The 72089-nt window shown below is 37.0% G+C and overlaps 1 protein-coding gene across 1 annotated transcript; it reads right to left on the reverse strand.

Annotated features, from left to right (window-relative positions):
• Nucleotides 1-35490: 35490 nt before the first annotated feature.
• CDH11 (cadherin 11, type 2, OB-cadherin (osteoblast)) lies at nt 35491-55457 on the reverse strand. Its single transcript, XM_008940767.1, has 11 exons — nt 55056-55457; nt 54384-54678; nt 53494-53613; nt 52850-53017; nt 49860-50047; nt 48112-48365; nt 46986-47122; nt 46672-46793; nt 45790-45907; nt 39389-39640; nt 35491-38393 (listed from the first exon to the last, which is right to left on the reverse strand). The coding sequence occupies exons 1-11, from the start codon at nt 55281-55283 to the stop codon at nt 37897-37899; spliced, it is 2379 nt and encodes a 792-aa protein (XP_008939015.1). The 5' UTR covers nt 55284-55457; the 3' UTR covers nt 35491-37896.
• Between the last annotated feature and the right edge of the window lie 16632 nt (nt 55458-72089).

Consider the following 72089-nt stretch of genomic DNA (forward strand, 5'->3'; position numbering starts at 1 on the left):
TCTCATCAAGTTCAACAATATTTTCACAAGTAATAACTGACTCTGACCTTGGCACGTAGTCCTTTAGAAGCTTGGCTGGACCTCTTTTCTGTAAAGTATCACAAAATAGACTGTGATGTGAATAACCGTGGAATGTTTTTCTTGAGCTGGGCTTAGCACAGGGAGAGCTATAACAAGGCACATACATTACTAAAAATAATAGCTTAGAACTGCTCCGGTGTCATTTGTTCATTATTAAGTCTATTACCTCTGAAATGAGGCTGCAGTACTTAGTCCTTTCTTGTTCTGTGCAGAGCAGTTTATTAATGGTCTCTTTGTTTAAGAGGGATGACACAGGGAGCTGAGTGGATGACTCGAAGCTGCTCAGCAGCTATGAAGCAGCTACTAGGTCCTGTTTAGTGTCTGAAATGATTCCATGCCCATAAATCAGTCAGCTGTAAATTATGTTTAATGCTGAAGAATAACCACCAACCAAACAGATCTTTAACCTATAAATGTTAATTCTGTTTGTTAATACTTAGTGGCTCCAGTGGTATTCTGAGGCTACACAAGTTATTATTCATTTTGACTTCTCTCAAGCCCCTTTCAGAAAAGCCTCTCTGAGGTCTTCCTAAAAATCGGAGCTGCCATAAGGGACCCCCCATGAAGTACAAGAACTGTGGGAATGATACATACAGTGTAGGTATGAACTTGTAAGAATGGATGAATCAAAAACTTCAAGCACATTTCATTAGGTGTCTATTTACCTTTAAAAGTCTACTCTTGTAATCTATGTTGTCTGTAACACTTTCCACTTTCAACTTTTTTCTGTTAAAATTACTCTCTCCTTGAGTCAAACTAATTCTTCCTAGGCATCTTGACTTGCCTTGTTCTTTCTGGGCAATATAAAAATAAAAATTTTTAATGTAAAATAACTTTGTATATCAGTAGATTATATCATCATGAAATCTATTTTGCTTTTGGTTATATATTATTTTGTCTCTGCATTTCATGAAGTATGATTATTTGGAAATTATGTTAGTTCAAAGATGGTAAAAATCTGTTAGAACACGTAGAAAATGAGTAATTAAATATTTTATCCACATTTGAATAATTTTTAAAAGAGTTAATTCTGCCCGTGCACACATGTACACACTTTATTCATATGTTGCAAGAGTACCACTGTCTCGGGGAAACAGGATTTTTCCTATTTCTTCGCTGATGATTAGCAACAGGTCCAAACTATGAAGATGTTTGTTCTTGTTTAGAGAAAACATTTTTCTATATACCCTCTAATTCAATCTGATTTTATTTATGACAAAAATTGACACCATATATGAACTGAAGGAGGAATTTTAATTCCAAAAGCTTAAATATTTACATTAAAAAGAGATTTATCAGTACAGTTATATAAGGTAAAATGATGTTGAGATAAATATTGGCCCTGATCTATCCTGTTGTTTAGCAACAAAAAAAACCACCTGTATTTCTCTTTTCTAAGAGTATAGCTGTTCAAAATACAACACGGCAGAATGAATAATACAGAAACTGGGCAAACAATAAAATGTAAGTGGGGAAACAAATGTTAACATCCTACTTATCAAGCCTCTTACAAGAAGAAGAGAACATGTAGAATTGTAATTAACACCCACTCATCACATTCTTCTAGAAGATTAACGAACAGGTCCTAGCCTCAGTACTTACCTTTACAAATATAATCTCATCAATTAATCTAATTCAGAAGAGAATAAAGTTTTCATTTTAGCTCACTTAGGCAGCTTTTTTTCATGACTGTTTTTCTCATTTACTGCATAAGAACCCATATCTCATGTAGAGGTTAAAACTCATTGACCTTTAAATGTACTCAGTTAAGTCTTTAAAAAAATAGATGAGATCACAGGTGTAGCAACTGAGAAGAGTTTATGACGTAGGATAAAGCTGAATTTTAGCTCGTGTAGAGATGTGTTAGTTGCGTATAAAAAAAAAAAATCTAATCATGGAAGCAGAGCTTTCCACTTTTAGCCTAGGTTTCGATAGATGTTAGCAATGTAGATATAACTACATTGCTAACAGTGCTAGTGTACATCAGAGCTGTTTTCACTGAGAGACAACAATTTAGTTTTCTCCTTCTTATGGAAATGTCATGCAACGTTGTTTTTAAGACAAATCACTAAAAATATGTGGCTGAGGTAGTTGGGGTTGTTCAGCCTGGAGAAGAGGAGGCTCTGGGGGGACCTTATAGCAACCTTCCAGTACCTGAAAGGGGCCTACAAAAAAAGCAGTGGAGGGATTATTCACAAGGGTTGTAGTGACAGGACGAGGAGTAATGGCTTTAAGCTAGGAAAGGATAGATTTGGGTGAGACATCAGGAAAAAGTTCTTCAATATGAGAGTGATAGACCACTGGAATAGGTTGCCCAGACAGGTGATGGAGGCCCTGTCCCTGAAGACATTCAAGATCAGGCTGGATGAAGCTCTGAGTAGCTTCATCTAGTTGGAGATGTCCCTGCTTATGGCGAGGGGGTTGGACTAGGTGACCTTGGGAGGTCACTTCCAGCCCAGACATTCTATGATTCTATGTATTTAATTTTTTCAAAATTCATGTTACCTCATAACATGATTGTTTGATTGAGAAGTTACTTGCAGATAAATAGAAGTTAAAGTTTTATCTTTATGTATATGTAAAAGGACTTATTAATCTTAGACTTTATAAAAAATATTCTGAAGAAGACCCCTTGCTAGTTTTAAAAACTTTATTTTCCTTTTCCAAGCATATTTCTTTAGTAGACCTTGGTTTGGTGATTTCTGCTATGCTTTGAGACATTATAACATAACTGATTTTATTAGTTGAGGAATCATGTTCCATTAATATACAGTTCATTTACAACTGGCAGTATCTATCCATGCAAACATCCCCAGTCATGAACTTTTTCTTGGTGTTATGCAAATATTTCTGTGCACTGTCTTGCTAAGAGTTTAGCAGATGCCGATATTGTGGTTTCATTTTTTTAGTATTTCATAAATGGAGCTGAATTACGCCTTCCATGTGAGTCTGATAGTGAAAATATCTTAGTAAATCTCCTTTGAGCTGGAAATGCTGGTTTTTGGCCAGGAGGTAATAGTTGAGCACTAGTAGAAGCAGACGTAACAAGACAAAGAAAGTGATCATTAATGATATATATACGTTTGCTGGAGCAAAAATGAAAATTTCCATTTCCACGCCATTAGGAGCCTGAAGAACTATAAAAATGCATTTTGCAATCTTCACTCAGATAAATGATTGCTCCTTCAAACCCTTGAATAGCTTTAACAAATGATTACTGGCTGGATTCCACTGTTGGACCATAGCTTCAGAAAAACTGTACCATTTAAATACATAAACACAGACTGTTAATGAAACCATTCTCTGTATCCTTTCCCCAGTTCCTGGTAGAAAACATTTAGTTGAATGTAACTGGAAAATTGAACTGATACCAAGGCTGTCTAATCTCTCTGTTCAGTTGAATTTATAGATGTGCTCATGTTAATTTATTATTGAAACTTTTTTTCATAAAAGCAATGCGAAGGATGACACATGAAATGTAGTCCATGGTAAACTGAAGTACTTAAACACAGTAGTTATTGTCTGATAACTAAGTATATTAGACAGCTCAGTATCCTTGCAAACACTTAATATATTATGATGATCATTCATCAGCACAGTTCTTTTCATCTTACTGCTACTATAAATCATTTATATAAGAAATTTGTCTAGGTAGGGAGTGTTTTTAAAAAAAAAAATTGTCAGGCAGTTATACAAAGATGCCTATGGCTTGATTTCTTCACTGAATTGGTGGTTACTGGAATAATGTGGAATAATGAGGTGAGCTTTGTGAATTTGAGTGTGCAACATAGATACCTTAAAAAAATACTAAGGAAATACGGAATCTCCAGTTTGAAAATTACATGATTGCCAGCTTCACACACAAATATTTTCCTGTACCTGTCAGGAAGAATGAACATATTGTTCACAATCAAATGGTAAGACAGCAGGACATATCCTACCTTAGAAGAGTAAAATCACCTGGTGTATTTCCATAGACATTGCAACTCCATCCCATATGAGCATCTAATACCAAAAGACAGTGAAGAAACTTCCTAGAAACTTGTGTGTTCCTGTGCCTTCCAGTACTGTCCATTAAACACCGCTGCTATTTGGTTCCCAAATAAACAAATCCCAGAAAACAGCAAAGAGAAAACAAAAATGCTATAGTAATAACACACACCTTCAGAAGCTTCACAAGCTGTACTTTGAACTGAGCTGATGGCACTCAAATAGGTTCTATGCTTACCGAACTTTTCAAAAGATAGGAGAGTATCATAGAATTGTTTGGGTTGGATGGGGCCTTGGCAGGGGCACCTCCCACTAGATCAGATTATGCAAGGACCCATCCAACCTCGTCTTGAGCGCATTCAGAGATGGAACATCCACAGATTATCTGGACAACCTGTTCCAGTGTCTCACCAGTCTCACAGCGCAAAACTTCTTCCTTACATCTAGTCTGAATCTACCCTCTTTCAGTTTGAAACCATTACCCCTCATCCTATCTCTGCAAGCCCTTGTAAAAAAATCCCTCCCTAGCTTTCTTGAAGGTCCTCTTCAGATACTGAATGCCACAACAAGGTCTTCCCTGGAGTCTTCGCCAGTCTGAACAACCCCAACTCTCTCAGCCTATCCTCACAGGGGAGGTGTTCCAGCCCTCTGACTGTCTTTGTGCCCCTCTTCTGCTCCCACTCCAACAGGTCCATGTTCTTCTTGTGTTGGGGTCAGAACACAGTATTCCCAGTGGGGTCTCAGAAAAGAAGAGTAGAGGAGAATCACCTCCCTTGAACTGCTGGCCATGCCTCTTTCGACATAGCCCAGGATACGGTTGGCTTGCTGGCCTGCACTGCACTTACACATTCTTGGCTTACGTTGAGCTTTTTCATCAGCCAGCACTCCCAAGTCATTCTCCTCAGCACTGCTCTTTCTGTGCTTAGGATTTCCCTGACCCAGGTGCATGATCTTACAGGTCTCATTATACACCTTCAGGTTCTTTAGATAGTCTCAAACCTAGTCTTCACTTACTGTGGGCACATCTTCCTTCTTCCAGTCCCTGCCTTTGCCTTCTTCAACTTGGCTGGTGTGCCTAGAACCCTTGCCAGTGAAGAGTGAGGCAAAGAAGTCATTGAGTATCTCAGCCTTCTTCATATCCCTCCTGACCAGGTCTCCAGTTTCATTCCAGAGGGACTCTCTAGCTTCCCTTTTATCACTGATGTGCCTGTAGAAGTTTTTCTTGTTACCCTTGATGTCTCTGGCTGGATCTAATTCTATCTGGGCTTTAGCTCTCTGAACCTGGTCCCTGGCTGCTCGGACAACTTCTTTGTATTCCTCCCAGGCTACCTGTCCTTGCTTCCACCTTCTGTATTTTCTTTCTTTTTACGTCTACGTGTGTCCAAGAGCTCCTTGTTCGTTCATGCAGGCCTCGTGGCATTCTTGCCTGTGGCCTTTGTTTCTGGGACACATTGCCTCTGCGCTTGGAGGAGGTAGTCCTTGAATATTGACCAGCTTTCTTGGTCCCTTCTAGGGCTTTATCCCATGGTACTCTACCAAGCATGTCCATGAAGAGGTTAAGAGGACTCCTGAAGTCTGAGGTAGCTCCTCGTTGTACTAAGGATCTCGAATTCTACCATTTTGTTTTCACAGAGTAGATTGGGGACTTCTTGTTTGTTGCTGAAATTTCAAGGCTCACACCATTCATTGTCATAAAGTTGAATATGCTCTGGAATATAAGAAAAGATGGAGTCATCAGGGTTACTTTTTTCCTCAATGGCTTCATCTTTTTAGCAGCTGAACAACAGACCTTCTTCTTGGTCTATGTTTTATCTGAGAAACAACCCACCCATCACAAGTGTTTAAAATAATCTTATAATGAAGTGGAAAATTAAGAATGGGGGAGGAGAGATGTGAAAGGCATACAATTGAACTTGGTGTATGAAAAGAACACTCAACATTGAGAATAGTACAGTACTTCAGATACCTTGGAAGTAAAAGAGAAAGGAGAAAAAAAATGTCATTCAGCATATACACAACCTTTTCAGATTTGCATTGAGCAGTGACAATTCTGAGAAAGAAATACGACTTCACTTCTCAGAATTAAATAAAAAAATTAAATAAATTAGAGGTGAAACAAATATAGACAGTGGCCGACCACTATATAATATAAATAATATTATCTACATTAGTTTCCTGTAAATTAAACTGTATTGGAAACCACTAACTGTGTAAACTGATCTCTCCTAATGACACATTCCTTTCAGTCTGTCCTGAACTGGGAGCTAAAGGCTGAGTCATGGCTGCATCATAGCATATAGCATATGTATGATTTAAATGAATATACTCGTTCAGATCATTATCTTCCATGTTGTCTCAGGGGTTAAGTAGAGGCTAAGGTCACAGGAAGAAAAAGTTTTCTGTTCCTCCATAGCACATTTTTACAGCGTGATGGTAATTGACTGGGCTGCATTCAAAGTTGCTAAAGCAGCACAATTATCACAACACATACAGCATGCCTGTTATGCCAGACTTGAATTCCAGTCTATCATTAACCACACAGACTGCACCATCCCTATTCATAAAATGCATAACCATATCAAGCCAAAACTGGATCTCCACAAATGAACATTAAGCTTTGGTGTTGGTTGTGTTATGAATTAAGGTGGTGTCCTGCCATAGCTTGTCATGCTGGAAAAGAAAATGCTCTCTCTGTTTGAATAAAGTTTCTATTTTGAGATGGATACATATGGTACTCCTGGTAGTTGGCTTTCTAAAAAGTACAAAGTGACATATTTTTTTATTCATTATTTGCACTGTGATTTTGATAAATTTAATAATTCAGGTTTGCTGTTGGCTTGTGTTTTTTAAAAGGAAGTTTGATAGCAAGTGTATTTCTTTTATTGATTTAATTTTTGTCTTAAGAGTATGGACAGGAGTTGTTGACTGTGAAGCAAAGACAACTGTAATGTGTACTCTGTGTCAGGAACAGAAGAATTTCAGTTTTATAAAACCTGCTCTCTCCTTATTGATATTTATCAGAGATAAATCTAACTGTTATTTCACTTTTATATTGCAAAAATATACATTGCCAACTGTCAACTTCTGTGACAAAAAGACTCAGTAGCTGAGCCATCAGAAAACCTCAAAAAGTAAGTTGGGTTTGCAAGACACAAGAGTGTGTTTATAAGTCTGTTATCAATATTTTAAACGTCACATGTCAGAGTAGAAGATGGATATATATGCTGTTCTATATATTGTGTTTGCTAATCCACTGACAGTCTGCCAAGCAGATTTAAAAGGTATTTCCATTTCCAAGGAAAAGTTACCTCAAACTTTCAAGGTCCAAAGATCTTTAGAAATTGTGAATTTGTCATTGTTAGCTTATGCTGAATAGTTCACTACAATAGAGGCTAAAATATTCGTTGTTTTTCAATGGCTACAATGGATTCCATTGTTGTTTCCTGATGCCTGGAAAGCACCTGGGAACAGACAAAAGTCAATTTGCTGCAATGAGTGCTCTCCTCTCCCTGTACTGCTTAATCTGTCTGATATTGGAGAATGCTTCCAAAAAAAGGTTCTCTACAGGCTGCTTTTCAGCACTGCATATTTTTTGAGCAAATTCTAATGAAGCACTTTAAGGAAATTTCAAGGGGGATGTGTTGCAGTTCTTCTGTACACAAAAATGATCTTCTATGAGTCAAAGGTGATTGATGTGTCTGTCAATTCGTAGGTAGAGAACACACCACAGTAAAATCAGCAGTTCAGTCTGGACAGTTGTGAAAGAAATGAGGGGTGACATTTCAGATGATTGTTTTGGCATTTTTTAGAAATATAGAGTATGCAAATGAAACTCCTGCTCCCAGATATGTATCAATGTCTGATCCAAAGGGACTGCACAGTTGGAAATTACCACAGTTCTATTCACATCTCTGCAGTGCCCAGTACTATACGAAGCATATCTGTTTCTGCTTTTAAGAAAAAAAGAATTTATTTTAACTGGTTTTTTTTCCTTGATACTATTACAGGAAAGGGAAATCATTATACTGGCAATCTCAGTAGATGTTATTCTTCTCACTAGTGAAGACTACAGGAAATCAGAGCGTCATGAGGGACATGGTATGTTTTTGATATATCTCCTCCTTACATCTGACTAGATGCAGTATTAGGCAAACAAGGAAAAAGTAGAGTCACATAAAGTTCATCCTCTGACTTATGCACTTGAGCCAGTAAAGGTTTAACAGAAGGACCTTTAAGAGTGACTACTAAGCACAAACAGCTACAAAGGTAATCTCGGCTTCTTTCTGTCTCCCACACTTCAATTGTGCTCTGTGGATCTCCAGGCTATGGAAACCATTCTGGTTTATCATCAAGCAGACAAAGGAGACATACTACAACCTCCCTTTTTTCTTTTATTCTTCCCAATCCCCACCCTCCACTCTTCCTTACCCTCTGCTCTCCCCCCCAACAAACAAACAAAACACCCCTGACCAGTCTACTTTTATCTGACAGTGTTTATAAATAATTCATGACTGGGATGTGCAGTGGTTCCTCACAAAAAAAAAAAAAAAAAACCAAACCAAAAAAACAAACCACCTTTATTCCTCTGTCCCAGGGGCATAAGAATAAGAGACACAAGATCTGAAAGAGGCAGCATCAGCCCTTAGATCCTGGTGGCAAGGGCAGAGCAATGTGCATGGTCTTTCATCACGGTTACTCTTTCTCCCAGGAAGCAGCTCTGTGCCCTGGTCAGGCAGATCTGTTGTATTTCACAGACCCTTCTGTCCTAGGTTTGACCCTTTCTTTAAATGCTTTCAAGCTGAACTTTAATTGCCCAAATGACTACAAGCTAGGAACATCCAATGAATTTAAGCAGTCAGCCATCCAACAAAGAGATTTTCATCAATATCCACAGTACTTGGAGTGCAACAGAGCAGATATGCAATGTGATACTGATCATCTTCTGGCAAAGGTGAGCACACACTTTTTAGAAGAGAGGACTCTTCATACCAGAGTAAGATGTACATGCTGATATACAGCCTAGGCCTGGTAAGACTATAAACAGCATGGAAGGTGAAAAGATCATAATGCTGTTTGCTTACTTTTTCAACTGAAGATGTCAAGACAAGTAATTTTCTAGGTTGGTCCACATGTCATTTTGAAGGAATGTCTTTTGCATGTCTGGATTTGCTCAGGAAATTAAAAGGTAAAAGAGAAGCCTAAAACTAAGACAAAAGCTTTGCTGTTGCATAATGTTGTGACTTTTTAACCCTTAAGATATTGGAAATGTCTTCTTTCAAGAAGATAATGATGAAGAAGACGGTGTAAAAAAAAAAAATAATTATGATTGGGTGAGCACTGAAAATTAAATGGCACAAGCAAAAAAAAAAGATGCAATCAGTGTCAGTCATCTTGTACCTGCCACAGATTAACACATGTCATTAACACATTAAATCCCTGTTGCTTAGCAAGTCACCAGAAAAAGTAATCAGGAAGGGATAGTTGGTAGATGCCTTTTCTTTCTTTTGCCATGTATTTTTAAATATTTAGATATCTTTGGCATTTGAATTATTTTATATTTGGACTCTGATACAAAGTTGACAGTTTCTATTAAGAGAAAGACAAGTTTTTCATATTGTGTAATGCTCTTTAGGTGGGTTTCTCCAACTTGTAACATACTTATGTTCTCAAATGAGCATTCAGCAGATCTAAATCATTTAAGGGTTCACCCTCATCTAGTTAAAAATCAGTGTTTGAATATCTATCAGTATGCAAAACATTCATTTGCTACTAGAGTTAGTGCTCCTTATTATACCAGGCAGAATTTAAGTTTTAATTAGCATTTCCTCTAGTGTACTAAACCCACTGAGATTACTACACTTAGTAAAATTTAATTAACTTGACAAAAGATCCTAATTGTTTTCATGCCACTAGTCCTTAGCGGGACTAAAAATAATACCCTTCAAATTAAGTGCCTACAACCAACAGTCCTTTTGGTTGTCCTATATACATAAAATTGGTTGGCCTACATATAAATATAGTTGGTAGAAAGTCTTGCCCAATATTGAATCAAGATTGTTTGCTCAAAGATGGAGATTTTTATGGCAATCCGTAATGATAAAAATTTCCTCATTAAAAGACCTCAGCTAACATGAATTCTTCCCAACATCTCATTAACTTTTTCAAATGGGAGGTTTATTGATTTATCTAGGTGCACAGACTAATCAATGAGATATTCATTTAAATCAATATAGCGACATAATATTGGCATGAGAAAAGAAAGATAAATGTATCAATAATGTCACTATGATAAACAATATCTGTCTATATCAAGTGTATTGTGCCTAGGAGAATTTTGGGATTAAAATAAAAATGTTTCCTGTTAAGACTCTTCTCATCTCTTTACTTCTTTCTGAAATACAGCTGCTCACATAATTCCAAGGCTGTGTTCACTTTGAGATACTCATGTTGAAAGAATTGTGATTGTGGAAAGTATTAGTGTGCAGTCATAAGAGTAGTGGGGACAGATTTCAGCTTGAGAGATTTGTAGTGCAACTTATATGCAGAACACAAGTTCTGGAGTCCAGCAAATCCTTTGGCTCTGGAAGTCTAAAGAAGAAATTTTTGAGGTGAAGGGATCAAGGAAAAATACCTATGGTCTTCTGCCAAGGCTGGGATTTCATTGCATGTATCTTCACATTAGAGGGGTCAAATATGTTTGTCTATTTACTGTCTCTAGAATTTAAGGGACGAATCAGCTTATGACCCCAGGAAATCAATCACTTTTCCTTTCTGTACTGAGCTTTGTTAACACTGACTATCCCCAATGTGCTTTGAAATTACTGCTAACACAGATACGGTTTTGGTAATATAATCCATTATGTGGATGCTTTTTTTTTGTAGAATCTGTGTCTTTGGTAAGGCTTAAACTCCATTCCCCTCCTGAAATAATACAGCTCACACTGAGGTTTTACTACTGAGAATGCAAGAGAATATTAACTATATGCATTAAGTCCTTATAGTACTAGAAGGGAAAAAAGAAAAAAAAGCCTGTAAATCTGCCTGCATCTAGAGTCTTTAACTTATTTTCTGCCCAAACATCTGACTGCTTTACAACATTTGAATGCAGAGAAGATTATCTTGGCTGATGATCCACCCAGATTGGCTGTTAAATACCTTTTTTCTGCTTTCCTTGCCAAGTTCCTCCTTTGTTTCCTTCCCTCTCAATTTAAACCACAAGGTACTCTTACAGGTCTCAATCTTCATCAAGATTCATTGATGTAAGCTCAAGATATCCATCTATTCTAGTGAAATTATTAGAATCTTCTGAATACACATAAAGAAATTTCTTTTTTAGTGAACAACTCTATCGAGTTCACATTGATAACTTTTGCCCTAGTAGATAGAACCTTTATGATAAACCTTTCACTCAAAACCACCATAGGATTGTATGTGTGTGTTCAGTGTAGAAAAATATTTAAAATTACACTCCCTTTAACTTTTCTCTGAATGTATAAAATTGTTACTCTGAAGAGTTGTCAAAGGCTTAAGTTTAGTAAATAAAAATCAAAGAAAGTTGATTAAAATAGAGACTACAGGAAAAGCAGTATGCAAAGGACCCACTACAGAAGACTGAGTTTTGCAGATATTAAGTTAATGTTTCTAGGAAAATGGAAATACTGTTCACATTTGTTTCTGTTGATAATATATTTAGAACATTAAAAATTTCAAGTAAGATGTCACACTGTTTCCCAACTCTGCCTTTGATTTTTTTTTCTTCGTACGGCTAATGCATCTTTGGCAACATCAGACAAAGCGCAGGAATTTCATCTCTCTGTTTTTACAAACTGTGTATATCAGCTTGGAATACTCTCATATTTTCATCATCACTTATTAGAATGCATTGACTTTTAAAAAGACTGTTTTCAGCAGTTCTTCATTACATGACTTACTGTGCACCTCAAATATTTAGATGCTTAATATCTATAATGAAAAAGAAGGTATTTTATAAAACAATTAAATATGATACAATTTTTGGATCCAGCATTTTCACACACCTTTAGAGTTTTATATTATATCATAAGAATTTATGCATTTGGAAAATTGAAGACTAATTGAAAATTATAATGTGTAAAAGGAGTTCTGATTAACATAATGTGGAGGTATGTAATAAGAATGTTAAAGACTCAAGAAAGAAAATAAAGTATTTCAAGTCAAGGTTGTAAGTGTCTCTATCAAGTATATAAACCATCAATAATACAGTGATTTTTGGGAATGCTGAAAATTTTTACAAAACCATTCCCTCATTGCATTTCATAGAGAGCACTGAAAATTTCTTTTGGATCTAGTCTTCCTTTATTAGTCTTTCTTTCATTAGGTAGATACTTTTTCTTTTTTTAGATCCTTAAAACAACTGGTAGTAGATTCAGAATGGTCCTTTTGAAAGAAATCCTTTGAAAAGAGAATGCATGTTCAATTTTAAATGAGTCTGAGTGTTCTTGAGTACACTACACTTTCTACTTTTTTATTGCAAATTTAAGGCTTGACTCTGTTTGCCTCTAGTAAAAGAATACTTTACCATGGAATAATTAATCAGATTTTTTTTTTTTTTTTTTTGTCAATAGCTGATGAAGTATGTCTCTAGTACAATTCCCATAAATAGAGGAGAAGAGAACAGTGACAGAAAAATCTGAGGTTTGGTTTGGATTTTAGGAAGGTAAAGAGAAGTATTGGTGGGATGAATCTGTGATATTTGCCCTTGAAAAGACTTTGTATAATATGCTCTTAGGCAATTTTAAATGTCAGTATCATGGATATTCATCTCTTGTTGCTTACAGCAAAAGCATTTTCAAGAACAACCTGATGAAGGTAAAGCCTTAGCAAGTATAAACATCTTGCTCTTGAGCTCTCTCAAGCTATGCTGATTTAAATCACTTAGGGTCTAAACCACAAACATCATACCTTTTTTTTTTTTAAAGAAAACCATCTTACACTTTATTTAACCATCACATTACTTTGCAGTTTTATACTGACAGATTTTTCTGGGAATGAAACGTAGCATAAGGCTGGAAGAACATCAGCGCCATGAGGAAGGAATCGCTATTTCATAAAGTTTTACCAGACATAAGCATTATACACAAGACTGAAAAGACAAGTTGGTATTTTGGTAGGAAAAATCCCAAACTGATGGAAAAACATCTGCTCAATTTAAAAACTAATGGAAAATATCAGTGCAATAAAAAGAAACAGTGCAATTAAAAGCCAAGGAAATGCTGAGGGGATGTAATTTGTGGAAAATGTTTATCAGCTTTGTTCATCTATTGAGGATTGCTTAGGCACTTCTTTTCAATCAACAGAAATCCAAATAATGTTACAGTATATGCAAACAGTGTCATTTTTAACGCAAACTCAACAAAGTTAAGTCATAGCAAAAGTTACAGCTGCAGTGTTACTGTACTTCTCTTGGATTTTCCAGTAAGTAGAAGAGACAGACTACATATTTAGGGTGCGGGGAAGTGCACATTGTTCTTTTCCAAGAAAGTATCCTAATGTTCTCTGAACCTAAAAAAAAAAAAAAGTAAAAATTATTTGGCTTTATACAACAGTAACAACTATGAAGCAATAGTATTACCTTACTATATTGACCAAAATTATAGGAGTCTCTTTCAAATTTTGCAGAAGTTTGTGAGTTTTCTGTTCATGGACAGTCTGGTTTTAGATACCATGTGATATAGCATTGAAGAAAATTCATTCCACTCATGTTATTCTATACAGCTATAGCTCTATTGACTTCATCTAGCAAGGATTATAAAGCTGTGATATAATAATTAACTGAATATCCCTCTAGAAATAGATCTGGTTATCAACCCAAATTATACAGAGTTAGATTGGAAGTCAAAACCATTAGCAGAGAGTTAAGGATGCATTTCATCCCCTGTCTTCTTTCAACAGTTGGAAGTCCTGAAGACTTTGATCATGCAGTGACCTCAGCCCAACGTTGCTCTGGATTCCATGATGGGCCCACATTTGCCTCTCTGGACTCAACCACCCATTTTCTGGTTTATATTGCACAGCAAGGGTCAAAACTATGAACTAAAACCTTGATATACAGCTTGATATTGTTAGTAAACGTGTGCCTAAATCCAGACCATGTCCATTCCCACTGGTTTAAACTTACTTCAGCAAGAGCGATTTGAGTCAAATCACTAGTGTCAGAAACTGTTTCTGCCTAAAATCCTTAAACCGGCTGGTTCAAAACAGGACTTGAAAATCAGCTACAGAGGTTACTGAAATACCCTTAATATAATCTCTGATTAGATTTTATAGGAAGACAAGCATACAGGAAAACAGCATTTTCAAATAATTCAAAGCACCTATCTGAATTTATGGATACTGTAGTAAATGTTTTGATGATACTATTGTGTGAGAATATTTTATTTGCATGTTTTAACCCACAGGGAAGGTTTTAGATGAGATTTTTTTTCTAAATTACTGTGACATCAGATGTCCCATTCAGACCTTTAACTGCACTACATAAGCATAACATTTCTAATTCAAGACATTTCTTAGTTAACAAAGCATTCTTTTATTTTTAGGACCTAATTAGGTTTCAGTATTAACATCCAATTGACAAAAATCAGAAAATCCCTGATTTGTGTTCATCCCTTTGTTTGGTCTTGGTTTTGCATAAACACTTCTCTGTGGCAGGGGCAGAAGTGGGGAAACATACTGAGATCATACATACTCTACAGAGGCTTTTCTGTACTGGTCACTAGCAAGTAAAGGCTTTACTGGATCTATTGGTTTAAGGCAATACCTTCAAGGTACAAAGTGCCTTTGCATCAGCTCAAATGTAATTGGTGAGGAGAGAGAAAACTTGATTGATTGTAGTAGGAAATAGCCAAAAAAAAAAAAAATCTTGTACCTGGAGAATAAATTTTAGCATTTTTTCATATCATTTTAATGTGTTTCTGTGGTGCTTTTAGTGTTAACAGGTTTGCCAACAATCTGGCTTCTTTGTATCAGTGCCTTGTGTCATATGTTTTGTGGTGAATAGCTTGTTCCATCATCATTCCACACATGAAATGGTGAGAAAATTCCTGATAAACAGACAAAATCAAATTTTCCATAATTTCTTCCACCTTCCTTTTCCACCTTTTTGTAGTTGTATTAAACTGCAACAACAAAACCTTTCAGAGACATATGTGTTAGGTAGGTACATGCTGACCATCTTGAAAAAATAATTCAAAAAAGCTGAGGTCTACAAACCTCAACAGACACTAACATGATACAAGAGGCAGGAGCATTATAGATCTATACATCCTGAATTAATATAATAGAACTTGCAGAGCTAGAATAGTAGGATGTAGGACCCCAAGGTCCTTGTAGGATGTAGGACCACTTTGTCCTGTCCTTATCACCTGACGACGCATGATCTTACATACATCTCTTTGGACTCCAGTATTCCTAAGCCACCCAAAGTCCTGTATTCTCTCGTCTCCATTTTACTCTGGTCTTACCAGCTCTGAAAAATCAATTCCTTTGTTCCTGATTGTTCTCTCAAGCAGACACAAAGATGACTGTCCGACTCCCAGCTTTTAGTTTCCAGGGGGGTGGTGGGTTAGCATTCTGTAATCACCCAAGACCCAGGCCTGCTCTCCTTGTTATAACAATGTTAACTTTATCTTGTGGTCTGACTGTATTGAAAACAGACTTCCCTGGTGGAATGTTGACGTTAAAAAATGAGCTCAACAAAGTCATGAAAAACACAGATAATGCTCTGCTTTACTTCTCACAGTCTAAGCTGATCCTACCATTTGCCATTCCTTGAAAGATGGGGATCTCACAATGAGGTGGTGTTGATGCCTGATGGACAGATCTTTCTCTATAGATAAGTGGGTGCTGGAAGCTTTCTGCCAAAATAATGTCTGGAGTGCTGGAAAAGAAGAGCTCCACATTGACTGGGGGTGAGACCCAGCAGGCACTGCAGGGCCATTGGAGCTGGGGAACTCCCTCAGAACTTTAAATTTATTTCTTGGTTATGCAGAAAGCCTGTTCAAATACAAAGATTAGATGTTGTGGAGAATCTTGTTTTCAGAGATCCCAGAAGGCCACAGGATATCATCAGACCTCAGTTCAGACTCTGATTTTTTTTTTTTTTTTCCTGAGTTCACTTTTTGAAGATTAATGACAGTTCAAGAAAGGGGTGGGCAAGAAAAGTAGTGATACCTATGGAAGAGATTAATTAATACACTTGGTATTTCATGTCTAAAGTCACAATTCTAGGTGAAATCAGCCTTTCTGAAGAGCTGCCTAGAGTATTTATGTAGGGCATAGACATTAGGCTGGCCTGCACATGAAAATCTTATATTCTGTACTGTTTCTTTCTTTGGTTTATGTGGATCATTTAGCCAAATACTTTGTATTTTTAGCTGACATGAACAGACTTTCTCAGTACAATATGGTTTAGAAAAATCCATTCAGTCAGGAAAAAAGGTTGTGATGACCCATTAAGAAAACATTTCTTAAAACCCAGCAGTTTAATATAAACATGTCTTGTTTCTTCAGTTCGTTAATCCTAAACAAGCCCTGGATATTTTTGAACTATGCAACTAATCCTGAGAACGCTCACTCGTGCAAATTGTTACTTAGAATGGGAATAAAAGATTATGCTGTCAGGTTTTCTATCTAGGGTATGTAAGTCTTCACATTTTAGATTATAGAAATGCCACTACTTTTCTGGGGTAACAAAACATAATTTAACCTTGCTTTACTATTATTAAGGCAAATTGAATAATAACAAGAATAATATCTGGCCTGTTTAAGATGGAAGGAACTATCTGTACCAAAATGCAGTTCGTAAAACTGAATTTGGCCTACTTGGTTAAAAGTTCTTCAAGTGCTCCAAAATGCTATGAGGAGCTCATGGGATTTTTTTAAAAGGTATGATGCTAAAGCTTTCTCCAGTATGTTTGCCTGTGTGGGAGTGAGGATGCCTTATGATGGAAGAGAGCAGGATTGATTTGCTAATAGAAGTTTCTCTGTCTCTTCTCCCTCTGTATCTACGGGTCTTCCAGCCACAAGCTGTCAGACATGGTGTGTCCTTACATTCTTTGTGGAAAGAGGAGAGAGTGAGATCATAGCCCTTAGATGATATGGTCATAGTAAATAATTCATTATTGTGAGATATATATAACATCTGCCTTAAGTGATACTTCATCAACATGAAACATGACAGCTTGTTTCTCTGTTTCTAGTGGTTAAACAGACAAAAAGCCTGAGACAACCTTTTTCTTCTATTTCTCCTGTGTGGTTTTTATTTTCCTTTTTTTTTTTTTTTAAATTTGTGAATGTGTGCTTTATATTAAATAATATGACAAAAGAATTAAGACAGCATTTAGAGCTTTCCAACACAGTACATGAAGCATCTTGCCTGTATTGATATTACTCCTCTTGGATAAATTTAAAATGTATTTCAAAACTTTCCCATGCTTCTAAAGCATAAATATTTAATACTCAGTATTATCATCACTCAGGTTAGATGATCTATGAAAGATATTGGTGGTAAAAGCTTCTTGTGCTGTTTGTTGTAGACCCCCCAGAAGCACTCCAGGTTCACAGAAAGCTTCTAAGGAGCTGAAGGGGGGTGGGGTGGGGCATTGATTAATGGCTCCCTGGGACACTCTGACACTTCTGCCTGGATCAGAGAGATAAGAGCAGCCGAGTCTGCCAGAGAGCAGCTCTTCATACAGCGAGGCAAAGGTTAGCAGCACAGAGGAATTCCTGCAAGAGCCGTGAGCTACACAACTTCCTCTGGGGCAGGATAATGGTCTGCAAAGAGGAGTAACAGAGTGAAGGATCAGTTTGTACTACTCAAGCAAAAACAGGAGACAAGACAGATGATGTTAAAGGGTTAGGATAAAACAAGAATAAAAATTCACAAGAAATGAAGCTTAAAGTATGTCAAGTTTTTTTTTAGTTTTTTTTTTTTTTTTTTTTTTAAAGTATAGTTTAGTTTATCATCCATAACAGAGGGCTTTTGTCATGACAGTTTTGTTTATTCATTCTTTTATACCATAATTTGCCATGCTAAACAAAGATTCTTCATTGTGGAAGGAGTATCACCAATACACCTAACAGTACAATCCTTACTTAGTTCAAATAATGATCGCCTTATAGTGGTGCAAGGGAAATTCAGATAGATTGGTTTGAGCAGTTTGGTCTGCAAATGTGTGTTATTTGTGATAATTGGCACAAAATAGTTATTGTAGCAAGGCAGTTTCCATGATGCACAAACATTGCTAGCATTTCTTCCATATAAAATAAAACAGAATGCAGAAATTTGCAAAACTCAGTCATTCATTTATCCCATTATCGTGCCTTTGGAAGTGTCTGGAATCACATCATTAACAAGAAAATTGAAAAATTGTATTTTAGGTTAACTTCATCTTTTCCCCAGACTGTGCTTAGAATTCATGGTACAAACCAAGCATTCTTCTTGTAATCAGTTTCTACTTGAACTCATTGGAATATTTTTCTTGACTAAAATGTCATCACACACATTGCATTTCTGACCAAGCGAAGGACTCTGTAATGTACAAATCTGACCGTTAGTAAATGCTGTGCATATACATAAACATGGGCTTAAACTTTGGCAGTGTCGTTTGCAAAGAAAGGCACAAGACAGCCTTGGAAGAATTCTGTAAACAGGGTTTGATTCAGAGAACCTGGGAATCATTGGAGGAAAAAAATAATTTAGCTTTAATGAGTTTTGACTTAGTATTAAAAGTAGGAAATTTTTACGCATTCAGGAGTACTTTGCATTATCTTAAATGAGCTAGGAGCACAAATCCTTGGAATGGGAATTATTTCAAAATCATTGTAGACTGGTGTTGCTGACTAGGTTGTACTGCATCCTTTTCCGTAGGTAAGGGTGAAAGGTCCAGCAGTGCATGACGCTATAAACTTGTGCTCTTCATGGAGTCTGAAATGGACAAACATCTACAGCGTCTTCCAGATGTGGGTGATGCCTAGAAACAATTACTAGAATCTTCTAATCCCATGGGTGCTCTGTTACACAGTAAAGTGTAATAACTGGTAGCCTGGGAGAGAGAGCTGCAAGTGAAAAAGGCAAAATGTCAGGTATATACTGCTTGGCATGGAGGTATATACATAAGTGAAAATCACCTACAGGAACTCAAGAAAAAGTTTCCTTGGCCCAAGAAGGAGGATTTAGAAAGCTCCTTGAAGAGCTTTTATTGGAAGAGTCATTTGAGAGAGATTTTGAAACTAGAAGGACATATCTTTCAGATAGATCAAGTGCATTACTCATAAGAGATCCCATGCAAGCAATGTGTGCAGCGCTCATTTGCAAAATGAAATAGGAAATAAGATTTCATCTTTCAACAACGGTTGAGGATTAGTAAATGTCATTTTACAGAGACATATCTTTGCTGCTTGAAGCTGCAAAACTAAAAATATTGCATTCCTTCCACTAAAAGAAAATTTATTTAACCCTTGTCATTACTGTCACCAGACAGAATGGCCAGAGAGTGCTGTAAGTGAAGGTCTTATTCACTGCAAGGCAGAACTGGGCATAACTGCAGGCAGTGAGAGTTTGTGCCCTGCTAACTTTCTTTGCTACAATGGCACTGAGACACTTCACTATAAACCAAAAGCACAAGAGTTTTAAAAAGTCATTTAAGAAATTTTTTTTAGGCAAATGGACATCCAGTGGAATTCTGTTGCCTGTAACTATTTTAAAAAACCTCCCACTAGATACCCTACACCAGTGAAACAGATTAAGAAATAAAGCTTGTAATCCCTTAAATTTTGAATGACCCCTTCTTCCCAGGCCTGTGAGATGCTGACCATGCCTTTCTTGTGGACTTGGGTCTTTAATGTCAAGGTTGCTACAACTGAAAAGCAAAGCTGTGAGGGGAGTTTTGCTACTTTAAAAATCTTAAAAGTATCATCTCGCTAGGGAGTGAGGTTTGGAAATAAAGGGATAAGCTAATTATTTATAATTAGGTCAGACTGGGTAGGCTGATTGCCATAATTAACATTGCCTAATGACTCTCCTCGGGGATTTTACTCAGATATACCAGGTGAAATCTGGCAAAAGTGGGGAGCTATTCTGCTCTGCTGGTGCGAGGGTGTTTTGAACTCTGGCTGGAGCAGGCGGGTGCGGGCCGGGGAAGTGCAGGGTAGTGTGCTGGGAGCCTGAGCAGCCGGGCCAGCCAGGGGTGTGTGGGCTGGGGAAACGCTCCTCAAGAAAGCAAGGAGGGAGCTGGCTGAAGCTTATTAGTGATTAGAGATCTGTGCATCAATGCAAACGGCAGCATTTCTTAATTGGAAGGGTATCTCTGGAAAATAGAGGAGTATTCCTGTGGCTCAAATAGCCAGGGGGGCTTCTTACAGCCTGAGTTAAGCAGAGGTGCATAGACTGTGCACATAAATATTTCACTGGGTAATGATGAATCGGGAACATTTCCCTTCCTATAGCTTCTTGCAGGATAAGCTCAGACAAGATCCTGTGGGATCCCCTATTAAGTCTGTGCTAGTGGTTGTGCCTGGCTGGATGTTGTTCTCCTACAGCACAGGGTTTTCCTTCCTGCCCTTGTCTCAATGTAGGAACATTTTCTTCCTTCAGCCTGGTTGCTTTAATCATCTCTATGACACAGACAGAATGAAGCTGAATAATAGCCAAATGGGCTAAAATGATTAACACAGAAAGGATAGGAAAGAACCAGTAGCTGAGTAACTTCAAGCTCACTTAGGAAGAGCACCAAACACCTCTTGAAAGACAGATAGTGTGAGCAAATATCCTCACATGTCCTTCGTGCAGCTGTCATCTGGGCATTCACTATTTCAGGCTATATCCAAGCCTTGGCCTTCACAAGCAGGCTCATGCCAGTAGTCCTTGTTTGTACTACAGGGAACCACTAGCTCAAGTGCTTTGTTTAGGAAACGGTAGCACCCTGATGAGAGAGAGAGAAGAGATAAAAATGACTGGTACAAATAATTTAGTACATAATAGGAGACAAGACAATTTCTCCACAGGGAGACTGACGGGCAGGTAGTGGAGGCTGATAGGTATTGCCCAGTTTTTTATATCATGTGTAGCTCAATGAAAAAAAAAAAATGCTTTTCCATTGCCTTGACCTCATATTCAAATGCCTTTAAGAAGGTCTCCAGGTCTTTCATATATATTCAGTATACAGTGAGGGCAAACAAATACACCCAACTGCATTTTTCTAGTTTAAGCAATATTAAGGACTCTCTACTGCCTCTTTGGAAATGTGACTCTCTGCAGGGATTTTTTTATTGAGTTGAAGTGGTTGTCTGAGGTAACAAAATGGTCAGAGAATCTAAAAGACCCACAAGTATCAAGATGAACAATCAAAAGACAAATTATTACTAGAACTGTGTGAAAAATGCTTGACAGGGATGTGCATTTTTCAAATCAAATACTGCTTTCATTGAAATAGTCATGCCCCCCAAAAAAAACCAAACAAAAAACTTTACAAATATTAAAACACTTAGATTTGACAGCTTATAAACACATCTCCCTGTTTCCATTTGCGTTAGTTTTCATTTGGAAGGTTATTCCGAGTTTATGTAAACTCTCCCTCTGAACCATACAAAGGTGTGCTTAAAATACTGAAATTCAAAATGAAGTGTTTATTGTAGATCAAAGCAAAGGCTTTCATTCTCTAGTAAGCTTTTAAACCATTCCTGGCCACCACCACCAGCCCCCACCCCAAACTTTAAAAACATTGTTCTGACAAATCTAGTATTGTTTTCAATGAAAAGAACCTCCAGTCAACCATTTAATTTGGATGCAACATGGGCTGTGTCCAGATCAAACACAGCCAGACACTCCTGGAGCCACAATTTTATATGGACATCTAACAGAAGAATGACTGCCAAAAATGACCTTCCTATGGCAAATTTTGGTAACTAACAACTGTAGTTAGGCACTCCGAGGGCCTTTAGACCACTTGCTTCTCTGATGGTTACTCTCCCCAGGTAACCATCAGTGTCTCAACCATACATTTTTTGAAGTCATTTAGGACTTGTGTTAATTAGCTGCTTTTTGCCTCCCACCTGTGTTAAACATTCCTACTACCTGTTGCAGGAGAGGAGCCAAAAAGAATAGAATAGAATAGAACACAACAAAATAGAATAGAATCGCTGTGAGTGGAAAGGACGTCTAGGATCATCAATCCAGCCTCCATCCCAACATTTCCCTAACCGCTAGACCATAACCTCAAGTGCTATATCTACTCATTTTCTGAACACCTCCAGGGAAGATGACTCCACCACCTCCCTGGGCAGCCCATTCCAGTGTCTAAACTCTCTCAGTGAAGAAATTCTTCCCAATATCCAATTGAAACCTCCCCTGGTACAACTTGAGGCTATTTTCTCCTATCCTATCATTAGTAATTTGGGAGAAGAGACTAACACCAGCCTCACTACAACCTCCTTTTAGGTAGGAGGCACCTGGGCACACTGCTGGCTTATGTTCAGTCGGCTGTCCACCAACACCCCCAGGTCCTTTTCCACCAGGCAGTTTCCAGCCACTCCTCCCCAAGCCTGGAGCGTTGCCTGGGGTTGTTGTGACCCAAGTGCAGGACCTGGCACTTGGCCTATTTGGGATGTTGGGATACAGAGTTTTAATAACTGTGTTGAGAAGGACATTACCTTTGACCCAATGAAAAACAATACACCATTGTCTTGCAGTTATAGACCATTTTAAAGAGGACTGTTTTAAGCCTGCGATTCACAAGTACGGCTGTCAGCCTGGAAATCCCACACTGATGCCAAGGGGTATGTAGCAGCCACTGAAGGAGCTGGGAACTAAATGAATGAGTTCCATTGAAACTGGCACTAAAAGAAAAGACTCATGCACTCTTAACCAGCACAAGATTGTTCATTATTAAAAAAAGCACCTCCACATTTTAAACTAATGATGACTTTTAGGCATGGTGTAATTACAGCACCAGTGGGAACCCATATGTCACCGAACTTTCAAATGTAAAGGTTGTGCCTACAAAATGAAGCCATATATTCCCATTAATTGAAGCAGTTGATTTCCAGTTACACAATATTAGTTTTAATGGTGAGATTATTAGAGAGTCTGTGATTTTTTTTTTTGTTATTGATCTGTAGTGTTAAGGTGGCACGTTTTAAAGTGGTCAAAGTTGGTAAGACAGTGCCATTCGTGCCAGCAAAGTTATAAATAAAAGTGACTCGAGTTGTCTGTAAGTTAGCATTAGAATAACCTTGGAGGAATGGTAGTTTTGTGCTGTCAGCACAGCCTACTCAGCTAGAGCATAAAGGATTAGCAAAAGAAATTTTGATGAGGGTATTTACTACTAATGACTGCCTTCAAAATTGCCTTTTATCTACAGCTTTTCAAAGCGTTTGCCATTCATTAAGCCTTATAAACCCTTTGTAAAATTGATAGAAGATAGAGAAATGCACATATCTTTGTGCTAAAACACACAGTAATACTTTGACAGAAAAGGGCAGCAGTACATACTAAACATTATTTAAAATAGGAATTGCACAATTTTACAGTGTTGCTGTTGCTCTCTTAATTAGAGTTTGACCAGAACAGGGGAATAGTCCTGCTTTTAAGAAAAAATTCTGTGGAATAATCAGGAAATAGTGCTCATGGCTTCTGTTTAGCGTTGTAACAGTAAGGCAAACGATTGCTGTGCAATGATATTACATAAATAAATTTTAAAAAAAGTTAAGAATATGAGTAGCACCTGTTCTTTTATTGTAATGAAATCTTCCCAAAATACCAAGCGTAAGAGATCAAAAGCAGTGAGTCAGGCCTACTAAACTGACCAGCTGAAATACCTGAGCTCTAAAAAAAACAATGAATGTAAGGGGTTTGGTGGGATTTGTTTTGAGGTGTTTTGGGCCTTTAGAGTTAGATTTCCATTCCTTTGGAGCCTCAAGGGATATAAGAAAGGAAGGGGGGGGAGGAAGGGAGGCAGGGAGGGAAGGCATAGAGGTGTTCACTCTAGGGGTGCACAGGAGCCGTCAGAGAGGAGTCAGGCAGCTGCTTCAGCGTGTGAGAGCTGGGAAGGCCAGCCTTGGGCTGGTAGTACTGTCACTGGGTTTTAGTGGGTGTGGACATGAGCTCAGCCTGGCTGCTTTCACAGTACCTCAAGTGTGCAGATAACCACATATTTTTATTTTTTTTTTAAGATAAAATAGTAAAGAACTAGAGGTGAAACCACTGGCTACACAGTGTGCTGCCCAGTGACTCAGGAGCCAGATCTGCTTGCACCAGTACAGAGGCTTGTATTGCTTACACTGCTTTTAGTTTGGGCAGTTTCACCGTGATTAACACCTTCATTAATGACCCAGGTGATGGGACCAAGTGCATCCTCAGCAACTTTGCAGATGACAGAAATTGGGAGGAGTAGCTGAGACTGGGGGGTTGGTGGTGCATGACAGGCTGGTATTCGACAAATCTTATGGCAGAGTCATGATAAGTAAAGCTTTAAGTGTGAGCTTTTTTGATACATTTCTTTCCTTTCTTTCCTTTCTTATTACACTAATTATTACTTTTTAAATAATGGCTTCAGTCTCAGTGTTGCTGTTTAAACTTCTGGTTACTTGACTCACCTCAAAATTCAGCAGTTGCTATAGATGCAATGTTTAAGGGCTATCAAGACAATTAGTCCTATAAAACCAGAAGTAATTCAATAGCATATAACTGAACGTTCCCAAAATATAGAGTAATTTGTTGGAAGTCTGAAGTTATATGAACATGTCAGTGTGAGTCAATGAATGATACGTATATCATTTAAAAAAAAAAAAATAGAAACATATTTTTACTTGGAAATTACTTGTGGAACAAGTTTCACAGGATCTCTGAATATTTTTAAAGGGAGAGATGTGAACTATCATGTAGAGGATGCCTTGCAGAATCAGCCATGCACTGTTGAAAGGGCTAGAGGAATGTTTTGTGTCAGTAAGTGGTAGCACCTCCCTGCAGTTATCACTCGATATGAATGAAGGGACGTTGTCACAGTGAGTAAAATGTTGCATCCAGTTTGGTTGGGTCCCAGGAAATTTTGGTATTTAGTTATTTTTTTTTATTACGTTATCATTTCAGCTCATTAAAGATGGACAGAGTTTGACCGCATTAAAATAAATAAATAATTTTCTCTGCCAGTTAACTAGCACAAAAGAAGGTTGGATGAACATCAAAGATGGTGCACTGAGAGTGTGTGGGAGGCAGCAGGAGGGTGCAAGAAGGCTCTTTGCAACTCCTTCCATAACTTTACTAACGGCTTTTAGAGGGAACTTATGGAAATTTGCTTTTTAATTTTTGGTAGGTATGAAAATTCCCACTAAACTAGCGTAAAGGCCTGACCATATCAATAATAGTCATAGTAAGGTTGTTGTAAAAAACAAATGAAGTTTTGTCTAGGTAGCTTGTCTTGCAAGTGCTTATGAAGTAAGCAGGCTTTCTGTTCCTTCGGGCTGTAAAGTTGTTGATTAAGGAATCACCTATTAGATGAGAAGAAACATTCCTTACTGGATGGAATGCTGCAAACTAGAGCTTACTTTGCAGTAATCGTGCTGGCTAAAATATTCCCATTCTGCAGTGTTAATCTGTTCTTTAATAGCCTGGCTACAGCCATTGAAATTCACTGTGGGATTTTTTCCACCCAATTTGATTCACAGTGTTTTCAATTATTTAGTTAGAAAACAAACAAACAAGTAGACAAAAAATTGCTTATTTCTACAAGAAGAGGGACACTTTCAAATAGGTTTATGGAGCACAGATCCTTTTACAAGGAGGATCTCAGGAAATGCTTTGAAAAGAAAGGACACTTCAGATTTAGGGTTCTTTTGAAGCCTACACTAGGCGCCAGCAGAGCTTTGAAATCTTTTAAATGCTTCTTTTATATACAATTGGCACAGAGCTCAGTTAAAACACTCAGCTAATTTTTTAATCAGAGATATGAAAAAGCATAGAATAAGCATGTGGGTTTCTTTTATAAGGCTTGTTGGCTGTTGGAGTATCATTGAAAAAAGGAAGCTTCATTGTAGTACTTAATGTGACTATAATAACTTCAGGGCTACAAACCATTAGGTTCTTCATCTGGTAGGTGATTAATTTCCAGGGAACATATGTTAAGAGAATAACGTATTTCCCCAGATCTTCTCCCTTAAAAGGTTCTCAGAAAGCAATGTCATTGCTTTGTATTTACTGACAGAAAAATGGGAAAAAAAAAAAAAAAGATTAAAAATTACAAGAATAAGATTTGAAACATTATTCCAGTAAAACTAGTTCTAGTGGTTTGGTCACTACAGGGAAAACAAATATTCCAACACTTTCTGGAAAGTTACATAAAGTAATACATGGATCATGAGGAAAAAAATTATTGCAACTAACTTACTTTGAGGATGTAATGTATTGTCACTGTTCCCTGACTTCTAAAACTGAGTAATGCAGGTTCATGAAAAGCCTATGATTTCTTAAGAAAGGAAGATTTGTTTAAATTCCTTTAAAATAACCAGAAATGTCATTATGTTGACCCCTCCTTCATCCTCTTTTAACCATCTTTATAGGCAGCTCAATGCTCAAGTTCATCCATGGAGCCTGGAAAGGACAAGGAGAGTATCAAAAAATTTTCTGCCTGGATTCTTTAGAGAATTTAGCTGCCAAGTACTAACAGGTCATCAGTGACCATCTGAAAACTGAGATTTATAGGTGTTTGTTTTTTTTTTTTTTTTTTCCCCTCTGAATCTTATGTTTTCTACGTTTGCATGGGTTTTTCTTAGGGAGAGCTAAGTGTAAATCAGTGACACCATAGTTATCCTTCCTGCCAGTTTCCACATCCTGACTCCAGATCTTAGCAATGCTGAAATTTCATAACAAAAACAGTTGTCAAGATTCTTTCAATCTTAGCTCTAACATTTTCACTGAAACTTTTCACTTACTTTGTTCCTCAAAAAACTTAACTTTTTTTTTTTAAAAAAAAACTAATCCGGGGGAAAAAAAAAGAAAAAAATAGTCTAAATAGTTTGTATTTTATAATTCATGAATGTGTGTGCATTTCTGTCCGTGACGGATCTTATGACGTGAAGTTACAGTGCTGTCTACACTGTTGTTGCATAGGGACATTTCAGCTGGGTTTTCAGGGGTGTCATGTCAATGCAAAGTTTGAAAAATGGTAAACAACTAAATCTGTCTTTAAAACTCCCTATATATTGTGTAAACTTTCAACATATGGACTTAAACATCAGTATCAATCTATTTCACCTGCCTCATTACAACAATCTATGTAACAGCTGTAAGAATATAAGGGTTACATAAAATTGTATCCTCTATTTATGTATTATTGTATCCAACACATATGTCCTTTCCATATGGGATGTTCTCACTGCACAGAACATGATTGGTTCCAAGTATAACTCAACAGAAGCATTCAACCTTTGATTTTAAAACTGTTATCGTCTCCACTTCAACAACCCACGTTGAAAGGAAATTCCAGATTGTGGGGTGAAATGGCTGCCAATCTGAATGAGGAGGAACATCGTCAGATGGCAGGGAAGTATTTGTACTAGTTGTATTAACAGAAGCAATGACCTTTACATACTCCAAATCAAGCCATATGGGCCTTGGATCACAGCAACCGTTTGTCAAGCAAAACTGAATCATTTCAAGCGGTGTTCAAACACAGTCTTAAGGAGGCTGAACACAAAACACTCTTCTAAAATACACATCTGAAAGAGGGGAGATGCACCAGATTTTGACATAACTGCTATTTAAACCTTCAAATCCTAAAGCAATTTTTTTTTTTTTTTTGCATAGATTTTGACCGATCCATTGCTGGGGATGGGAAACAGATGGGCTGCAGTTTAGCACTGCAGCAAGAATCCAAATTCAATTCTCTGGCTTGTACTTAGGAGAGTTAATGAAAGTTGAATAATATGCACTGGCAGCCCCTAAAACGCCCTGTGTTTTTTCTTTCTCTTTTCTTTGGCAGAGTGAGACTATTCTGCATTAAATTTGCATATGGCCACCTTTCTCCTTAGCATAACTGTAGTGATTCCTCTGACCTTATTTCTGATTAATAGGGGGCCCAAACTTTACAAACTTTGTCCTCATTTCTAAGGAAATCTCTGTGCTCCTTATAGCCTCTGCAAGTGAACCTGAAGGACCTGCAGAAGCAAGCAAAGATTTAGTATTTCCCCTATTTATTCATTAAACTGCTGAGAGTGAAATTATGCTCTTCCATGACAACATTGATCTTTAACCGAAACAGATTAATCCCATGCCATAAATTTTCTTAACAGAGAGTAATACACTGAGTTCTGGATGCTTGTGGCAAGGATATTAATGGAGTACTCAGGGTAGCAAGCAGCACACGTTTTAAATGTAATCTAAAAGACATCAAGAAAGAAAATACCATCTTTCAGGGAAGACAACAACAAAAAAACCGAACAAATTGAGCATGTAAATTTTCCTGTGAGTAGCATGAAAAAAAAAAAAGAAAAAGCCTGCTAAAGTCTGCTGGGAGAACCTTGAAGAGAGGAGGAGTACATGTGTCAGAAATCAGGTCCAATAAGGCAATGTAAACAATGAAGTCTTCTGAGTTTAAGTGATGACGGCATTCAATATAACAGACAATGACTATTTTTGAAGTTTCTGAGTGAGAGAGATGAAAACTCTTAGGCAGATTATAAGTATTTTTTCTTTTGGCACATTAAGTGCAAGAGTCTTCTACCCAATGGACACCCCACTTCACTGCCATTCAGCTGTGAATGAGGAAACTTTTGTGAATGAAGCACTTGAAGGCTATATCATGCTTTATAGCAATGGTCCGACCTCACTCCCACACTGCTGTGACAGCAGAGATGTACTAAACCAACAGGGGAGTCCTGGAGCACGACTCAGTTGGAAAGGAATCCAGCAGAGAACAGATGAAAGTTTTCTAGAGATCTGTCACTACTCATAAAGATCAATAGGGTTATGAGAGAAAGGGATTTTAAGAGCTGCAAGGTTACCTTTGAGGTCAGTAGTGGTCTAGATTCTTTAAAATGTCACACCCTCAACAGATCTGCAAGACTTCCTGAATGGAGTTGGTCTCATCTCCCAGGCCTCAGAGCAGTCCTCTTGTTTCCAGCAAACCTTTTCCCCACAATGATTTGTCTCCCCTGTCTGTGCTTTGGTCTCTGTGTTGTCAATGCAACCAAAGTGATGGCTGGAGAATGGGGACCAAAGCTAGCATCGAGAACCAAGTCCCTTTTACACCTTCAAAAGTGCTCAGATTATCCTGCTTGTCTAGCGAGACTAGAATGGTTTAAGATGAGCTCCTCTTCCTCCTCCTTCTTCTTCTCCTCCTCCTTCCCCTACTGCCTTTGCTTCAGCATCATTTCTGCTGCCTGGTATTTTTATGCATGCAGCCTTCCTAAATTGCTTCTCTCCATCGGTTTTCTGACTTCTCAAACTGAAAAGTGTTTTTGCTGACCGGAAGGTTAGTGGGTTTTTGGTGGTTTGGTCACAGAATGGCATTCTCTTGGCAGAAACAGCTCTGAAGTTGGCACACCCACACTGCTCCCACAACAGCCCAGGTGCCTTCTGTGCCAGGCAGAGGGCCCTGAGTCTTTTGTCCATCAGTGACCATTCCTGATGCTCAGGAATATCTCACAGATTTTGCCTTTTACCAACACAAGTTGGTAGCAAAGAATGATAATGCCTGAGGCTTATAAGGGAAATCACAAGAAAGGACTTAGTCCTCTCAGAGCTAGATTATTACAGTAACCTCCATAGTGCCAAATAAACAGAACAGCTGATGGTTCCTGAAATTTGGTTCACCTCTTGTAATGTGGTGGGAAGGGCTCATTTCTCCAATGAGTCACTGGCATGTGGCTTCAGGCACTGCACTGGGAGGGTTAGTTTAGGTTCCAGGTTTTATAGGTGCAATGGGAGTCTAATGCTCTTTTATTAGACCAACACCATACTGACCTTCATGCTAAAAAAAGCAGGCACTTTCATACTGTCTCATAATTCACCAAGGACAAATAAACATTCAGAAACTCTTTCTTTTTTTCCCAACTCTCATTAAAACTGTGGTCTCTGTTATTATCATGCAGACATTTTGCACTGGTTTTTTATTACAGTCAAGTACAGATGGCCTTTTTATTCTGAAGCTGAGTTAATAGCAAACCTTTTTCGCTCGAGTTTCTGATTATCTGCTATGGCTGGGAGTGGTTTACCAGCAATAGTCTCCTTGGAATATTCAGGGTTACAGCTTTTAATTCTTCAAAGACTTTGGTGATAAATAGCTTGTTTATACTGTGATCTCACTTGAAAAGCAGCTAGCAGATTTCTGAATGTGTTTGCCCACTTCTTCCACCACCACGCCACTGGTCCAGCATCAGAAACATGAAGCTGATAATACAAAGCTACACTATGTATTTACACGTTCATCCAGTCAGTATTTATTAGGTGTTTTTACAATGCACATTGGGTGCATCAGAAAAATGCCTCCTGTTTGTTCTAGGTCTTGGTGTGGTTGTGTGTTCAGTAAGATTGCTTCTGATTTTGCATCTCTGCACTTGCAGCAAGTTTAGTTTTGCAAGTGTCATGGGAAAGGTGAGAAGGGGGCAAAAAGAAAGAAAAACTTCTGGTTTGATCTACATGTTATAGTGGCTTGATAGTAAGTGCTGACCTCATCGGTGATCTACAGTATCTCTCAATACAATGGGTTCCTGCTGTTTTCTTCTTCCTTTTTCAAAATATTTTAAAGCAAGTCCTATGGCTTTATTTATTTTACCCTTCTATTTTTTCCCCTTTACAACAGTTGCATATTGTTACTTACATGAATGAAACGTACAATCAGTTCTCTTTGGGTGGCCATGACAAAAAAAGGTGCAATTTTAGCAGTTCTTAGTGAGATACTTAGGTGTTATTGTAGGAATTTTTCTCCATGAAAGGAATTTTACGTGACACAGGGCACTTCAGAGTAGTCTGCAGTGCAGTAGCAGTGTGTGTAGGCACATAAAATGTTCATATTGTTTCATTTAACGATGTTTCAACACAGTGCCAAATATTAGCTTCCAGTAGTGTGGGAACACTTAGATGACAGTAGTGTTACCTCATTACTTACTATTATGAGTTCTACCATTTATTCACAGTAGTAAACGTGGTGCTAAACAGCAAGTGTACGCAGGATCTGGGCTTTAGAAAATAATACATTTATGAGGACTGAACAATCCTGAGAGATCGTGTTTAGTGAAAAGCATTTACTGGAGTATTGTGTAAAGCCACAGAATTAGTGGTGCTTGGTTGTCAGAAACGTTCTCTTTGATTTTTTTTTTGTCCCCAGATAACATTCTGAAAGAAATGAAATGTGTGTGATATTAAATATGGTTAGTGACCAAAACTGCAGAACCTAGGGCAGTCAGCCATTCTGTCTCTGAACTCTTCTGAAACTGTTAGTAACAGTGATAGATAGGTGGATAATGATGGTTTTTCAAGTGTAGATTTCTGCTAAATCAATGGGTAAGATATGTCAAATCTCTAGTAATTTCCAAGAACTTCTGCTGGGCCTCCACAAGTAGCTATGCTTTCGTTCACTATTACATTATATAGATCCCCATTGATTAAAAAGGGAGAAAAATCATGTTCTGTGGGTTTCTATAGTTTTATGCCTCCAACTTTCCATTTTAGAAAGCAAAGAACAAACGACAGTTTTACTGGGTAACGTACAACAGCTCCATAATCAATAATAGAACATGTTACTGAAAGGCCCAATAGACCTCAAAGAGATAATGTGAATCAGCCATTAACAGTAAGTCATTATAGAACTTATTAAGTGAAGCCTTGGGGCTGTCATAGAGCCTAAAGGTTGACATAAATTTTTCATACACATTGAACTTTGCTAAATGTGCTTGCATTTGATTAATGATGACTTTCTTCAGTGCACTAATAAGAAGAAAGAAAATATGAGCTTGAGCTGCAGCAGGGAGAATAGTCTCCTGGAAGGAAGGCCATCTTTGGCAGCAGGGGGACAATGGGGCTTTCTAAAGACACCCTGCCAAGTATGAGGGAGTTTATTACTCCTGAAAAATTACTCCTTACCACCCTGAGATAGGGCACTGAGCACAGCATGCAAACATGGAAAGTCAGTTTTGTAGCTGTGGAAGTGAAAGAATCATAGCTCCAAAACAACAGCAAAATATCCACCCCCGCCCAGCCCCCTTAAGACTGCTGTAGATCACAAAGAACAATACAGAAGTGCTTCATATTTATAAAGCAGCTCTGTGAGAGGGGTGGTATGTCAGCAAGGCCTGCTGGTGATAGAGCTGGAGGAAATTTGCCTCGGCAGCCAAAGTAGTGAGTCATGGCCTCATGGAATGATTTAGGTTAGAAAAGAAGACAAAAATGACAAATTAAACCCCTCACTTGCAGAGAGGCCTGAAGAACAGCATATGGATTTGATCAATTAAAATAAATATGTTTTTCACTTGTTTAAAAAAACCCAAAAACAGTAGGTAATGTCAGTCCAAAGTAGGCACAATCTAAACCTCTCTCTCACTAATCATCAAAAATGCTGGGCATGTCTTAAAATGCAGGGGATAGCCTTAAAGAAACTACATAGTAAGGTTTTTTTTTTTTTTTTTTCTCTTTCTAGTTTTCAAACCTGTTAAAGGTCAAAGATTTACGCTTTTATTTTGATTGATTTTAAAAGATCACCCCAGTAATCAAGAGTCTAGCAAACAGCCCTAGCCAAGAGGACTCAAGATAAATCAAAAGTCTTCTAGACTTAGATAAGTAACTAGGCGTTGGTCCTGATATTAGAAGCTTAAAAGGAAAAAGAAATGCAGAAAACCTGAGAGATGTGTCTATTCCTTTTCATCTCCTGGCGGTATGGCATAGAAGATGATGTTTTACTCCCCATCACTACTAGCTATGAACTTGCCACTCCAAAGCAGAATTCTGCCCTTGGCCATGGAGTTCTTTGTCCAACGGCCTGGCTGGTGCTTCAGCTATTGCTGTTTTCAATGCAGTATTAAACTACAGCAAATGGACTAAAGCATAAAAAAACCCCAACCAAACAGGTTTTCAGTTTTTCAGTTAGAGAACTCACAAGGGCTTTATGATTTCAGGTTCAACTCCCTGCCACAGTTAATATTTAATTATTTACAGAACACAAATTGGCTTCAATGGAAGGTCTGAAAGATCCTTGAAAAGGACGCTTCTCTGACATGGAAAGAGTTCTTAAGAGTCCCACACAGTCCAAGCAAGTCTCCTTGTTTTGAGCATCTGTGTTCTCTTTCTTTCTGTTGAGAAACCTGAAATGCTCCATGCACTCTGCAGAAACCCCGTCTTGGGTAACCACTTGCCCCTGGCGTGTACAACACACCACATCTGCCCATGAGATAGGGGTTCTTGGATGTTGGTAAAGTCCATTGTGTCCATACACACATGAAGTTACTGCATCGTATGTGGTAAAGCTGCTATCTGTGCCTGAGGTCCTGTCTTCTGGACCAGCTCTGCTGTGAGAAAGCAGAAGACCTAATATTGAAAGGAAGATTTTCAGTTACAAAGGGAGGGAGTAACAAATACAGAGCTGAAGCTGAGGCCCAGGGCCTTGTGCAGTTACAATTGGCATGTTTTTCAAATGACTATGAATCTATAAATCCCACTTGGTTAAAATTGTTCTTGAGACTTGGGTATTTGTACCCAGCCCAGGTTGGTCAGTCAAGGATTTGAAACAGCATTCCTTATCAATATTGAGATTAGTGATATTAAATAATGGAAAACTTGTTCACTAGAATGGGCATGGAACTGGTTGACCCCAGTCTCAGCTCAAATTAGTGAGAACAATAGCAAACTTTCAGAGACCTGAATCCAATTCTGGCAAGTTCACTCATTCCCCTTCACAAGCCATGCCTTTCTCTCTCTCTCTTCCCCCCCCACCCCCTTTTTTCTCCTGTTTTTTTAAATACAGAATGTGATTCTGGTGATGCTTGTTCAGCTTTGGTTACAGGAGCTCAGTAATTTGATCAGTCACTAAAGTGGAAACCTCCACAGGGTCTACCTAGATTTCTGTGTAGTGAGCTTTTGAAATAAAAACACATAATTCTGAAAATTCTGCTGGATGGGAAAGAAATAAAAGAATTCCAGGGTTTTGGGTCCCAGAAAGCTGAGGCTGCCACTCTGTAAAACTAATTTAAATTCCTGTTCTTCACTTTTTCTGTAAGCTTATCAGCACTGACATGATAAAATTCAGCATTTTATTTTGTCAGTCAGTCAACAATATAGAAGCAAGAAAACATGCAAATTACTTAAAATCTTTTCTCATCTGTAGTCGTATCAGCTTCTGAGGCACGATCTTGCAGAGATCACGTACACGTTGGTGGCAAGCTTGCAGTCTTGTACCCCTAGACACAGTATGAAAAACTGCTTGATATAATGGCAAGAACATGACAGAGGCAATCTAAAAATCCCAAACAAACCCTCTCCTTCCATATCAGTGTAAGTTTTGAGAGTTCCCTTAGCAACTAGCACTGAACTTGCATACTCAACTGCTTCTTGCAGTGATGAGAGAAATTGTGTACAAATGCACTGTGGATACATGTGAGACGGGGGCACATCAACCTTGCTCAGATGCAAGTTTTTCTGGTGATGAGCAGCTAGACAAGGAACTGCATATTTTTGCCAATAGGAGCACATACAAGTATTCAGCTCACAAAATAAATATCACTCCTGGTGATGTCACTCTCTGTTCCTGAGCTTATTTGGAGGGGTTTTGTTGTTTCCCCTCGCCCCCAAATGATGTCCTATGCAGGACAAGAGGAAAAAAAGAGGCCAAAACATCACCTGTGCTTGCTACAGTTCCTTTCCTTACCTGAGTCAGCCGTGGTGATCCTCCTTTTATTTAAGGTTTGTCTTCAAACCCACTGAAGCTGTAATTAATCTTTCAGTTAGCTTCCATCGCTGTGAGGCTCAGTCCTTCCCTGAGCTCAGTCAGGAAGAGAGAGACTGTGCTAAAGTAACTCGTGCAAGTAAATCCCTGCCCAGGTTGCTCAGATACTTGGGAACGCTGTGGCAGACTACAACCCCAGCCCACAGTCTTCTCTGACTCGTGTCAGGGACTAACCCAGTACTGCTGCTGTGCTGGGATGGTTTTTACACTCTCAGATTATAAGCCTGAGGCTCCAGTGACCACTGCTGTGAAGTTGAACACAAATAAATGTCCTGCTGTTGTGCCAAAACACGCTGTTCATTTGGGGTGCTGCAGATGATATGTAATGAGTATAATTCCCAGCATTTCAAAGGTACTGTTGGCTGAGATTAGCAAGACTAACTGAATAAAGCACTATGATAATTGCATATTCATTCACTGGGAAGGGGAAAAATAATCAAATGAAAAAGGACAAACCAGAAGGGAAAGAAAATTTATTTCCAAGCATCTACGAGAGTGCTACAAACAATAGACTAAAACTCAAAGCATTTAATACTATTAAAAAATGTAGTTGACAATGTCCTTCTTAAAAATTAAACATAAAAATGTAGAAAATGCAGTTATTAATTCTAAAACTTGCTCAAAAGTGAAATAAGCCCAGATAGCATCAATGAGGATGGAGTCCTACGAACGACTTTTTTTTTTTTTTTTACTTTATTTTAATTTGTTAATTTGTAAATTGATACTAATTTCATTTTTTAATGTTTATTTAAATTTATAATGGAGAAATGTGCAAATCTAGCAAAATATTCTTTGGATTATAAACAGAGAAAAATCAACAACCAAAGAAATTTGAACTGAGTCAATAATAAACTATAGAATTATATAGAATGCATACAGCTATAATAAAGTGAAATATTACAATAAACATTGTACAGCAAATCTGCTGATTTAGCAAACTCTGCCTTATAAACCATAGGAATATAATGGGACAAGTGAATATGTTATGAATATAGAGCTGAAACGTCATTCATAATTTTAACAAGTTAAATTTTAATCTAACTACATACATGGGGGTCTTCAGAAAAGCAATACACCAACAAATCAGATTTCCTCTCAGATCAAGCAGTTTGGTACCTGACTGCAAATGAAGGACAGGGTCTGTAAAATGAATGATAGAAAAATGTATATAATTTCTATTTATTGCCTCTTCCCATATTGCAGCTGCTGATCTCTGACCCTAAACAGCAAATTATATTAAGTTTAGCATAAGTACAGCTGTACACAGATGCTGAAAACGTTGATGCGCATATTCCAATCCCTTGCTCATTCTGAACTAATATAAAAGAAGTTATAGATCATTTTTTGATTAAAACATACATTACAAACAACAACTCTGAAAGCACTCTGTATTTCCGTCATCACAAATTAACGTCTTCCTCTCAGTAGATGATGCTATTATACTGCAGTAAACGAAAAAAAAAAAAAAAAATCAAAAGGAAAAAAAAAAAGTGCCAGAGTCTTAATTACTACTCAAGTAAGGTAATTGTCAGGTAGAAGAGTCTTTAGGGAACTTATACCTAAACTGGGTCAGATTTAAGTCTCTAGAACCCACAGAAGCTTAGCACAGATACAGAAATTCACAAGCCTGGAGTATATTGTAAGTACAGAGTACTCCTGTCCACTTACAAAGTCATTTCTGAAACCTCTGGAAATTCTAAGATATAAGATAAATGCATATTACATGGGAAATACTGAAAAGTATTACACTTAATTTAATCCAGAAAACACAGCAGTATTATATAGATATTATTACTGTGTTCTGGGAGCAGCCACAAGCTGTAGATAGAGAGGGTACAAAATGTTCACCAGACATTACATTTTTTTAATCTAAAAAACATTTGTAAAATGTACTTGGTTTTTAAATAATCACTTAACAAGGCAACAAACCAACTACAAACACATAATAAATAAGGCTATTAAAAGGTCACAATTGTAGTAAATTAGTCAGAACTATAAATGGGACATTAGAAACACTATGTTTTTCCTTATATGCTTAATAACCAGAACAAGAATTAAAAAAGAATCAGTTTATTTCAAAGTCTGCTTCTTATATTGAAGCACATATTAAAGCAACAGTACAATGTTCATAAAATATAAGTGTGATGCCGTAACATTTCTTACATGTCAGAATACTGATATTTGCATGTATACTAAAATAAGAATTTTAAAATTGTACAAATAGATACATTAAAAATGACATAGAAATAGGGCGCCTCCCACTGCAACAAGACAGAGTTTTTATATCTGGCACGTATTAGTTCAAGATGAAAGTATAAGCAAAAAGATTTACAAGAATCAGCAGTAACAAGTTTGATGCTCAAGAGACATAATAATTGTACATTGTACTGTACATACATCATATGGGTTTAAGCTGGCTGAATATTATATATTTCAAGTTTAAAAATGCACTACCATATAGAGTGTCCAGAGTTTAAGGCGAAATTACAGCTCAGAACTGTTTTCTTTTCTAATTTGTGGAAGCTTCTTTGACAAAAGGTTTAGCTGTTCGCAATACATAAAAGATTTCCCTTTTTTGTAGGTTTGCTTTCAGTATTTTCCTTCATTTAAATATTTTGTATTTCTTAAGTGGGTTTTTTCCTTCAGTGAAGTTGGCAGCCAACTTCTATATTTTCCTTTTGTAGGAAAAGGTACTTCACAGTATTTACCACTTTTATATCCTTTTTTATCAAAGGAATCCTCTCTGTCAAACTTAAATGTTTAAATGAGATTTTTCTTGATTTTTAAAAAAATACCTGCTTACATTTCTTCTGGATTCTTCAGAACATGGGACACAGTTCTTAAGGCCAAATCTTAAACTTTATTGTTAAGAATCGTCATCGAAAGTGTCTTTGGAGCCATACAAGTCTGCAAGTTTCTTAAATCGAGGTCCCCAATTTTGTAGATAGTCATAGTCCAAATCAGAATCTGTTGTCGCTGACTCTAACGAGCTAAGTGAACCAGCCACTGAGCCTCTTCCTTCATAGCCATAGATCTGAATAGAGTCATAGGGAGGAGCAGTTGGATCGTTATCAGCCTCTTGTATTCTTGTGTTGATGAAATCATCAACATCAACACTATTAGGAGCTGGCCGAAGCCCTGGTCTTGGCATATACTGGTATTCAGGTTTTATGTCTTTACGAGGAATAAATCCATTGACGCCATCGGGGTTCTGCAAAGTAGCTATATCAAAAGCTTCCGTATCTTCCTCTCCTCCACCTTCATCATCGTAAGTAATAATGTTCTCTCGGACATCTTCTTCTTCAAAAACAATCAGAGGTTCCTTTTTCTGCCTTTTCAGTGTTACAAACAACACTACAATGACTATAGGGGGGAAAAAAAAACCAAGTTAGACTGCACTCTCAAAGAGTAGCTCCTTTATAAATACATTGTTGCATTCACTGAAACCTCAGCTTTTGTGCTGTGGTTCATTCTGTATTTTTGCTAACATCTGCATTTTTAGCATACCTAGCTAGGTAAAAGCATTGATGTTGGTACATGGAACAGAACATACTGATCTGAGGGTTTCTGTTTGGGCTGAATAGCACTGCTCTTACTAATTGCTCATTACTGCAAGACTAATTCAAGAAAAGCATTTGTGGGCCCCCAGTGCTGCATGAACACTGTTAACACTGCCGTTGAGCAGCCCAATTACACGTATATCCGCCACAAACCAAAGATTAATCTTTACTCTGTACTGTACGCCTAAAGCTAAACTCTGATTCCAAGTTCCATTTCCATGAAAATGAAATTTTTCTTCAGCAACACCTCAAAACACATGCCTTTGTTGTCTTCAGATTTCTGTAAAATAACTTTAAAATACATGGAAAAGAAAGACTATAATTTACTATGGGCAAATTAAAACATTTTCTATAAATATTTTCAAATCATCAGGAAATGCTTTACAGCAGTTTCTTAAAAGCAAGTCTTCTGAGCCTTTCATTTGTCTTCAACACAAGAGGACTTAGAGCGAAATAGCTGGCAGAAGCCATTAATCCTAGCTGACCTCAATAAGGAACTTGTCATCCAGAGAAGATCACAAAACTTAAAACTGTATGTCATGACCTCCTTTAAACAGTGTCCCTGATTAACTGGTATTAAGCCACAAAAGGACATTCTCTGAGCACACCTAGACACATTCATCAGTGTTTGCTCTTGCAGTTATCAGACATTGCATTTCAGCCAGGCAGATTAGTACCTCCTAGAAAAATAAAAGCTAAGAAATTAAGATACATTTATCCATCTTGGAGCTGAAGGCAGGTCTAATTTTTTTAACACAAACGAGCATAGAAAAGTAATAAGTAAAGAACTTTTTTTACCTAACAATATCACAATGCAAGCAAGAATGGCAATTAAAGCTCCAGTGCTTAATCCAGCATTGAGGATGTAGGCTTCAGCATTGCAGGAGAGCAAGGAGCCATTGCTGTCGCAGCCACAGACCCGAATGGTGAGGGTGTTGGTGCTGCTCATTGGGGGCACTCCACCATCACTGATTACTATAGGAAGAAGGTATAAATCTTGCTTTTGGCGACTAAATCCTTCACGTCTGACAAGAACGCTTGCCGTGTTATCTGTGTAAAGAAGAGAGAGAGGCGTCGCTATTTTTTCCACAAAGCCATCCTCTTAATAAATATTGAAAAAATATATCTTGTTACAACAACTCTGAACTTTCAGATGCCTTAGCATTATTTGTACAATAAACCAGTACAAAGTATCGCTCTCCTAATCACCCAAGAGCAATTACAGTATTGCTTTTCATTCATACAGTGCCACACTAAATTCTAATTATTTTTGACTGATGAGGATCGCACAAGGAACACAAAACATTTCCACTAGAACCTTCTTTTAGAACCTCACTGACTTTTTGGGAACGTTAAAATACTTCAACAACTACCAGAATGATTGGGCCTCGGTACTGCTGTTTGAGCTGGTTCTAGCCTCATTCCAGAATTAAAGCCTTTGGTGGAGGGGAAAGCCCCAAATCTCCCTGCTTTATTGTTCTTGGTGTCAGGCCTACAGGAAAGGAAGGCAGAAATCTGTACCAAAATGATCTGTCTTAATGAGATTCCCACCAAAACAAAAGCCAACATTTTTTGTGTGCTAGCAGATTTGAAAACACAGTGTTAATGTGTTTCAGTAAGAAACACAAAAGTACACAATATTTTATGAGAACCTGTCTTTCACTCAAACTCCCAAAGCCAGAACGCAGAAAGTTGAATCACATGTGCCCAGTATTTTGAATTCTGTGGATAGGGGGAAGAGTTAAAGCATTGCTCTAACACCATTCCCCACTGTTCTCACTGAGCACCTGCCTGTCACGGGCCACCTGCTGCAGGGGATAGAAACCAAGTGGACATCTCAGCACAGAAGGTTATTTTGGATAGTCCTTCACACTTCCCAGGGCAAAAGCATTTGAAAGGGGAGTATGTGACATGAAACACTGGGATGAGATGGCTCATGCTTCCTGCTCCCAGCCACGCTGGACAAAGGTGAGGAAACATGAATGGCGTTTCTTTATTGTGCTCCTTGTTTCTCTGTTCTCAAACTGAACCAATGTTTATAAAATTGTAAACATCCTGAAGTAAATAAGGAGAAACAATCATATCCGTGGTTTTCAAACCTTCAAAAACTAGTTTTGGATGAGAATTTACTTCATGTAACCTTTTCCGTTTTGCCATGTTCTTTATTCTTCACTATGTAATGGAAAAAAAAAAAAAAAAGAATTGTTCTTTTATCTATTAAGGGAGGGCTATTCACCTCCAACAGTACCCATTTCACTATTGCCTTGGGATACTGCAGAAGATTAATCATTTTCCTGTTGAAGAGTCAGCATAAATTCCAGAATTTAATAATGCAAATCATAAAACCTCTCTTAATGATCTAATCATTGCTATTTCCATGGAAGATGTGAATAAATTATACCAAAAGTGAAGTATTCTTGCCTTGTATTAACCACTCTTGCAGGCAGTTCTCCTGGTGTAGGACAAGGTCTGAAACTGCTCCCAGATTTGGTGGGCATAGCTCAGTTAAAGGGATGAGAAAGATGTTTGCACTAGGGCCTTGCTTGTTTACCTCTACCACTAGTAACTTCTGCAGATCACATCAGAAAGGATGAAATTTTTTTAGGCTTGTCCTCGATAGGAACTGTTTGTGACATGCCAAACTAATTAATCTCCCTATATCTACACCTCTCCTGCCATGCCCACCACAGCTGATGGCCAGTGTGGTTACCTCAGCATGGCAGAACTCTAGTCTTTCTGATACCTAAGTTTCACAAAAATAAGAATCTGGATAGAAGAGAGCTTGTTAACTTCTCCTTAACATGATGGTCATATTCACTAAGGACAGAGAAGCTGATAAAAATTAGCTTATTTATTACTTGTGGGTTCTGGAGGTGCCCTTCAACCTCTTTTCAGTCTTTCCAAGCTCCTAAATGCTTACATGCAACATTTGCACAGCTAAGGCTTTGTGGAACATTTTTTTAAAAGACCTTAGTGATATTTGTGTGTGTGATAGCAGTCTTATTTTAGTATTTTAAATTAATGGACTCTTAACAATTTGGTATAAATAGAAATGCAGAATCTAATTAATTAACCTATCAACTAATAATTGAACTAATGTATATTGATATAGAATAAAACTATTCCACAGGGTTCTTTAAAACGCATTTAATAATTCAATTCCTCAATAAGAGAATAAAGATCTGCTCTATTAAATGAAAGATCACAACAGGGCAGATTATTCTTGAGGCAAAAAATATGAACATTAATAGTGGGCTGAGCTACAACTGCCTAGAGGCTGCAATATGGAAGGAAACACAAGCAATATCATATATTAGTATAAGTACTCTGTCAGCTATGTATATTGTATAATATTAATTATATAACATGATATTATTTATATTTTTCTTGAATTTTGGAAGCTTAAATAGTATTCCCAACTAGAATTAAAATAAGGATGGCAAATTATTCAGTTCTTATACAGACTGACTGATACCACTGCAGTCAATTACACTACACAAAGGCTTCAAACTGAGCCAATGGTTGATTTATCTGGTTTAATTTGAAGTGATTTCTAGTTTGATATAATTTTCTTAAAAAGATAAATCCAATCAACAAGCCTGGTTAAAATTTAGAAAGGGCTATCATGTATCAACCCTAAAAGGTCATTTTAAAAGCTTGCTTTTTTTTTTTTTCCTTCTGCTTATCTTAATTTCTTTCATTTAGAAGAAACATAATATCCATAAGAGGAAATTTTTTTTTTTTTTTACCTAGATAAAAGATAACATATAATCCTAGCTAATATTCTCATCCTTGCCTTTTCATTATTTTCAGGTCCCAGGAGTATAACTGTAATCCAGGTATAATGGCATTTTTTAAGCCAAGAAACAGTAGTTAAATGTCAATACCAGCTTAAAACTATTACTTAACACATATGGGAGCTACTTGAATGACTATCTTAATGAACACAATGGGAGTTAACACAAGACAGAAGAAAGAAAAAAGCCATCTCAGCACCATCCAGAAAAATACACACTCTCCTTTTTCCAGCTATTATTGTCTGGGATATCCAATATCCAGTTGTGTTCTAAGTGAAGATTACTGATACTTGATGTGAAAACTTTACAATTAAAAGCTAAAATTGCATGACTTTATGCTGATCTTTATAGTGATCTTCCTAACCTTTGATTATCACCTTTTTCTTTGGTGATCTTATTGCTGGTTTTCCATTTTTTCCTCTACAGGCAAATGCAGCTTAGCTTCTGGGGGCTTGTTAACATATAAATTGTGTAAGAAGGCTTCTAGATTAAAGATGATGATTGCAGTGTAAACATTATCACCTATATCAGAATGTGAGTGATGATTCATAAAGAAACCAAAAGAATTTCAGGGATCCAACTGCCTAAAAATATTACCAGGCAGTGGCAATTGTTGTGGATAATCCATGGCAAAAACCTGTAACTTTATTGTTTGTATGTTTCAGATTGTTTTGATTAAAAGATCTGGAACTGTGAGCCAGTGGACATGTTTCTATTTAAAAAGTGGATTTTAGTCCCTGATTTTAGTGGACTCCCGAATTTAATTTCAGTTGTCATAAAGCACTATCTTGTGTATTGGAGAAGATGAGTACAGCTCACATTTGCCCTTGTGCTGTAATTCATCCTTATGCAGCAGGACAAAGCAAGGTGGTTGTGACTCTTCCAGCAATGCTGGCTGTGTGCCAGGCCTCCACACAAGCTGAGTGAGCTCAAGAGTAAAGGGTGTTTCAGTTTAGTACAGAGCAGGATTAAAAGCAGGAAATCCATTTTCTAAAACTCCATCTCTCTGCTGTCAAGTGTCACAAGCCTCTACTGCTCTTCTGAAGCTCTGACTCCAATGGGAGGAAAACTGAACAGAGCCTGAACAAACACAGTCCTGTTTATTTACATGGTATAATGCAAGTAAACACCACAGAAGTAATACAGTGTTTTACCACAGCATATAAACCATTATCCCCTGTTTTCTATGGAAGATAGTCTCTGCTGAAAAACTTGGTAACACAGTAGGCTATTAATAGGATATAGAATGTGATTATTTTTTTTCTGACTACCGCAATGTGTGATTCCTTTTAGGAGCTGGTAGAAAGAAATTCTATTAAATGATAATTATAAGACTATATCCACTTTAAAGTTCTGTAATAGACCCAAACATTGGAGTTTTCATTAACTGTTATCCACAGTTAATAAAGCCATTTTTCTTTAAAACTAGCTATTCCATCTGCAAGAGGTGGTGTGGTATGCCAATTACTCAGATTTACAACTAAAAAAGAAACACCAATTTTAGATGGTCACATAAATTATTTGACTTGCAAATGGTCACATACTCTGAGAAATGTTCATATGGAAATACATACAATTTAAACTTTTTTAGTGTTCTTTCTACCCTAACTTACTCAGCCTGTTCCCCGAAATAGTTAAATTAACAACATCACTGCACTGAGAATTGTCAAAAATGGGGGACGGATAGGATGGAAATGGATAGATTTCATTACACTATTCCTTTCCCAAACACAAAATTATATAGGAAAGTTCAATCCTTAAATATTACCTTGTTGAAATAACCTTTTGCAGTGTTGTCAGGTCCAGTTGCTACATTCAACTGACTTCATTTCAATTACAAAACACTTTTATCTGGGTGAACTTTGTCATTAAAAAAAATCATTTGCTGCATATGGTAATGAAGGATTAGTGGAATTGGCTGGAGTCAGGAACCATAACACCATCTGTCTGTAGCTGTATCATAGCATCTCAGTTTTGACCTGTGCTTTCTCTGTTAACTTATAAAATCTCATCTATTTTCAGCCTGATATGGTGACTATAAAATACCTCTTAAATAGAAACTTGGCCTCAGGGTCTCAAGCAAAGAATACATTTTTATTTACTTCTCTCTAAAAATACGTCAATCAATTTTTCAAAAATTGTGTTTTACTAATTTAAAGAGCATAAATATATCCCCTTCACTGGATCCTTTCTGAATTGCTTATGTATGTACAAGTGTCAAGCACTAGGCAACAGTGTTACTTTGATCCTTCAAGAATAACAGAATTTATGTTTTGGAACTCTGATGGTAATTACCCTCACTTCAGATGTTTATAAAGTATGCTACAACATAACACTTGGGAGAAAAAAAGTTTTTACTGAAATCATCTATCTAGATTATGTTGCCTTTTGTACTTCTGGCAATCTAGAAGAAATCATTCAGATTCATTATTTAAACCAGATCAACTGAGTTCTACTTTTCAGAAAACAGTCAAGTTTTCTTCAAACATTAAAGCTTGCTAATTAAAATCAATTTCTTAGAAGCTGAAACCATTTTTTTTCTTGCACAGGAAAATAAATTACCATGACCATATAATATTGATTACCATTAAATAAATAAAAAAAAAATATGTATCATGCCTGAACCTTGGTTTTTTTTTGTTTACCCCCACCTCTGGCTTCCTCAGCCTCTAGCAAGTTAGTTTCACTGATGTTATTATGTTAAAATGATCAATAACAAGCTCACCTATATCTGTTGGGGTTTTTCCCTATGATTTTCTTACATCTTAACATCAATCTGAATGCAATAATAATTAACGAACAGAAATTAGCAAAGGGATCTGGACACCCATATCCTGAGCTATATCCAATGGGCTTATGTTTAACAACAAAAATCCTACAGAAGCTTAGTGTGACAGTGATTGTATTCCATTAGGAATCTAGTCCACATCTCTTGTGATCCATAGTTTACAAAACTAGCAAGCAGAATGGAGGTGAACAAAAATAAGTAATAAATTATCCTTCCTCAGCTAATTTTAGGGTTGGGTTTTTTTTTTTTTTTTTTTAGTTTTAAATTTAGGTTTTCTGTAAATCAAGATTTTCCAATTACATTTAGTGAATGGTTTTATCAATGTTTTTTACCCTATTCCTGGGAGATAAAACGGCAGTGGATTTTTCATGTCGAGTATTATGTAATTTAAAATATGTATTCAAGAAAATTAAAGTAAGTTAGCATTACATTAGTCCAAGAACTTTGTTGTATTTCAGCTATATTTTTTGTCTTCCTCCCCCAAATCTCTGGAAAACAAACACTGTCAAAATTAATGAAAATTAATTTCATGCTGTTGCATGAAATTATGTTGGCCTTTAGCTTTGCTTTGTCATTTCTTTGGACTCTAGTACAGACGAAATCTTCACACAAACCTCTGTTGTCTCTGAGTGTAAAATTTGGATTATGAATAATTTCAGGTGGTAAACTGAAGATAAATCTTGGTCCATTGGCCGAGTCATCCTTGTCATCAGCACTAATTGTAATAAATTGCTGTAAAAGAAAAGTACTCTGTAAATAATCAGCTCCTTCTCTAGGTACATCACATACAGACAAGCAACCTGGGAAATCTCTTGAATACAAAAAATTGTGAAATAGCAGAAGTCCCCCAAATACCTCAACAGATGTATGTCATTATAAACACAGAAAATCTTTATTTGCTATTGCATTTAACCAAAACAGAATTATAGATCTTAAAGTGTACAGCTCTATATATTCTTATATACAAATATGTGCTAATGGTAACCTCACAGTCTAAAATTTCTGCAGAACGTTGAGCAGCTCAGAGGCAGTTAGCACAATGTCCTTTTCAAACTGCTACACTAATAATGTGTAGAGCCATATTTTTCTACGATACTAACCCCTCTTCCTCATAGACTGTTCCAGGGGTAAATCTGTAGGATACACTCTACAAGCACTGTACTGTGAGTCCTCCCATAAGATGCTGAGTATTTCTGTAAGATCCAAAACAGGCTCACAACTGGGAAAGCTGTTTCCAACCAGCCTCATTGCCCATGTGATGGTGGATACTCAGTCAACATCAGTCATATTCAATGCACAAAACACTTTATCTGTAACTGTTGACAGTGGTTCAAATGAGAAGCACAGTAAAGTGCCTTTCTGTGTGCTCTAGGCATTTTGGCCAAAATTTCAAAATAAATGTTTAACATCGTTCATTAAAGCTGCCAACACAAAACTGGGCTAACTCCCTGAAGAAGGAAAATCATGTGCAGGGAAGGTGATGGGCATGGGCATACCTGATTGCTTCGAGCATTCTCACAGACAAATGCTTCATAGGCCACTGCAAATTTTGGAGCGTTGTCATTGACATCAACAACTTTAATTGCAACTGGAACTTTGGCTTCCTGGTGTTGTTTGTCTATGGCAGTAAGCAAAACCAAAATGACACAGAAGCAGGAAAACCCCCCCCAAACAAACAAAATCCCAGCCATATCCAGGTGAAATGATATAGGCTAAAGTATTTCTATTGGGATTTAATGCAGCTTATCAAACTGAGACAACTAAAAGAATTCATATAATTGATTATAAAATACTTCAATGAAATACTTACGGACTTCAACCGCAAAGACAGAGATATTATGCCAAGCAATTTCTTCCCTATCCAAAGCTTTTATTGTCTTGATATTGCCATCTTCTGCATTAATAAAAAAATATCTTTCAAGGTCAGTGTGACGATCAATCGAATATCTAAAGAAGATTGAAAATCAGTAATTAGATAAAAGTAGGACTTAGTTTTATGCATCCAAATTTGTTCTATACCATCATTATTTTTAAATAAATGTAAGTAGTACAATTGTAACTAAGTAATAATATCATTGCTACAGGGATGATATGAATTCTTTTAAAAGGAGATTGACATAGTTGGTTTCTACATTTAGAAAAAAACATTACATCAGAATATTTGTAGTAAGTAAACTGTTCTTTGAAGATGCTATATTAAAGCCTTCAAATATTCTCTATTTTCCTCTCTTATAGAAGATGATAAAAATATCTACTGAGATACTTACGTTTTCTTCTGTTTCATTAAGATCTTTTAAGTCTTTGGATATTTAGGTTACTCAGAATGTTAACTGATCATACCAGATTATTAAATATTATCCATTATGTAGAGCTTTATACAGCTCTAGTTTTCTTATCTTTAATTTGCAATTCTTTGAAATGTTAACTATACCCACAAAACAGAGTTTCATAATGTAATTTACACCGAGAACATGACAAACAAAAATAAATGAATAGAAGGTCACCCAATATAACTGCAGAAAGTTGGTGTGTGTATGTGCTTGCCATTAGCAATTAATACTTAAAAATCAGTCAACATAATCTCTAAACTACTGTGTAGACTTCTACCTTTCAAGAAAGGAAATCTTTTCAAGAAAAGGAAAGAAAAGATAATATCATATCCTATGATACTAGCACAGGATATTTTCAAGAAAATATAACTTAGAAGAGAATCTAATGCATTTGTCCCTAAATATATTTTAGATAGACATAGTTTTTGTAGTGGTATGGGCTTTGAGAAACTAGTAGCTTATGGAACAAGACATGAAAGCAGTGCTGAATGGTTAAAGTTATTAATATTCTGGGTGAATTTAAGATATTACTGTGATTACAGAACTTGAATAAAAATTCTAAAAGCTAATGCTTGGAAAGAAACACTCTGCTATAATGAAGCATACCTTATAGCACTGTTTGCAGCATCAGGGTCTTTGGCATGTACTTTTCCAACCACAGTACCAGACGCTGCATTTTCTTGTACTTCGAAAATATAACTTGGCTTTAAAAATACAGGTGGCTCATCAGCATCTTCCACTGATATCTTCACTGTTACTGTGTCCTTGAATGGCCCATTGCTGATGAACTTAGGATCAATATGCACATTGGCTGCCTCTACCTTCAGACTGTAGGACTTTTTGGTTTCAAAATCTAAGACCTGCAAGAAACAAGAAGGTAATGCATTCCTCAGTTAGGAAAACTGGAGTGTAAAAGCAGTAAGCAGTCCCCTAGTATTCAATGACATAAAACAAAGGTGAGCATCTGTCAACAAGCTTGGACTGAAATGTGTGTATTTAAAAACATAAAGACTCAAATGGAAGGAGCTACATTCTATGTATGGAGCAGCGTAGGAAGGTACTCAAAATACCACAACAGAGTCCTTGCTCTTTGCTTGCTGTATCACTCAGGAAATCATCTTTACTCGGAAAATCAACCTTTTCTTCATGCAGCCTTCCAGGTAGCACAAAAGAGCAATGGATAGGAAAGGGGTTCTCACAAAATGTCAGACTTGGTCTATCCTAAGCTGACAGGTATTCTTTCAGAGATATGGATGTGGCTTGAATTGCTACTGGGTGCACCAGGAGACAGGATGCAGAGAAGTTAAGTTACTTAAGCACTAGGGGAAATATGAAGTTGGTTTGCAGTGTTTTTGTTTCTGCAGTTCTTTCCATCTACAGATTTTGTGCCATTTTAGACAGGAGAGGTAAATGCCCCATGAGCTAAGTCCTTTTAAGAGCCCAGTCAAAGTCACAGCATATTTGCATTGTCATTGATGTGAAGTGGCTGCAGCGTTGCGGTATTGGTACTCTCAAAATAATCATGCAGATGCCAACCACAATTCACAAGGTATGCTAACACCATAGACTGAATGGTGTGACAGTCCGCCCATGTTTTAAAATACACAAAAAATATACTCCCACCTCTAGAACAGATACAGTAATTGAACATAGTTTTGACCTGAGGAGACCTCTGGGTCTCTTCCTGAGAGACCGCCCTGACATGCAGGGCAGGGCTAACTTTGAAGTTAAGTTGCCCAGGCCTTCTCCTTTGAGTTTTGATTATCTCCAAGATAAATGAACAGCTATAAAGATACAAAGGGCAAAATAATGACACTTAAATAATGCATAAGAGTCATTATTTATATTTTAAAAATAATTTAATAACACCTTTAAAGATCTCACTGAAAGATTGTATACGAAACCACCTCAGTATTTTTGCTGCTTTTTGCATAGCCTGTGACTCCTTCAGAACAATATTGTGGACAATGCACAGCTGAAGAATTCAAACTATAGGGCATGAGGCTATTCAGACTGAACATAAAGCAACAGCGAATGTCTGCTACTTATCAGCACTAGGCAAAACTTCATTAACAATGAAGCTGATGGCATTGTATTTTACCGTGACTTTTTATTATGAATTCATTTAGTTTGTGCAATTAATCCACTGTACAGTATTTATGTAACTCTTCTTGGTTATTTTCTTCCATTCCAATTCAGCTAATGGGGAAATGGAATATTAAGAGTTAATCACAGCTTTAGAAACAAATTAAGTGAAATTGCATTTACTGATATTTTAGTTTATGTGGTAATCCATTATTATCAAATATTCTGTCAGCAACAAAGAATACTACACTTTAGTAGGTGTTACTCACCTTCTTAAGCTTTACAACACCTTCCTGAGTCTCATAGTCTGTCGTAATTTCAAACATATCCATGCCATCTCCATCAATGATGCTGTAAGCTACTAAGCCATTTTCCCCAATGTCTGGATCTTTGGCCTTCACTCTTCCTACTTCCTCTCCTGGGACAGCTGCTTCCGACACTGACATCTGGTACACACCTGGAGGAAGCAAAAAAGGCATTTGCCTTAAGTATGCAGTCTGCTCTCCAGTTGTATGTTTATCCATTTAACTTGTAAGCTCCAAATAAGCAGAGTCATTTTTTTTTTACATTTTCAAATCCTCTGAAGAATGTTATGCTCTAAGATCTCTGAGAAGCAAGTAATCTGTGAAATCATAAAACACTTGCTAATCTATATAAAATGACCTTCTCATTGATGTTTTGCACAACATTTGTGCATCTCTTTGTTCAGGGTGGGGTTAGAAAGACACCCAATCGTTCAGAATGCAGAAATTGTGACTTCAAAGTTTTCATTTATATAGAAGAAGTTATTACAAAGATGGAAAGAACATTATCTTTCATATGACTTATGGTATCACCTTCAAGTCTGTAGAGTGCAGAAGTGTTCCTGCCTATTCATTCAGGAGCCACAGATCATATACAAGGAATTGGGTAAGAGCTCTCTTGCTGTGCTGGCTAAATAAACCTGCTGCTTTCTGTGGCTTTAATTTGGAGGGTGGATGTATGGTAGCAATGATTATTAAAATTTAACACAACAGAGGATACATACCAATTTGTATGGGATTCCATACCAAACAAAAAATGGCTTTCCCTCATCAAACTCCAATAGGAAAACCACCCCCAAATATCCCACAGATGTCTTGCCATACAGGTTTTATCCTTGCATATGCAGGGACACCAGAGGAGAACAATACTGTTCCTGGACAAATCTCTCTCCAGCAGTTGTCCCTTAGCCAGCATTGATGACAGGACCTTCCCAACCCACTCCAGAGTTCAGATAAAACAATTCAATCCTAAATGTACAAATTTATGTCAGCATTTTTTGCAACTTCATCAGCATTAATAAACTGGGGGAAAAAAAGCACATGAGAAAATATTCTAATTTATTCCCCCCTCCATAATTGCTCTTTGTTGCTAGATGAGCACCTTAGGAACATCAGAAGACTTACATCAGGCAGGGACTTGGCTAATTACCCATTAAAAAAAATTGGCACATGTCAGCGAAATAGGTCATTAAATCCAGTCACAAAGAACCCAAAATTTAAGCACATAAGGAGGTCAAATGCTAGTTTTGAGTTACAAAGAACTCCAAATTCTGCTGTTAGGCATTTCTGATGATTTTAAATACTCTCCCAAAACACTCAGTAAAGTGGCTTGAATTTGTAGAGAAAAACCCGTAATTTGATGGAGTTACTCAACAAAATACCATGTACTATAGTCCCAGGTTATGATATGGAGTAAATGGCATGTTTGTGAGGTATGTAAACACTGTCATTTTTAGGATTTAATACTTTTCCATTAGAATGGTAGAAAATGCTGATATATACTTTTACATTTAGGGACTGGCTATGTCATTTAAGCTGGTGTGTGAGCATCCAGGGAGCTGCAACACTGGAAGAAGAGCTGTTAGAGAGATGGTCGTGTTCAGGAGGTATCAGTGTCACATCAGTTGCCCCAGAGGAGAAACAGAGATAATGTCAGCACATGACACATGTCATCGCCCATGCAGAGATGAGATGCAGAACAGATGTGTGGGTCCATTGATGTAATTCCAGCCAACTGTGAAGACTGAATCTGTTAATGTCAGCCATGAATAATTTTATTTGTGAAAAATATGTAGCACAGATATAAAAAATTACTTTATTTGACCACCAGGACACACTTCAACTGTGAAAAAATGCAATTGTATTAAATTTAGTTTGTATTCCCATGATAAATATAAGTCTTGAGGAGTATCCAGTCTTAACTTTTATCCCTATGGACTTTCACCATTCACTGAGAGCATTTATAGAAGTAAAGGATGAAGCATCCACACTTTAAATCTGTGTGTAGTAAAAAATGATGCTCACTCCCTTGAAGGTCTGTCAACGACCTGAAAGGTCATAATGAGGAGCTGTGCAACACTTTTATCAAGGACTGAGAAACGCAAGAGACTTCAGGCACAAGAAATACAGCTGTAAGAAAACACAGTAGATCTCCATCTTCATGTCCATCTTCATCAAAAAACAAAGTGTATTTAAAAATGACTATCATCACTATGCTGGCAAATAGCTATGGACTCAGATTACTGAAAGCCATGACATGGGACCACTTGGAGACTTCTTTCAAACGCTGTAAATCTAACTGGAGAGCTGCCTGCTGCATACACACTGCGTGACTACTGCATACTACAACTCTCTCACCACAGAAGAATCTGTTCCTACACAATACAGACAGGCATTTTTGTTTTAACCTCCTATTCCTTCACAAAGATTTCTTGAAGTTCTTGTGCTCTGAGCAGAGTAGTAAACACTGCTTGCTCTTTTAAAGTGTCTTTTACACCCACACTATAATTATGAAAAAGGGAAAGTAAGTAAACCAGCTTACCCTATCACTGCTGCAGGGCAGGTACATTTTCTAGCATTTTTGAATTATTTGGTTTAATGCACAAGAGAGTCCTCAATAACTGGGGATTCTTTCTCCATTAACAGAGAAGTCCAAATTGTGCCTGCCTTATCATATCATAGGTATATTTCTAATATAACATGGCCAGTAGTGTAAAAGATGAAATGGATTAGGAATCTAATCTTGACTTCAAAAAAATGTCTCACTTTGCAACAGAAAGCAAATAATGCAGACACTCAAGCTCTGTGTGTTACTAGCAAAAATGTGTAAACAATATTTACTTGTTCATGTGTGTTGTGATAATCCATCAGTTACTACTTTTTGAAGTTTTGAATATGTCTGATACTTTACAAATTACTAGTAGTAAATATGAATAAGGATTTTTTCTGTTACTTACTCTGTGGGAACTTTGGTGGGTTGTCATTGACATCTGTAAGTGTAATTGTCACTTTGGTTGTCCCTGAGAGGCCTCCCATGTGTCCTCCCATATCTTTTGCCTGTATTACAACGTGATACTCCTCCTTAGCTTCTCTGTCCATATTCGGAAGGGCAGTTCGGATAATTCCTATAAATTCAAAGAAAATATGCCACATAAAAATTTTCACAGTTTCCCATTGTGAAAAACTGGGTACTGCAATTTTAGCTTGCATTAAAATACAGAAATATTTGCAGTGATGGTGCAGATTCTGTTTTTCCTAAACTGTGCATCATACTATGCAAGGAAAGTAGCTCAAATATTCACCACAGCTGAATCTAGAGCAACCCTGGAGGACTACAGTTCAGCAGAGAAACTTCCATCTCTATCATACCATATCATACCAGAAAAGAAATATCATCTTCCTAGTGTAGTGTACCCAAAAGCTCTATCAAATGCCAGGGGACCAAACTACAAGAGAGCTTATCTAGAATCAAGAGAGAATGAAGGGAGCTATGCTCAGACATCAGCAGATATACCCAACTGTACTGCCTCAGTCAATATTTTTAGTTCTTCATTTTAATGTATTCCAGTTATGAGGTCCTACTCAAACTGCTCGATAATACCTGTTTGAGCTTCCACTGAGAAGTATGGTTGACCTTCAAGAATACTGTAAACCAATTTGGCACTGTTCCCATAGGTGGGATCATCAGCGTCTGAAGCTGTTACCTGAATAACTGATGTACCTAAAAATGGAAAGCAAACAGAGAAGGAGTACAGTCAGAAGCAAATATGTCTCTAAGAACCATGCAGAGATGCTTTCAGTCATAGACCATAACTGTTTCTTAACTTTTTTTTATTTCCAGGTTTGGTAAATGAAAAAAAAATTACTTGGCAATTTATATATGACAAAATAGACTCATACAAAAAGATTTGTCACCAGCTGTGATGTGGATTCATGTTCTAAAGAGTGAAAATATAAAAGTCAGCAGTCATTCTGTGCCATTATGGTATTTTTCCTCAGTAGCTTAAGCATTATATTGCTTTTGTTGTTGGACAGCCAAACTATTAATAGACTTTTCTGTTTACATTTTCTTCAGTTAAGTTTCAGAGAAATCATTCCTGTAGAAAAGTCTAAGAGAGACACAAGCTCAACCAGCGATGAAAATGGAATAGATAGTGTGGCAGTAACTCTTTAGCTTTATTACACAGCTCTGCCAAAGGAATGATCTTGATGTTTACCCCAGAGGATTCACACTCCATAAATTCCAGGGAACCTTCACGTTCCTTCCTAGGAGGAAACAGTCCTGTTCTAGGAAGCATCGTGACAGTTAGTGGCTGTGCACGGTTTGGTTTGGTCAGCAAATTAGATAAATTGACTGAGTCACTGGCTGAGCATGAAGTAAATTTTACTTCCCAAAATTCTACACAATAAGAATCAAATAAATCCAAGACGTACTGACAATGCACCATCTTCCGTATGGCCAGGAACTGAAGTGCAATTATGACTACTTACCTACATTTGATCTTTCTGGCACATTGGCATGGTAGTTTTCGTGAAGAAACTCAGGTGGGTTGTCATTTATGTCTTGAACTTTAACAATGAATTCAGAAGGTGGTTCCAAAGGTCTGTTGGTGTTCCTGTCTACAGCTTGTGCCGTGAGAGTGTATTGAGCTCTCTCCTCCCGGTCCAGTGTCTTTGTTGCATGGATGTTCCCTGATTTGTCATCAATAACAAAAATGATTCCTGCTCCTTCACCTGAGAGAATGTATTTAATATTTCCATCTCCAGAATCAATATCTGAATGAAGCTACAAAAGAAGAAATAGACATACCTTAATAAGACAATATAGATTTCATGTATGTTTTCATGAAACAAAAAAGTTCATATCATAATTTTTAAAGATCTTGTCTTACAACAGGCAGTAATCCATACTTGGGCACATGCTGTGAACACATCTGCTCTGTGTTCATAGAAGTTACTTGCATGGTACCTCACATAGTGTGCTACTGAGACCCAGGCTTTGAGATATAAGGGAGAGAATACATGAGATGACAGCTACAACAGGTTCCTTATTCAAATGAAGTTGGAAGGAAGAGTAATTTTTACAAAGCTTTTTTACACTCACAAAATAGTAATAGAAATTAATAATATTAATCTATGAATGAAAAAGAAATTCTTTCTTACCCTTCCTACTAGTACAGGATCTGGTCCCGTATACTCTTCGATAACAAAGAACTGATTCCACACCCAGCCTCTTTTTGAGCGATGCAGAACTTGCCCTTCTTTTCCTTTTTCATGGTGACCATGAAGTGATGGCCTTGTGTGGTTCAGCTTTTCTGTAGTTATGGCATGGCTGCAATACAGCATGCCCAGGCAGATAAGAGCGGCATGTAAACAATTGTCCTCCTTCATTTTTGGTTATTTTGTAGGCACAGGAGTATCCAAGAATCTATCCCTTCCACCTTGGAAGCCAAAAAGTTTGGGGCTACTGAAAATTTTCAGATAAAACCTTTTGTACATAGGATGCCACCACACATTAAATGCCACAGCATCACTTTAATGCTCTGCAGCTTCCCAACTTAATTCCTGAAAGAAAGAAAATGGAGAAGATTATCAGGTCTTTTATGTTCTTTTAGGGGCAATAATTTTTTTTTTATTGACTGAAATAAAACTAGAATAATAATAAGAAATAATGAGTAATAATTATGCAATACAGAGTAATGAGCATATTTGGTGTTTTTTTTACCTGTGACTGCCTGTGACTTATAAAATCTCCTGACTTGCTGGTTAGGGCATTTGTTTGGAAGTTGAAAGACAGTGAATCATATTCTCTTATGATCCTTTCAAAAGGATTAGCCCGAGATGCAAGGTAACTGCAGAAATACCTAATTTATATCTAAGCCCTCTTTGGAGCTTAGATATAAGCCTTAGATATAAGCCGTTAAGCCATAGGTTTGGATGTAATATAGGTATCAAGATATTTGGTTATCAAGAATGGAATATTTCTACACATGTCTGGAAAAAGGCCTTTTCATGAGCAACAGGTTTTCATGCTGTTTCATGTGGAAAATAACTACCTGCATTTTTCTAGGCAGGAGCAGTGGCTGACAGAACTCTGAGGATCTACATCTTGGATTTAGAACCTTGAAGCAGCCCTTCTACCTCCAAAGATCAAGTCATCAAAGCAGAGAAGCAGCACTAATTGCCAATTCTTCTATCTTTGTGCTGGTGACAATAAATCATAGAATCACTATGGTTGGAAAGTACATAGCATCAAGTCCAACCTTCCTCCTAACATTTCCCTAACCACTAGACCATAACCTCAAGTGCTACATCTACTCATTTTCTGAACACCTCTAGGGATTGTGACTCCACCATCTCCCTGGGCAGCCTGTTCCAGTGCCTAATCACTTTCTAAATGCCACAAACTAATAAAAATATATTCAGCTACTTTAAATAATGTAACAATTGATTTGGCTATTTATTCCTACTTTCCATGTCATTTAAATGACCAGAATTATATCGATTTCTTACTTTCTAATAATTCTTAAAGCACCAGGTCAGAAATAGTATTTGAATCAGAAATTGCATAATACAGTGGAACCTGAACGTTGCATTCTATAACTCCAGCATAACTCTCCTAGTACCAAATCCACTCATCTTGCCTTTCTCAAATCCTGAGCAGCCATGTCCCTCCATCCACACCCTTTTGCACAGTTGCAAAATAAAATACACATCCAGCATTGACAGACAAAGGTTTATAAGTAATTAATAAATAAGGAATGAAATATTTTGGTTTATTTCCTCAAAATAAAAATGTTTTTATTTTTATTTTATTGAAAATGGAAATCACTTCAATTACACTAAAATAGCTCCAGCATAATGAATTAAAGTCACGCATATAGACACAAATGTAATCTGGATTTCCTAAGTAATTTAATACATTTAATAAGTAAAACATTTAGTGTATCCATTTAATTTTTTACTATTGTCGTACGATGTCACATTACATATGACTCATACCAGCATAGAAGACACAAAATAGAAAACAATCTCTTTTAACCTGGTCATGCTTTTATTCTGACACAATATATGTGTGTGAACAGTGGAACATTAGGTCTCTAGTTTTAAAGCTTATTTTACATTTTGTTGAGGGGTAGAAATAGGGCAGGACTTCAAGGACCTGAAAACTGAGGTTGAATATATTTTGGAAGTGGCTTAAATATGAAAAGCCTTTCAACAGTAGTAACTACAGTGGCTTTCTACAATAATAGTTAATTCAAAAAGGAAAGGACACTTTTTTTAGCTCTCAGTTTTGTATAGAAAAAAATAAAATTGAAGCCCCCCAGTACATGGTATTTACTTACCAAGCTTCCCTGTCATTTAACTTTATTAAACCATAGTAAGTCTTTCTAAACAGAAGAGATCAAATTCTCTACTCATGCCACAGATGTAAAATGAGTTATTCTGTCCTGTTTAGTAAATCCACAGAGACTTACATCCTTGTGGCAGATGTGAATTTAACCCCACAGCAAGCAGGCTCTGAGGTTCCAGCTTTCAGCTGCTTTGTCTACTGAAATTGATTGACATAACCAAATTCTACATATTAAGGGCAGCTCAGTCTGCTTCATAATTTGATTCAGTTAATAACTGATACTGCTGTTACAGATTTAGTTTGCTATGGAGTGCCCTTTGAGCCAAAGAGTCTTCAATGCAAAGCCCAGTATAGCTAACTGTGCTGGACAAGTACACTTGATCTACAGCACATTAGTCCTGTGCAGCAGTTGGAGGTGCTTGGGCTCTTGGATTGTTAAATAGGGCCTGCACGCTTCAAACAGAAAAGAAATAGGAAGGTACACCTAGAGAGCTGTGCAATTTTAAACCTGCTGTGGAAAAAAAAGTAAGTAAACTGCTTACATGAAGAGATTTTGGATGCATTTGAAAATTAAACTCACTGATAATTATTCCTCATTAACACTATATAATGATCTCAACAATGAAAATAAGTAAACAAATATGACCATTATTCCCAGATTTCTCAGTAGTTATGTAAATCAGTAAATGCTTAATAAAGAAGCTTAGCAATAATGGAAGAGCCAAGCTGATACATATGCTGCTTATTATCAGCTATTCAAGTGTGAAGGGCTGGAAACAATATTAATCCATGCTTAATTTATTAACAAGGATTTAAAGAAAAAATTGTTTGCTACTTTTGTTTTATCCTCTAGATATATATGTAGAGAGGAAGCAGTAAGGCTACATGTCTTCAAGAGAAAAAAAACTATTATCTTTCATCCACTACTTGGGCTAAAAAAAAAAATAATCACTAAGGCTGTTTATGGTAATTACTTCTGTTTTGAGCTATAATGTGAAAGGACTCTATGGTAGTAATACCAAATTGGCTGTTTAGTAAGTGACCTACTGCTAGATAGGCTGCAATTAAAGCCTGGGCTGCAGGCACTAAGGTGTCCCTGGTCTCCTCTGCCCCTCTTGCCTTCCCCCTTCCTGACGTTCCTGCTCTGCTCAGTCACGCAGCGCGTAAGAAAAGCTAATAGAATAAATCAACAGGGTTCCACTGAATGCTATGAAATTACTTAAATCAAAACCAGCTACAGTTTGGCCTGGCTCCTGGCGGCGTAAGAAAAGCTAATAGAATAAATCAACAGGGTTCCACTGAATGCTATGAAATTACTTAAATCAAAACCAGCTACAGTTTGGCTTTCTGTAAACTACTTTCTTCCTAAAAGGCAAGGTGCACAAGATGCTCTTAAGTTAAAGCTAAAAAAGAAGGAGTCTTTTTTTTCTTCTTTTTTTTTTTTTTCAAAACAATCTACTAAAACCCTTCAAACATTTTAATGTTAATTCATTTCCTGAAAACCTACAGTTTCCTACTTCTTCAAGCAGAAAATATGGAAGAACAGCTAAACAATTTATAAAGCAGTTCCTTTTCTCTTGTGGAAAAATACCTTCATAATCCTGCAGGCATGAAATACAGATCTGAGGAGGGCAATTGCCGCAGCTGACTGACCTGCTGCTCTGGTGAGTGTCTGCAAATTCTCTGTGCACATCACTTTCACTGAGGCACTGCACAACTCTGCACAGACAGTGAACTCAGAATCATATGCTATGAATGTTTCTAGTCTTTTTCTAAAAATCACATTTAGAGATATCCTCAATATTATTATTTCTGCACATAGATTATATTCCTCAACTACAGTAAAATAAATATCAGTGGGCAGTTGACCAAACAGCAATAGTCTGATTTTTTCCATTGTTTAGAATTGCACAACATACAATTGTGAAATCCCAACTTTTCCTATGATATCTGTAAGAAAAAAAATCTGTTTCCCACTTCCTTAAATATAGTGGGTACCAGGTTTGAAATAAGACACACTTTTTCTCAAAAGGAAGAATCCCATTAACCTATTTCGACTGCATACAAACAAATGTTGGCAATTTTGATACTGAATAATAACAAGAAAGGAAAACAAGAGTTAACCAGTGACTACACAAGACCAAATCACATCAGAGAGGCACATGAATGTAATGAGATTCCCAAATGTTGCCTATGCAAGTTGATCAGTAGAGATATGCAGGACCAAGAAATGTTAAAACAATATCTAGCCCACACTCTGAAAAACAAGACACATGGGGAAGTGTATACACAAAATATTTGCATAGAAATAGATCTTCCTAAATAATTGTGAGCACATGCCTTCAGGGCACTTCTAGCTACATATGTCTATGTGTTATACTTGTAGTTGCTACTTAGCTCTGGAAATGCAAAGCTACTAAGTGTCGATTTTAACATAGAACAAAAGTCTGTTTTACCATTAGAAAATGAATTCCATCAATATTCTTAATGGAAATATGCTATTCAACTAATTAATAGCACATCTATCATAAACCTGAAAAAAAATATATAACAATGCCCATAGACTATGGCATGGAGTAGAGCCAGGGTCTTGCCTGCTTCACAATGCATCAACTCCACTCTCTTTGTGCACCCTCCCTGAGAGACCACAAAGTGCAGAGATACTCAACATCCAGCACAGTGGAAAGGTGATGACAGGAATTTACTTCAATCCAACGGGCTAATCTAAAAAGACAGTCTGCTCTACAAAACTTCACATGCAAATCTGAATGATTGTTCTTAGATGACTAACAGACAAAAATAAAGAGCCAGCAAGGATTATTTCAATGACAAGAGCAGTTGCGGAAGTGAAGTCTAGCCAATTTTAAATTTCTGTCATCATTTTTATAGCAAAAATAATCCCAAACGTTCATGCTGACTTCCTGCGTGCTATTAAATGACCATATGCCAAATTACAATAGACTAAACAATTTTTCTGATTTGTCTAGGCCATAACTTCTGGATGACAGATTAAAATAGCGATTGTTCTCAGGAATAAGCTTGGCAGAAGGCAGTCAAGAGCACAGTGTAGCAATATAATAAAGGATGATTATGTTCTGAAATGTTTAGCAAAAGTATCAAGTAAATATAGCAAACTCCCAGTCCAAATGAGATTTTAGCTGTAATTAGAATTAGCTGAAAAGACGAATGATTTATTTTACAATAATTTTATCGTCAGACAAGGAAATTTGAAATGTGATATAAGAAAAATGAATAGTTTTTTAACTACAGAATAAATATTGGATCATATTAGTTCTTGAATTAAGAATGCCTGAGTTTTGGGCATAAGGATGGAGGGCCAGGCACAGATGGTTGAGACCCCACTGCCCATGGAGGCAGGGAGGGACCTGTTGTGGCCAGGCAATACACCCAGCTCTGCAGAGGCCTCTCCTCCATGTAATCAGGCATAGCAAAGCTAACAAGAACCTGAACATTTTTCTGCTTTTGGGTTAGGGCTGTTCTGAGCAGCCTCAGGGCTCATACTCCATGGTTTAACTTATAATGGATAGCTAAGAGTCTCTTTCTTCCTTGAATACTGTAATCGGGGTCATGAAAAATGAGCAGTTCACATGGAAAGAAGGTAGGAAAAAGATTTCCAGATCAAATAATCAGTCAAGTTGCACTGAGCCCATACTAGTTAATCTTTAGGGCATATCATGAATTTAACTCCTTTGGGAGTTTTTAATAAAATACATGAAGTGAGGGCTGTGGAATAGTTCTGTGCACAACTGTTCCATTACTCATGTGCACTGGTGAATGTATGCATAGCAGTCTGAATGCAGGAGTTCATTCTGGCACGTGTTCTTATCCTCTTGCAGACTGCTGCATTCAAACACCTGATGACTAAGTATTTTCAAGACAGTCATACAAATTATTATGAAATAATAATGTTTCTGAAAAATATTAGTTTTTGCTGCAGAAATTTATTCAGCTCTAACCAGTAAGTTTTACACATCTTCAGAACCTAGCATTTGGTTTTAATTTAATTTTTTCCTGATAAACAAAACTTTGTTCTTTTCCTTGACTCATTTCAAGAAAATGGTACATAAATGTAAACAGTCTGGTCCCCACAATAAAATACCGAGAATAAGTAGCTTCCACATTTAACTTAATTCTCTCAATTACTTTTTTATTTTAAACTGTTCTGCTTTATCAGAACTACCTTTGAAGAGTTTTTAGCTTAGACGCACTGCACAACATACTTGTGGCAAAGAAGACATCTCATTTTATTTACCTGAAGTAATTTTATGCAATGTATCAAGATAGCCTATACAGCATATCTAGTTTGCATAACACTTAGGGCAAAGCCAGTACTTAAATCCTTTAATCCCGAAAAATGCCAAACTTTCTGTGAGGTTCTAGGTAACCTAAATCTGGACAAAAACAGAATTAGGATTATTGCATTTTTCCACTGGGATTAGGGTATGCCTGATTTTTATTTGAAAGAACTACTGATGCACAGATACATATATATAAATATACAGAATTGAGAAAGGTGCAACACTACTGTATCATCTTTTGGAAGGTCTACTTTAAATGGAACGAGCTGAACTGGAGAATGAGTCAGTATCAGCTTTTTTAACTTTACCTGCACCCCAGCAATTAAGGCCTGTATGCATGTCTTTGCAGTAAGGAAATCATCCCATTAGGAGATGCATTTTTGCTTCCTCAGATGAACCCCTCCTCACAGGGCAGCACTGGGACACAGAGCTCTATTCATACAACAGCATAACTGACTGGACCATGGCCCTTACTCATCACAGACAAAACAGGAAAATTAAAAACTAAAGGACTCCATACCCAGTGAACTGACTTTATGAATATGACTAACCCCAGGAAACTAATCACACACATATATATATATATATATATATATATATATATGTATCTACTGGGAATCAAGAATTAAAGCCAATATGCAGCAGTGTAATTTAAAACATTTTGTTTAAATGATAAGAGCCCTAATACAGGAAAAGATTTTCATGCTGTATATGTAACTGGTAAATCTCATTTTTCCCAGTGTGTAATTCTGAAACAGACTGACAGCAACTAACTCCCTGTGAGCCCTTCTGAAACACTGAATCTCTCTTCTTGTTGAAGCATGTTTCAGGTCTCACTGGAGCAAACAGTAAACAACCCTCATCTGAATGTAAATTGATAGGAAGTTTTTTTGTGTCATTCACAAAACATAATTAGTCTTACGAGACAAAAAATATTCAGTCCAGAAAAGGATTATTTTTTTTTTTAATTTAAAGATACTTGAGAAAAAAAAAAATCTCTTAGTTATTCCACTGAATAATGAGAACCTCACACTCCCCAAATTCATACCCTGCTGTTCTGTATGCAGTTCTTCAGAGCTAAATATATATATATAACTTTATATATGGTGTGCAAACAGCCAAGATCTGAGGGTTATCCTACTGCAGAGGGATTTCTAGGTCATGGCAAGATTTGTATGTACTAAATACATAAATAAAATCTTCACAGAACTGGTGATTTTCATCTTTACCAATAGAAGTGACCTTAAAAATGCTAGGTAAATTTTGTAGGATCCTATTCTGAGTTCTCTGACATCCTATAAAAGGAAATCTTAATCCTTTGCATTTTTACATTATGTTTTATAGCAATGTGCTGCATTACTGAGATGTGTAAAGCAAATAATCTCCCACGTCTCAAAAGAATAGTTTTTGAAATGTAGCCATATTTTCCTGCAGCAGCTTTGAGACTCAGTATTAGGAAGCCAGAGACAAAACCATAAAATGATAGCTCTTTGAAAATATGCATGAAAGAGGAAGAAAAATAACCTCCTGACTCGTAGGATGTGATATATCCTTCAGTATCCGCCTCCGAAATCATCATGGAAGGGAAGTATTTTCACCAGGCTTTGATTTAATTTGTACTCGTTCAAGAGGACTGAAATTGCTATTTGGTGTACCTCATACAAAGCAGTAGGAAGCAGAAGACAACTTAGTACGTTATGAAGTGAATGACATAGAAATAAGCCTGAGAGAATGATATTAAAAGGCCTGGGAAATGAAAAATGGCTGTAAACAGAGTTTTACATTTACTTGCTGCCCTAGGGAGATCCACTTAAGATAAATGTGACAGAGGCTGTCTGTTTTTAAGCATAAACTCTACAGGAAAACAACTAGCATAAGAAAGGTAGTCTTATTAAAGAACATGGTGATTGATAGAGTCATTTGAAGTAATGACTAAGCTCTTGGTAGAGTTTATTTTAAATAGTAATTGTGCTCTTGTGCATCTCAGACAAACTGGAATTCTCATAATTTCTCGTATACTTAAAGGCCAATATAGATGCAGCCTATATCCACACTGGTTTCAATATAGTTTGCTGTTATGTAAGTGGCTATAAATGACACCCCTAGGAGGAAATAAATGACAAGTAAAGTCAACTTACTTTCAACTATTAATACTGTACTTAGATGCTAAGCCAACCCTGAATATTTTCTCTCAGAATTTATACTTACGAATACTTACATAATACTTGTGCTGTGACTGATAGTCTTTTTGGTTTATGCCAAAAAAAAGAGACAGAAAACTAAGATTAAAGACTGATAACTGGGTGTAGTTACTTAGAAGAGGCAGATGAAAAGTAAAATCACCCAATTAGAATTAGTTCTGTTCTAATGCAAACCAGGACAAAACCTATGAAAAAATGAATGACTCCAGGCAAGCCTATTCAGCTATCAAACCAAACCAGAAAGAATTCCAACAAGCATTCCATTTCTGTTCTGATCTATAATCTCTGACTGAACATCTGACAGCCTCCAGGCAATCAGAAATCTAAACTCAGTCTGTGGTATTGTACTTATAGCTTCATTTCTAGAAGCAGTTTCAGCAGAGCTGGTGAAATGCCAAAATATTACAGCATCTTGTGTGGTCTTCATATGACCAATGTGTTTCTCTACAAACCATTCTTCCACTGTGAATATAATTCTACTAGACTATTTGATCCCCTGGTCCCCTTCGATTAGTTCTCCCTAAAGTGGGAATGCTTCTGATAAAAGATTGCCAACTTTGGAAACACATGCAAACCACCCTGACAGCCATTTGTTTAGGTCTAGCAACCATTGTGACTCATTTAGACAGGTTCACGTAATTACAAGTCGTCTGTAACACTTGTCTTTATAAAACTCAACAAGTTAGCTCCAACATTCCTAATCCAGCATCCATAGGTCTAATAAAGGAGACCATCACTGTTTAATTACCTGATGGGAGGCTACAGCTGAAAGGACCAAAATGACAAATTTAAATTACTATTTACAATCCATTAAATCATAAATTATAAATCAAACCATTTTTACATATCTTGTATCTTTTTGTAAGTAGTAATCATAGAATGTTTCAATTTAACTCAAAACACAAGCACACAAACCCAAAGAAAACACCATCTTCATTAGACACAACCTTCTCTTTGGCTTCCTGCCCAGCCTGACCTGCTCTGAGCACAGATCAGAGGAACTATCTGTACTTTCAGTGTTCCAAAGTTATAACAACACATAATTCCTAATATTACAAAACAAAAAAAAAATGCAACACAAATGCAACAAGAGGTGCTAAGGTGATGCAATTAGATGCTAAGCATATAAATAGCACAAAAAAGAGAGGCTTGTCAGCTTGCAATTAAAATTAGTTTTTCACTAAAATGATACATTTGCAAAAAAGGGCAAAGGATTCAGTATGTTCTGCATGAACATAATTCATTTTGAGTTAAACCTCTTCATTCCATATTTCTAAATGATCATATGAAACACCTAACACATCCCTGAGATTACAGATTGTCACTATTTCTGACCTGTAATTACAGATGGGTGCAACAAAACACTTAATTTCTTTTGATAGAAACCATTAACAACAACGGCTTTAAGGCAGTGCCTTGCTACAGTTGGAACAATGTTTGGTGTCATGATATCATGTTGAAAAGGTAAAATTTAAATACCTTGAAGCTATAGCTGTTCTTGCATAAAAGCCCTAATTTCAGAAACTGATGTTCCACAGAAAGGTGGTCATGGGAAAATGGGCATTTGTCTAATTAGAGCATTGTTGTGAATCAGCTATACTCAGCTATAATTAGATAAATGTGTTATATGCCTTGGAGATATAAGTACCTTTTCCCACCATTTTGCTGATGTCAAGGGCAAGTCCTGACCTTAAGAATGCAATAACCAGCACTTGTGGCATATATCTGCATCTTAGATCACTGATGTCTTTTTTAACCAACAGCACAGTATAAAAGTACTTGAGTGTGAATGAACGTGTGACAAGTCAGGTGAAGCTTTATCTTCCAAATCAATAACAGATAGTTTCCTCCCTAATGAAGACCAGCAGAGTGTTACTTAAAAATGAACTTGTGAAAAAGGAAGAAGAAAACAACCTGACAGTTGGTAGAACTGCTGGATTGAGAACAATATCATTTTTGGATTAAATGACCTTAATATGGGGTAAGTACAGGGGAAAAATATTTACATTCATAAAAGAAAAATAGAGGCCAATAACTATAATAAAAATAATGAAAATAAATGTATATACATACACACACATATATATGTATATACAAAAGACTGAAAGCTTCAGTCAAAAGAATAGGATTAGGCATTTTTTTTTTCACATTAAATATACTCTTCCATTCAGCATATTTTCCACCAAAATGTTCTTTTCAAAAAGTTGCCAGCGTGATATCAATGTTTCAAATCAACTGGTTTCCTTTGAAGTTTCCCACAATGGTAATTAAATAAATTGTTCTTGGAGTAATTATGGGTTTTCTGGAAAAGAAACTATTAGGGTAAAAAGAGATACGACAGTCTGTCACCAAACATAATCTTTCTACATACACTAGAAGAAGGCTAGAACACTTAGAAACTTTGGGCATTTTTAGTTTTTTTGTAAAGGAAATGTCAACTTGACAGATGAAATCAGAAACAAACTAAAATGACTGCTGGCAGCCCTGAGAGTGCATAGACAAAGAAAATGGAAGTTGTGTCAATAGAAAGCTTTTAAAGACCACGTGTTAAGCCCAAGAGAACTAGTGTGAACTAGAAGCCCAAATCACCATGTTAGGAGCAAGAAGGTGACGGACAAGAGGAAGGTGACTGAAAGCCCAAAACTAATAAGCAAGTGTATTGTATAAACCAGCATTCTCCATGAGAGCACATATACATCATCTCTTCAAGATCATGAAGCTTTGGAGACCAGGTTACTATAGTTCTGTTAAGACGGTTCTGTGCATGACAATTCATCAGATACCTCTCACGTCTGTGAATTTTATAATCATTGATAGAGAGAAACAAGCCTTTCACGGCTTCATATCATTTCCAAATATACAACTTCATTTCATCTGTACTTTCCCTCTTGCTTACAACTCAGGCTAAAATTGTTACTTGCAATTTTTTTACGTAACATGAGTTTTGTTTATGTTTTTTTCTCAGATTAAGGGTTTTGGTTGGTTGGGTTTTTTTTATCTATGCTAAAGATTCCCCTATTCTTTGGGAAATTTGCCATATACCTTCTAAGCAACCTGTTAGCATCCAGAGGTTTAACCATCAGAATAGGCTGACATAACCCTCTACCTTGTTTTCTGGTCTAGTCTGGTATTTCAGACATCACAGAATTTAAATGCAATACTGATGCATGACGATTTTGTTCATATTACAAAGAATCTGGAGTTCTTAACCTAAAAGCCTATGCAAAACTTCAGTGGATACATTTTTCTTTGTGTATAATGCTGAACACTTCTATCTTCTTTTTTCCTTTAAATCTCTTTGGTAAGTATTATCAGGTTGCATAAGACTAACCCATATGGTTTAGTGTTTGAATCTCTTTATGGCATATTTTCAATAATCACATCCAAGGATAGTGATATAGACCTCTTCTCAGTGATAGCCCCCTATTTTCTTGCCACTTTGAAAACCAAAAGACAGTGTTCTCAACTCACTCACAAGAGTGAGCAAAAGGAATGATTTGGTACCATTTGTACTTCACCTACAATCAAAAATAGCTTCCTGGAAATCCAGTGGTCAGAGAGAATAAAGCACCAGACAGGCACCAGCTGGAGAAACTGGATCTGGGGATACATCCAAGAACTGGGAACATCTTTCTGAACAGGCAGACATATTTCTTGTTCAAATGTAATGGCTGCCAGGGTAAACATAGCCTTAAAAAACTTAATGTGATTTTTTTACTTTAAACTCTTTGTGAAAATTTTGTGGACCCCTTCTGGCTTAAACTTTGGTAAGTTAGCTTAGAATCAGACTGAAAAAAACTATAAACATAAGCAGGAAGAACTCATTATGAAGGTTATACATAGGCACTTATGCTATGCTATTTGTAAACACAGCTGTAACTAAAACTAACTATAATACATGACATGAATAATTCAGTAAGACAGCTAATATGAATATTTATGGATATTTACTAAATATCTGTTTAATAATGGGCTTTAATTGAAGAGTGCAAAAAAGATAATTTTCTATGTGAAACATGAACTTGTTAAAATTTCAGAGCTTGGTGAGTACAACGGTGTTACCACTGCTTGCAACATGCCAAGGGCTGTGCATGAAGCTGCCAGCACAACCCTCAGGACCCACTAGGACTTGTCAGGCTTCATCAGGACTTGTTTTAGCCCCCCTGGGCCATGCTTTTGGTTAACTTCTTTGGCTTTAACAGGTTGTCTAAAGACCAGGTTACTATTGCATAATTTGTTTTGGCTTTTTGCTTAGGATGACTGTGTGTTGTATTACAGTTGGTTTATGTATATATTTGCAAGGACTAGATAACAGTAACAAATCACCATTCCAAAAAGAATGAACTATCTATGACCCCAAAATAAATGCAGCATAGAGACAGGCATCGGATAATATGAGGAGATTTGAAAGTCCAGGTACAAGACAACAGTGGAGGCCTCAGGGCTGTAAACTGCTCACCAGGGGTCTGCTACTGGCCATTAAAGGTATGCAACCTTTGAAGCTGCACAAAACCAGTTTTAGAGATAACACAGAGAACAAAGGACAATATTCAATACATGTAAAATGCACACCAGTTACACTAAAACTGGATGTAACGTGGAACTACAAGACCAATGATGAAAGCGCAAAGTGTGGAGATGTGGAGCGTGTTAGCAAACATAAAAATGACTCCAGGTGGATTCTAGAGTGAGGACGAAGACTAGAAAGCTTGTGTATACACACTTTCAATGGTACAAAACTACATTCTTGGCTTTACACGCTAGTTTGGTTCCTTTGGCCTAAACGAACTCCACGAGCTGCAGCATAATAAAATTATGGAGACGTCAAGTAACCTACACTGAAACCTGGATGCAACACAGTGGTCACTGCTCACAGGAAAAGCAGCTTAGTCAAACAAAAGACAATATTGTCAGCCATATGTGAGCTCATGTTAAAAGAAACGGAGCCTGTGCTGAAAGGAGGTAACAGCATGTGGGGAGTAGAAGTAACCTGGATAATGACTGGGCCAACAAAGCACCAGCCTCTACTTAGGAGAGTTGATTCTGACAGTTACTAAAAATGCCATTGCCATTCTATTCTTTGCTAGGAGGTTTTCCCACTTAAGCATTTAATTGATCTATTTGTCAAATGAAAGCACTTTTTAAGCAAATCAATTCACTACAGATTTACAAGGAGAAAAAAAGGTCATTTTGATGTGAGGTTTCTTGAATACACAGCTATTGTATTATTCTGTTTATCCTGCAAGCAGCAAAGCAGCAGTAACCACTGGGTCACTAGCTTTACTGTAAACTAGCACAACACATTCTTTGTTGAGTTTTCCTTGGAGCGAGTCATTGTGATTCACTGAAAGACTGTTCCCTGTGATGGAGCTGTTCTCTCCTGTGTCTTAACGCAGGGCAGAGAGAGAGAGAAAACAGAAGCGTTATCTTTGGACGTGTAAACAGAAGAACATAGCAGTGAAGTTCCCAGTTAGCATCCAGTCTTTGAAATAAAGAGCTCACTAGTGGGTATTACATATTCATGCAAAACACTTTCCCTTTAAAAATTAAGAGAAATATTCTCCTCTCCAACATGCTGCAACTCATGTTGCCTGCAGTGGAAGTATGAAAACAGCTTAGGAGACTGAGGGAGAGTCTTTTGGTTGGTTGGTTATTGTTGCTTCAGTGCAGCCTCAGTTCACAAAATATAGCTTATAGCATGAAACCATGCCAAAATTGCCAGGAGGCCTCTCTGAGTGACCAGACTTTTGAGGTTACATAATCTGTTTTTCTATTTTGAGGGGAGAGAAGGGAGAACAGGAGGCCAAGTATTCTAGTTCTCTTGTAAAACTAGGTATAAGACTGTAAAAGTACAAGATCAGAGAACCATGAATTTTCAGTATTTTAGTCTGTTCTAAAAGAAGATCATGTTCAAAAACAGAACCAGAGAATGCCCTGAAGGGTCAGTCCTGTATTTGATTTCAAACATTAAGTTGGTGTAGGCTTCCCCATTTCTGGCCTCTCCTTTTATGCCATTGAATTCATCAGGTTGTGGCTGCCAGCCAAAAGAAATGGTTAATTCATCCCACAGCCCATATTCTTTGAAATATCTTCTGAGACAGGAATTTACAGCATTGCTATAATAAAACTCAGATTTCAACATTAAAGTAAAACTCTGTGTACTTGCCACACATACCAGAATTATACAGAAAATTTGAACCATGAAATTCTGAGGAAATTAGGAAAATATGCAGTCCCATCTAAAAAGTGGACATTAGGAGTTGGTTACATCTTTAAGAAAAACCTTAAGCAAGAGACAAATCAGAAATGATGTTACACAGGTAGCAGAAATGGACCTAAATGAAATGCCATTGAAGCACAAACACTTCAATTTTAGCACACTGAAGCATACCAATTTTAGACTGGGCTAGAGCAGTTACTACCTAAGAAGATGGGATTGAGTCCTGACTCTGTCTTCACTTTTGCCCCTCCATGCCCCTACCCAGCCCTAACCACAGAAGGTTATTTTTGTGCTTTGATGCAGCTGTTTAATGTGTTCTATTCTATTCTACCATATATTATGTTTTTTATTATGCATTCAAAGATTAAGTATGTGCTTTCCATCCCAAAAGAGGACATTAATCTTCTTCAGGAATTACAAAGTATTGCTTTTATAGACAAGAAACTGTATAGCTTTTTCCTGTAAAAGAACACAAGCACAGACTTTGCCTAAAACCTTGGAACAAACCTTCATTTATGAGACAAGGGAATCATTTTTATTCCACTACATGAATTCACTGGGCTGCCACAGGCCAGTCATAATCTGTTATTGTTTCCCTGCAACCTTGTACTATTAATTTTTCTTTTTAATGAACTGCCCAGTCTAGTTTAGCTATGGGAACTATGATGGAGCTGCAATATAAATGGTTTATGTCATGCCGTTGTCAAAAGGCTTTCCCCTACAGCACTGGAATGTAATTGAAAAGCCATTTTAGAATAAAGTAACTGAATGGTTGCAAATGCAGGTTGTCAGGAATAAAGTGGGAAAATCCTTTGCATTACATTAGATTTTGCCAATCACAACTTTTGTGACTTTATTAGTCTTTAAACAGATTAGTAAAGCCACATAAATTGCATGTTTCCATGGTTATATTAGCAAGTATTCCTGAAAGAGACTGCAGTCATTTTTAAAAAGTTTTTCTTCAACTGCAACTAAGAATGCAGTAATTGATTTGGTCAAATACCTCAAAAGGATTAAATACACTTAATTTTGTTTTATTTTAGAGCATACAGAATATGCCCATATTCGACACAGCAAACTAGCTTCTCAGCAGAATTCAAGACAGTTTGTGTTGCATATGAAACCTTGAATGGCTCAGTACACAGTCCTCCTTATATAGATAATATATATGTGCAAGACACACAATTTAGTTTTCTCTTCCACCTATTTTTTCTAACCCTGGATGTGTGTGTTCATTCTTGAAGGCATGATGGTTTATGTTTCAATATATGCTATTATTATCTTTAATGGCCAAAGAGAACAACTATAGAGAACATTTATAGTTAAAGTTGACAACAGTTTTCTCAATAACTTCCCATCATAACTGTTTTTGAAAGACTTTGATTTAGCTATTGGTCCATGCTTCTTACCTTTAAAGTAATTATGGAAATACTATCAGAAATTCATTTTATCAGCACATATTTCATAACTAAACACAAAATATTTGGAATTGTTCTGACTCACAAGTGATTGGATTTTTTGTGAGTTTTTTTAGTTGATGTGTCAATATTTAATGCCTTTTTCTCCTCTTAGGGCCAGCCTTTGCAGTTTGTGCAGTGCAGTCATTACTTTGTTTAGGGAAATCTCAATGCCTGAGGGAACCTCGGGAGTTTCCTGTGACGTAGCCCAGCCAGGTTGCTCCAGCCCACAAGGCAGAGTCCAAATAGGCCCCCAAATAGGGCTGGGATTTCCCAGAAGGCTGGGAAAATGCAGAGATGAGCGTGTAATGACACAGTTGTTTCTGCATTTGAGCTGAAAGAAATTATTGTCACAGCGACCTGAATTTCGTTTCATGTTCAAGTTAGTTGCTTCCAACAACAAACTACACATTTCAGCAAAGGCAAGATTCATTCAAGGCAACAGTACTTCACAGAAATAATTTTCTATTAAAAAGCAGATGGGAAATTTTACATATCCATATTGTAAGTATTGATACTTTAAGAGATAAGGCAGTGTGAGCATATGTCCCCACTTTGTTTTTTAGAAGCTTTTGTAATTTGTAACAAAACAATCATTCTTTGGTATCTCTTTCACTAGAATCTGTCTTATATTTTAACAATATTT

This window comes from Merops nubicus, unplaced genomic scaffold, assembly GCF_000691845.1.
Source record: "Merops nubicus isolate BGI_N331 unplaced genomic scaffold, ASM69184v1 scaffold4445, whole genome shotgun sequence".
Taxonomy (NCBI): Eukaryota; Metazoa; Chordata; class Aves; order Coraciiformes; family Meropidae; genus Merops; species Merops nubicus.

What these genes read in the sequence shown, in the direction of transcription:
- CDH11 (XM_008940767.1), bottom strand. Translation starts at nt 55,283, where the DNA reads ATGAAGGAGGACAATTGTTTACATGCCGCTCTTATCTGCCTGGGCATG. An exon ending in GCCAGAAAGATCAAATGTAG is followed by an intron (nt 53,614 to 54,383) that starts GTAAGTAGTCAT and finishes TTCCATTTTTAG; the next exon opens with GTACATCAGTTATTCAGGTA. An exon ending in GCTGCAAACAGTGCTATAAG is followed by an intron (nt 47,123 to 48,111) that starts GTATGCTTCATT and finishes AATCTTCTTTAG; the next exon opens with ATATTCGATTGATCGTCACA.